Here is a 72,089-nt window from a genome sequence, read left to right as displayed (position 1 = left end):
CTTAAGTTGCCATGACAATGGATAGGAATGCATCAAAAAATTACTAAGGCATACATTATTCAAGTGAATAGTAATTGCCATTGATTCCCCTTCCCTTTTGCCATGGCAAATGAGTGAAAGTGCTCAATATATATATATATATATATATATATATAAACACAATAATATGTATATTAATATATGTTATCTAAAGACTTAAATTGTAAGAATTTTATTTTCATGCAGTGGCAGATTTAGGAATTTTTCAGAAAAAAGGTAATATTTAAATGACTAAAGGAAAAGAATAGGTTTCATTGAGGTAAAGACTGGGTTTAGAGTGAAGCACCTTTAGGTCGAAATCTTGGAAGGCCATCAAATTCATATTGGGATAAGTTGGACATTGACTATAAAGATATAAAATACAAGGGATGAGCAACAAGGCTCCCTTGAAGCATGCAATTAGTGACCAATTTCAAAGGTAGGGAAGGTAAGAAACGAATAGAAAAGAGATCAAGAGACACAATCAAAGTGGCATTAACAATTAGGCAAAACAAGAACATAATAAAGCAACTGATCTTTGTTCAAAAAAAAGGGAAAAAACCATCATCGATTGACTTGTTAAAAAAAAAGGAATTAGGCAAACCAAGAACATAATAACGCAACTGATCTTTGTTCAAAAAAAGGGAAAAAAAACCTTCATCATTTGACTTGTTCAAAAAAAAGGGAACAAACCTTTTGGCTTGGAACAATGCCACTGAATGATAAACATATACAAACTTTCCCCTGTATCTATTATTGTTATATATATACAGAGAGCTTCTATTGAGGGATCCTTCAAATAAGCTTATTTGAAGGACACCCTTTGTAGGGCCCATTCCGGATTGTATTTCACTAATCCAAACCATCTATTTTGTAGATACACATTCAAAAATCATCTATACAAAAAATCACTTGAATCCGATATCATTTGACCATTCAATTGAGTAATTGAAATTTTAGTACTTTCTTGAAGCACCGTGTTCATTAATTTTGTATGACACAATTGGATGTCAAAACGGTTTCCGATTTGTCTAATTTTTTGTAAGGATTATCTATAAATGAAGACCTAAAACATAGATCGTTTGGATCATTGGAAAAAAAACTGTATAGTTAATTCACTTGTTCAACTTTCTCTTAGTTTTCTCATCACCTATGGTTTGTTTGGGTTCGTGAAATTTTTTATTGTGTTCTCTTCACATATGGTTTGTTTAGGTTTGTGAAATTTTGGATTGTATTACTTTGGCATCTCTCCACATATATACTTTACTGACAGTAAATTCTTCATTATCATGTATGTAATGTGGTGTATATATATATACAATTATTCTCTTATTTGCGCGATATAATTATTGTGCGGATGCTATTGTAAATAAGAAGAAAAGTATGGAGGGATAGTAGAAAATAAATGACATATCCACGATATAATAACATCCGAACGTTCGCATAAGAGAATTTCTATATATATTTTATATTTATTATGTCTCTCTTTAAGTGTGTGTTTCCTTCTGTGTTGATGTGTTTATGATGATTGAGGAATTGTGTAAAGGCGTCCCTTAGAGCATTTCCAGCAAAGGGCCCAAGGGGAGGGCTAGGGGGCGTAAACCTAAAATGGTGTTTCCAGCAACAAAATTTTGCCAAGGCAAGAGTGGGGCCCAACGAACTGGTTGGCCCGAGCACCAAAACTCGTTTTGGGTGACGTGGCGTCAACGCTGGTTTTTAAAAAATTTTGCACGCCGCTACAATAACCCCTCCCCACGGCTCTCTTCCATGGCTGGCTCTGGGCCTGGATTCCTTTTTCCAAAGAATCCAACGGATGCCAATTTTTTCCCAATAAAAAAAAGAAAAAAATCAATTTTTTTAAAAATACCGAAAAATACTAATTTTTTTTTCTATAAATACCAACCAATACTCCTCACTTTTAACACCAACTCCTGATACATTTTATTCTCCTTCTACTATTATTCACTTTCTACTCAATATTTTTTTCACTTTGAAGTTGTATTTTTCCAGAAAAATTTATGGGTTCTTCTAGTGAAACCGGAGGGGCATGGAGCATGATGGAAGATGTTAGCTTGTGTGAGTCTTGGCTCCACATTAGTCATTTTCCCATAACGAGCAATGAGATGAAATTCTGTCATATGTGGAAAAAATATTCATCAGAATTTTTGTGAAATGGTAATTAGTTCGACCTGTACGGAAATAGCATTATCTATTAGGTGGAAAATTCTTAATTAATAGTTGGTGAAATGGAGAGATGCCTTAGCAAAAGCAATGGACAACCATAGAAGCAGGGAAAACCTTAGCAGTGAGGTAAATTATTTGTAATTTTTGTTTTATTAATTTCTATGTCATATTAATTTTTATTTAAATGTTTCTTGCAATTTATATATTTTGTTAATATTTCTTGTATTTCCAATATTAATATGAATGTTTCTTGCAATATTTATATTTTGTTTTGCATTTCTAATAAATTGTTAAAGTTTCTTGCATTTCCATTATTTTTTTTTTACTTGTTGCATTGCCAATATTTTTTAAAGTTTCTTGCATTTCCAATTTTTTTTAAGATTATGTAAGCACAAATGGTTTGGTGCTACTGGGTAAGGCAAAAAAAGTTTCAACCATACCCTATGTTGGGAGGTGGTGAAGAATTGTAAGAGATTCCAAATTATTCCAACAAGTCCGACGGTAGTCTTGAATGAAACGCCACTCCATGAGACACCGGCATCGGATTCACCTATGGATTCCCCGATGAGTCAAGACTCACCTATCGAAAAAGAGCCAAGGCCTATTGGGAGGAAGGCGGCGAAAGAGAAGAAAGGGAGTAATTCTACCAAGAATGCATCTAAATTTTTGGAGGAACTTTCAAAGATGCAAGCCATGAGAATTGAAATGGACATGAAACAACATTCTTACCCCGAGAATGTCTATGTCTATCCACATTCGGGGCACGGCCTTCTCGTGCCACGGCGGCTCTGGTTTTCTTCCTCCAGCAAAACAACGGTCATGCCAAGTTGCTCATCTAGTTCTCTTTGCACCTTTTTGCTTGCAGCTCGTCGACACATTCTTTCTCTCATTTCTTGCTCTTGTCTCTCCAAAACCTCTTGCATGTCTGCTATTGAAAATGGAGAATGAAATCTAAAATATGAGAAATGGAAATGTAGAGAAGATCTTGTGTGGGAGGTATGAGCTGAACCTATGGTTTTATAGAAAAATTTAGAGCGATAGATATGACACGTAGCGCAATCTTAGAGGGTGAAAATCTTATCTGAAATTTGAATTTCGAAATGTATATGAAATTTGACATTTTGAATTTATTTGAATTTTGAATTTTGAAATGCATCTGAAATTTGAAACTGAAAATATTATCCGATATGAATAGTATTGACACGTAGAAACCCAAAAATCTTATCCGAAAATATTATCCAAATTAATTGTTTAAGTAAACAAAGTTGTGAAAAAAAAAACAAAAAAATGAATAATATTTGCCATGGCAAGCCTAAACTGCTGAAAACACACTTTGCTGGGGGGCTAGAACAACCACTATTCACATGAATAGTAGCTATCCTAGGGCTCTCCTTGCCACGGCAAGGGGCTAACTGGTGGAAATACTCTTACGAGTTTAAATAGATGAGGGTAAAAAGTATGAAAAAGTGTTTGGGTACGTACCAAGTTGATGTATCTTCAAAGGATGGAAGACAAGCAATGGAATATTATTATCGATTGTGCAGTTAGAATTTGATTTATTCAATTTGAACACACACATGACATCCTTAGAAGTTAATGGAAATTGCACTTCCTACCATTGTTGCATATGGAATCACAATTTCTCCATAGAAAAAGATAAAGTAGGTCAACATCACTTTATTACTTATAAGTAATCTGATATAATTATATGGCTTTTTATCACAAAACGTATTTTGAGGTCACAAAATGTATTTTGAGGTGGACAAAATTATCAAATTGCATATTTTTTTTTTTTTGTTTGTTTGTCATTCATAGTTCTCAAGGTTAACATGTGTGCTTATGAGTAGTCTATGTTATGATTTTCGTAAAAAAAAAACTCTCTTAATTTGTTGATGTGACACATATATAGAGCCCACATATTCTATATTATAATGCCATATGGATTAAAAATTTAATAGGTTAAAAAAAATATAGGAAAAAATATATATAAAAAATGTACATATTTTCAACAATTAAAATTAATTTAAAATTGAAAAAGAAGAAGAAAAAGAGAATATCGTTCCTTGATTCGGCCCTCAACTTTAACCACACCGCCCATCTCTCAACTTTAACTATCGTCCTAGGGTGGTTGCTTCTTCCGTACGAGCAGTTGGGTGAATTAGACACACAGTCCAATTTAGCATCTAATCAAAATGACACATCACTTTCTTTGTCCTTGTGATCCCATGTGAACATCCCGCGAACAACGCAAGTCCCTTCAGCCATAGACTATAGTGAGGCATTCGACCATTTGCCAACCTTCCAAGTCTCTAGAAAATTAAATTATGTGCGTCTCTAGTCTCTAAATTTAAATCTAACATATGTGAGACTCACATGGTCACGTAAGAAAACTTACATATTTAGTAAAGGAAAGTCACATCATGGACCACTTGTAACCACGTATATTAACCTTATAGAAAAATGCTTACCTCATTTTCTAGAATGTTAATCACAGTTTGACACGTGTGTAAAGATTTTTATTTTATTTTTTTGTGTTTTTAATGAATTATTTTTGCGTCTGTGTCAAACTGTGATTTACAGGAGATATATAAATGCCTCATTTCCAAGAAAGAGGAAAACAACGTTATTGACCTTAAGAATCGTGAATAATATATATATATTTTTTAAAAGCAATCTTATAGTTATATCAATTTCAGAGACGTTTTGTAATAAAAATACGAAGGACTTAGAATGTTATTGGTTGTGGTGTGTAACGTGTTTGGTGAAGAAAATGACCTAAAGAAAGCTCTTTTAAGTGATAGGTGCTGAAGAATTCTCTAATCAATATTGCCGCTTGAAGCTTTGCTTGCGAGTGACGTCGTGATCTCACAATACCAACCATTCTCAGTAGTAAATGTAATTTATTGTTTCAATTGACTGAGGAAAGGAGTTTGGGTTAGAAAACAGAAAAGTTTTGGAAAGAATCATTAATGGATTTCAGTTTATCTTTTTGGGTTTAGACGTTTGTTAATCCGTAAACATGTGCTTCTGTGCTGCAACAAGGAGTGGAAAGAACTACTACGTTTGGAACCCCCTAATTAGAGAATCCATAAGCCCTCCAATACTCCCAATTTACTATAAGCCACAATCCGTTGGATTCGGGTTTTGTAATATTTTGTAAATATGGAAGTATATTTATGTAATCAAACATATTTATGGTATAATCAACATATGAGTTCACTAGGCTCAAGTTTTCAGCGATGTCGTCCATTTGCTCGTACAGCTCTTTTGATTATGTCTGACGAGTGATAGGTTTGCTACATAATGAAGCATATTTATGGTATAATCAACATAGGAGTTCGCCAGGCTGAGGATCCTCAGCGATATCCTCCATTTTCTTGTTCAGTTCCCTTCATTAGGTCTAATTGGCGGTTTTGAAATGAAAAAATGGGTAGAAGAATGTATTTGCCAAGTAATGTCACACAAGTAGGTGGATTCCAATCGTTGATGGATTTCAGTTTATCTTTTCGGGTTTAGACATTTGTCGATCCATAAATCCATACTTTCGTGCTACAGCGAGGAGTGGAAATAGTGGAAAGAACTATTACATTTGGAACCTCCTAATTGGAGAATCCATAAGCCTTCTAATACTCCCAAGTCAATATAAGCCAAAATCCACTGGATTCATGTTTTGTAATATTTTGAAATTGTATAAACTAGTTCTCGTTATGTCCAGAAAGAAGGTCCTTATTTTCAGCTTTGGAATGGATACAGAATGAGGAAAAGTGGCAGTTAAAAGTTAATGGCCAAGTTGAAGAATATACAATTTGGGGTTTACCTTAATGGCGAAGCTGAAGGATAGACATACGGATGACCTAACTTGATCGACATTGTCTCTTGATCATTGACCACCACTCCCGCATTCGAGGATTAGTATGATAACAGAATGGGACCCATATTTTTACTAGGATACTGTAATATCGCCTTCTATAATGTTGCCATTGATCACCAAAATGACAGATCTTCTGTCAAAAATCTGTCACTCGTCAGACCTAATGAAGAGAACTAAACGAGAAAATGGAAGACATCGTCGGAGGATCCTCATCCTATATTGTTCCATGCTAGGAATGTGCTTAGATTTTATACAAGTTTAAATCTCAATGTCGATGAAGACATTCCTATATTTCATTAGTGGACAAAGATGAGATGAGTATAATTCGTAAAAAGAATTATGAGGTGAGATTTGGAACAAAAATAGAGAAAGTGCAAAAGTTTCATTTACTGTACATGCAAGATGAAAAGTCTAAACAAAATGTAGTAAAAGATAGCTAATTCATCGAGAAATTTTCCAGAACTTGTTTGGCTTTTATTTTATTAGAAAAATGATCAAGTTCTTATTTTATGTTCTTGATTTTGATGCCTCGGGACGTATTGGCTTAGCCACCCGTATCTGGGATTTCAAGCCTTGCATGACGTTAAGATTTTCATCCACTCTGGAGTTAATTATTTTCCTTCTTTAATAAAGTATTTAGCTATATATTTCTAAAAAAACTAAAAAAATATTTAGCTAAATAAACTATATTGATAATTAATCATGGAGGAAAGTTTTGCAGCACTTTTCGGCAGAAACAAAGAGAAGAAACTTTTACTTCTATTCGGACGGCCGGAGTACGTCACTGACACTGAGGGATTTTGCATCATTCCCCGTTGCAAAATTCAATTTCTGTAATTCATTTGTAGTCTATAAAGCAATCATACTATTCTTTTAATAAACAAAATCTAAATAACTCTAACGTTTTATCTTCCTTAATTACAGTGGGCATGACGTTGGCACATGAGATAGTGCATGCATGGTTGAGGCTTCAAGGTTTGAATATGGATTTAGGAATTATTCACTACAAATAATTTGCATGAAAAAAATAAAAAGTTTTAAACTTATGCCTACCCTCAAGAGTGCTTTAAATTTTTGTTGGTCCAATAGGTTTTTGTATAATATTGTATGAAACTCTATTTCCGTGTTCTTAGTTTTCCTCAATAATGAGTTCTTTTTGTAGGTATAATTGGTGATAGGAAACCGGAAAGATTGGTAGAAGAAGGTATTTGTCAAGTAATGTACGGGAATGGTCTTGTCCTAGAGGTTTTAAGTACTCCTCATTCAATAAAATCAATGAGCAACTTTAGTTTACAAAATATTTGAATAAATATTATGCAAATCTTAAAAAAAATCGATTTAGATGAAGCTTATTATTGCGAAGGGTTTAAACAGAATATGCATTTTGTAAAAGAAAATGGCTTCAAAAAGACATTGGATTGCATCGTTATAAAAGGACATCTGGAAGATGAAGTGTGAAACCCCATATTTATAAAATTATATAGGTCGAAGATTTAATATTTTGCCATTTAATTTATATTTTATATATATGTTGTTATATTCATTATATATATGTGTGCAATTTTCACTATTCGTTTATATATATATATATATATATATATATATAAGAACCCATATTATTTGCATGGTAGTGTGCACGTTGAGTGATAGATTTGAATAAATCTATCTAATCATGAATTTTATTTTATTGAAACCTTAGGAGGTAAGTCTTAAAGGATATTTGGTAAGAAGCATGAGGTGGACTCATTAGCATGAGGTGTTGGATCAAGAGTTTGATAGCTAGAGTTGGTGCTACCATTCTTGCTAGGTGGTGGGACATTGCAAGATTAAAGATAACTTCAAAGTTGTTGTTATCCTATATTGTTGCCACCAAGAGTATTAACCAATGATAGAAGGATAGTTGCCGACTTTATTCTAGTATAAATAGGAAGCTTACAAGTTGTTTTACTACTACTTCCAAAGATAACAAACATGTAACGTGAGAGAGAGAGAGAGAGAGAGAGAGAGAGAGAGAGAGAGAGAGAGAGAGAGAGAGAGAGAGAGAGAGAGAGAGAGAGAGAGAGAGAGAGAGAGAGAGAGATGATGATGATGATGATGATGATGAAATTCTTAGAGGAGATATAGGGCTTAGCTTGTATTGTCTTAAATTGGAGCAATGCTTTGGAATTGAGGTAGGGATTTCTTGAGAAGCCTTTACGGAGATTGATTTAATTAGATTTCGTGAGCTCTATAATTGTATAATGTTCTTGATATGAGATATTTACGTATTGTGAACTATTTGAATAATATTGGTATAATTATATCATGTCATAGTAATTGGTTGGAGTTGTTGGGTTGAGAAAATAATGATGGAAAATAGGGTAATGGGAATGATCTTTTGTGTAGTTGAGTCTAACCATTGTAGGGACCAAGTCCAGGCGAGCCCGTGTGCACAGTAGATTAGGAAATCGGCGGTATAATTGTCGATTGGGTGATTTGGGCTTGGAGATCAATAGTGTAGACAAGATGACTAGCAAAAGGGGAATTACGAGATGATTGAGATGAGTGTTAGTTCATATAAATGGGCATTCGGGACAAAGTGGTATAAGCATGATATGGAACGTGCTGGTCTGCTTGTCCAGTTATATGAATTAACGGGAATAGATGAAGAACATTCATGCATTATTGAAATTGGTACTTAGGTGACTAATGGTAAATTTAATTACACAAACAAGACAAAACAACACAGCAATCTTCACACACTTTAAACCTTGACCAAATACACATATGACTAGTCAACTGCTAGTCATGAACAATCACAATCAAGAGAACACACAGATCATGCCACAATGTACCTGCAACCCTAGAAGATTACTAGTGACAACCTAGGCACTCAGAAGGACCCGTCAATCTAGGCATCCCCTGTGCTAGCAACAACTATGGTGAAAGTGTGTGAAATCATCAAAATTATGCAAACATCAAACAGCAGATAAAGATGATTAGTCAACCACCAAGAACACAAACCCAGAAAAATTACAGATATGCAAAACCGATTTTGTTCACCCAGAAACCCACCATTGGGAAAAACTGGGAGTCATCAACCGACCAGACACTCCACTAAGTAGAAAAAGATTATTACAAAGGAAACACAACCAAGCTCAAGATTCACCTAGGTCTATTTAGGAATATGAGCAATACCTCCTTTGTGCAATCTTCTTCTCCAACTTAGCAAAACTTGAAACTCAGTTCTTCATGGCAATGGCAGCTCCTTCTCCAGCTCGTTCATCCCATGACACAAGCTTGCAAGTTCCAACACAGACCGAAACCAATATTTGGATTCAAAGGAGAATGACCAATTTCTTCAAGAAACCATACTCTTGAAGAAATCAGTATTGAATCTGACCTAGATATAAATGAGAGATGATTTGAATAGCTAGATGCAGATTCGAGTTTTCAAAAGCAGTTTTTCAAAAAGAAATCAATTGGAAAAACTCATAGATGAAAATATATGGTTCTCTCTAGAGGAAGAAGAGAAAGAAAGCAAAACGATCTTTCCCCAAAAAGTTCCACGCAAAAGAGACAACCGCCAAATGACCAAAATCGTGGCCTTTACAGCCAAAAAATTTGTTAGGTCAGAAACCACATATGGCAGCAAAGAGAGAGAAAGAGGAATAGGACAAAACAGTTTGTTATCCAGCTGGAAGCAAAGATGACTAGTCATATGAGAAACGGATGACTAGTCATCATTTTATGAAGACTGTTTAATGTAATGATATGCAATGCTCAATACCTTTGTCAACTTGCTTGAGCCACCATAGAGCAGAGATTAGAGAAGAGCACCAATAAAAGTCTTCCATAATCTAGACTTGAGCTTGATAAATTACATTACACATCCTATTACAAAGTTGTCAAGGGAAGCCAAAAGAAAATAGTAAAAACCATACATTAACAATTATTATTAATAATGTGATATTTGGTTGCATGATTGCATGTCACTTAATTTAGTTATATCAATCTACTGTGGTAAGGTCTCATGTCCCTACTGAGCTGTGGTTGCTCATCCCTTATCCTGTTTAACTTTTCAGATGAATTAGTGGGCAAGACGAGGACTAAATCGATTGAGGCTGAATTAGATGAGAGTAGTAGGGTTTTATTTATTTCCTGTAAAGTTGTAAGCTATTTTTATAAGAGAAGTTTAATTTTAAACCCATCTTTCGATTTTCTTTTTATTTTATTTACTCACGCACCGGACGCGGGATTTCCACCGACCCCTGGGTCCGGGGCGTGACATGAAGATAATTGTGAAGATGCAAAAGGAAGTCTTTCACTGCACAAAAATATTGCGGCACCACCCACGAAGGCTACAGTGGACTATAGCCTAGTGAGGTTTTTGGGTTCAAAATAAAAATAAACCTATATATTTGCCTTCTTTTAAATGTAGTCCAGAAATGATAGCCTAGTGAGGTTTTTGATATGACACTTTTGTAATTAACAATGTCTATGACCATTTTTGTAATTAAATCAGACCCCAGCAAAAGAAAGCAGATAATATATCACAGCGTTACAGAAAATTACATTTTTCATATCACATGTATAAGACTTACAAGCTATATATGGTGGGCTTGGGTAGATGTGGTTGCTGAAAATGAACACAATCTTCTTCTTGGCGTCTGGTGCTTTAGGCTTCTGGTTGGTTTTGAAACCAGAAAAGAAAAACCTGGTTGGTTTGAGCCTTCTTTGAGAGTTAAATAATCGAACAAGAATTGGATATATCTGGCAAAAAAAGAAGAATCAGATTCTGTGGAAGCCATTAACAAAAATGCATGAAAGAAAGTGACTAAGCTGAAGGAGATGCCAGGAAAGTATTTGACAAGATGAACGCTAGTTTACTCGGTAAGTCACGGAACAAACAATTTGTTTTGTATATTTCTGTTAATGGGTGAATTTGTACTAAAGAAATTAAGGCATAATCACACACATAACAAAAGTGTTTGAGTGGTTCACTCATAATGGCGCTACATCCACTATAGTTTATAGCTTTGTATTTGTATTTGAATAGGAGATTACATTGTACATGAGAGAGATATGGGGAAAGAGACTTGAGAGTTCTAGTAGAAGAGAAATAGAGAGCTTGGGATAGCTTTGGACAGCTCTTGGAGAAGTGGCAGCTGCTGGATCCTTTGCTTAGAGGTGGTGAGCTCCCTTTCATGACTCTCCTTGATTTGGGGATTCTAAATGGCCTCATCCTGCTTTGGGGGCCTTGGGCATTGAGAAGGCATGGGAGGGAGGGGGCATGGCTAGCTACTACTCCTTTGGTAGAGGATGTGAGGTATGACTGATAACAATATTAGTTAGTTTATATTCAATTAAACTGTCACGTGTGCTTAAGTGTTGTTAGTTAGTATTAGCTGTAATTAGTTAAGACTGTTAAGTTTTGATTATTGGGATATAAAACACTGATGACACTACGATTGTAAACATTTTTGTGAAATCAGTATACAGAGCAGATCATTTTCTCTTGAATCTTCTTCTTCTTTCTTAGCTTTCTTAATTCTTAAGCTTCCTCTTCTAAACTGTTAACAATGACAAGCAAGGGTTATTCCTTAATTGGTGGGATATGTTTAAGGGAAAAGGTGAGGTCAACATGGTGTCAACAATTTCTTTCTGGAAGAAATATATATAGATATAGGAATTTGGTCCCAGTATATCTATATATGTAGATTGTCAATCACAGTTTTGTCAATCACTTCACTTGAACACGGAACTAGCAATATTTTCACACAACGTCATTTTGGAATGTGGTCCTTGTATAATGTTCATTCCTCAGTTAGTTAAGCAGAGATTTCAATGGCTTTGACATCGGCTGTTTTCATCAAGTGGGCACAAGAGCAAACAAAAACTCACACATCACAGAAAGCAACAAACGAGTAATCCCACAAGAAAAAGAAAATGAAGGGCAGGGACACTCAACAGAGAAAGCGACTAATGACAGTGAGGCCCTTCGAAATCAAATGGGTATGTACGCTGGCCACCATGACAGGGAATATTCGACGAGGAAGATGGAGGCCTTTCCGATTTTCATGAAGCTCCGTGTAATATGTCGTAACCTGAGAAAGAGAAGGTGCTAAGTATGTGCATTACAAATGGGTTTGGTGTACAATGATAGGTAGGTGCTTAATTGCTCTTCTTTGTTGGTGGTTGTGTTTGGTGTCTTAGGCCTTCGAGTCCAACTCTAAGAGCACTTCCACCCATGTAGGCTAGTACGAGCAGAAGGTCTCCTTCCCAAAAAACCAATTATAGTGGTGAAGGCTAGTCTGGGTAAGAAATGGACTCCATTAGCATGGGCTATTGCTTGGGTTTGTTGATGTTAGCATGATATCAGCGACCAATTTAAATACCCAAAAAAAATTATAAAAAAATACCGAACAATTTTTAAAAAAGGACAAAAAATTCAGAATTTTTTTATTATAAATTCCTAGTCATGTTCTTCACTTCCCATACCAAAACTCCATACAAATTCTTCTCCTCATATCTCATGTGAATAGTGTTTGCATTTACTTGTCATGACAATGAGTGGAAAAACAAAATATAAAAAGGAGAGGCAATGACTATTCACATGAATAGTGTATGCCCTTACTTGCCCTTGCCCTTTGCTATGACATCATAAGTGGAAGTGCTCTAAACTTAAGCCCATAAGCAATGAGACAACCCTTAACTCTATCTACCAAGCTAAGCTAGTACCCGATAATTAAAGCGCTTATGTCAACGAGGTCAAGCTAAATAGAAAAAGGATCTTGACTTGTAAACCAATAATCTTATATTATTATTAATTTTTGAAAAAAAAAAACACTCATAATTTTGTTTTAGAGGAAAACAGAATTTTATCAAATTAAGAGGCTTTTACCCTTTGCTGCCTCTCTAACATGAGTAACGATGTTGACACACGAGCAAGCCAATGCCATGATGGATTAACAAAATAATATTTCAGTGTACCATCCATCCATGCATTGCATGCCTTGGATATTGGGGTGGGACCTCTGAACATCATTTCTAGGGAAAGAAGATGGAAATTAAGTTATAAAAAAGAGTTTCCTAGGCACTCATTGGCACTCATTGTTGACTAATGACCAATTGATTATAATTTAAGATGTGACACTGATTTGGTAATAATATGGGATTTTCTTTTGAATAATATAAAGACAAAACCGATTCATGAATCTGCTGCCAGGAAGATTGGATTGGAACCCCTGGAAATGGTAAAAGTAATGTTTATTTATTGTAAAGCAATTTGTGATAAATGGAAGGTCATGGTCTTCAACAACATATCCATAAGCCATAATTCTATGAAAAAAGCTATGAAAAGTTTACATCAATCAAAATCACCAAGAAATTAGCAGAAGCAGATAAACAACGGCATGGCTGTGTGTACTAAAACTAGTAAAACACCAGCTCTTCTATCCATAAGCGTATATGCTATGGTAATGGTGGTGGGCATGGGTAAACGTGGCTGCTGATAATGACCTTGTTGGCGTTTGATGATCTTGTGGTTTCAGAGACTCCAGCAGAAGCTGAAGGACTATTAGTATCATCGGAAACAGAGCAAAAGCATTGGAAAATTTGATCAGACATCATCCTCTTCACTAACCTCTTCTTCACTGGGAAGACACTCGCAGCTTTTGGTTTGAACAACCATGGCTCAGCCTTGCTTTGATCTTGAGATGAGCTCAACTTCAGCTTCATGGGCTCCTTTGGGTGGTGCTCTGTTTTGGGGCAGAGGAGGTCATCTTCCCCATCTGGCTTCAAGCACTTCCTTGCATCTGAAGTTTCCTTCATTGCCATGTGTGTAATCTCTCTCTCTCTCTCTCTCTCTCTCTCTCTAAGTGTGTGCTTCTTTCTGTCCTCTGTGTTTATGAGGAATTGTGTGAAGCCGTGCCGTACGAGTTTAATATATGAGGAAATTAAGCTTCGATTGTAGGCCCTACCTAGTACCTTACATATTCCATTGCGTCACCTTGTCATCAGCAGGATTCGTGTGGGGACCTGCTGCTAAATAGAGGATATGGTCTTTGACGAAGATGGTTATCACTGAGGAAGGACTTCGCTTTAATTCGTTATCTCCTAATCTTGGAAATTAGAAAGAAAACAGAAAAATCTCCAATACCATGTGACAAAGAAGAGGAAAAGGCATTCCACATGGGAAAAAGAGCTGAAATGACCTGTGGCAGATATTATTTTTATGGTTGCACAGTGAATCTTAGATGGATTAGCTTAGCCTGGTTTTGTAATTTGCCACTTTCGATAGACATACGTGCAGATCTCTGGTTGGAAATTTGGTGCCATATACAGATTATAGATGTGATTGTGGGTATTTGCTAAACTGACATCTCTAACCATATATGTATATCTCTGTTTTGTTCATTTTGATGGTGGCTCAAGTTTTACTCTAAGATGATTTGATTTTTACTGCTGCAAAGGATTGGTTTCGGGCCATTGTGGGTATTAATAGTGGAACTAATAAGATGCAAGTGTTGTTGCCTTGGGTCCCTCCTGAAATTGGTGTCTCAAGTTAAATATAGATGGGTCTCGCAGGGGCAGTACTGGTGCCATTGGTGCTGGAGGGGTCCTAAGAGATCATTTAGTTCAATGGATTGGTGGCTTTGCTGTCAATTTAGGCTAGGGAGAAGTAACTGAGTTGTGGGGTCTATTTTTTGGGTTGAATTTGGCTGTTGAGAAAAAAGTAGATGATATTGTTATTGAGATGGATTCTGATACTGTTGTGCTTCTTATTCAGAGTAAGGTTTTGAATGCTTGTCATCCTAGGTTGGTCAGCAGTTGTAAATGGCTTATGAATCTGTTTCGAAGGATCAAGCTTCAACATATCTATAGAGAGAAGAATGATGTAGCTGATGAGTTGGCTACTTAGAGTCACAATCTGGACCTGGGCTGTTACTATTTTGAGGAGAGTCCTGCTTGACTTGGTTGTTTATTGCTTAATGATTCTTTGGGAGCTGTTAAGGCTCGCCTGATTAGTACTAGTTAGTTGTTGTGATGGTGTTTGGGGGTTTTTCCCCCTTTTCTTCATTTTAAAAAAAAATTGTTTTACTCTAAGATTATAACACACTGTCTAGCTGATTAGCTTACCAATTTTTTTAACATCATATCAAAAGAAACCATATGTTTTTTGGCCGGTCCATAAATGAAACATATGAAAAAGCAACCCAACCCACAAACCCACACATACACATCTGAAAAATACACACATAGTACACAGTAACAAAGATACGCATATTCACATATGTTATCCATCACAACAAAACTCTACTTTTCAAGCTCAGAGAGAGATGAAAGAAAACGCAGAATTTTATGAAAACCATGAAAAGATTACATCGACATCACCAGGAAATTAGCAGAGCAGAAACAGAAAATCATTCCATATCTATGGTGGTGGGCTTGGGTAAACGTGGTTGCTGATGACCTTGTTGGAGTTTGATGATGTGGTGGTTTCAGAGACTCCAGCAGCAGAAGCTGAAGGACTATTAGTATAATATGAAACAGAGCGAAAGCATTGGACAATTTGATCAAACATCATCCTCTTCACTAACTTCTTCTTCACAGGGAAGACACTGCCAGGTTTTGGTTTGAACAACCATGGCTCAGCCTTGGTTTGATCTTGAGATGGGCTCAAATTCAGCTTTATGGGCTCCTTTGGGTGGTGCTCTGTTTTTGGGCAGAGGAGGTCTTCTTCCCCATCTGGCTTCAAGTTCTTCAACGCCTTCCTTTCATTTGAAGTTTTCTTCATTGCCATCTCTCTCTCTCTCTCTCTCTCTCTCTCTCTCTCTCTCTCTGAGTGTGTGCTTCCTTCCCTGTTGATTGAGGAATTGTGGGAAGCTCCCTGAGAGTTTAAATAGGTGAGAAATGTTTCCATTGTGGCCCCTGCGTCAATTCACAACGTGTGGTGGTGGGGGTGGGGGTGGTTGGGGGCGAGTGATGTTGACTACGAAAGAGTTTTCTTACTTCGGTGTCCTTTTTGTTTTTTTTTCGGACAAACCCGTTGTTCCAATAACTAGAGGGGCGGGCATGCTGCTTCAATACATTTACATCAAGATTTTTTGTAATGTTGAATTTATGGCAAGAAGAAGAGGCATCAATACATTTCATTTTTCTCATTCCTTAGCTTCTTCCCACTAGCATATTTATTTCAATATTATTGCCCTTTCTTCAACAGTTGAACCCCACAAAAGCTTACCATTTAGTGTCGAGTGGCATGCATCTTTCTAATTATATTCTGGTTTGATTAGACAATAATTAGCACTTGGCTTAGTATGACTTAACCTTTAAGCCAATTCAAACATCTTTCCTCTTAGTTTGATTTAACATGTTTACAAAGTCACCGGATTTTACCAACTTGCAAAATAGATAGAGGGGAAGAAAAAGAAGGAAAGCGATACAAAAAGGTAGGGATTGGAAAAAAGCCCATGAGAGCAAAAGGTAAAAGTGTTCATATCTACATGAATAGTGACTTTAAGATGAAGAGGTAGAAAGAAAATACAGCCAATTTCATACAAATTTAGTACAGTGTTGTTGACTGAGTCTCTCCTGCTGAATTCCTCTTGTTGATTTAATTAGGTCTAGGATCCTAATAGAAATTTTGTTGTTTCCCCTTCTTGCATTATGTTTTCTTTGCATTCTTGATTTATCCTGTTTGCTTGAGCCATTCATAGCTTTGGGACAAACTTCAATTGTATATGTAAATTAAGAAGACGCTCGACTTGCCCTTGTCTTGCCCGTTTGAAATCCATGTATGAGAGGGTGGGTTTCAGAATTCGTGTTATTTTGGACTTGAAACCAAGATGTTATATCAGTTCGAATCACGCTTAAGTCCATCAAATAATGACTCAATTAAACTTTAGTCCAATTTAATTAAAGAAGTGCAGTCCAATCCAGCTCACCATGCAACACCTAAAGATGCATACTCGCACATTCATACAAGAGACAAGCCTATAAATCCATAATAAGTAGAAAATTAAGGCAATATATACCTATTACCCAAACATTTACTATAATGTTTAGTTTTTTTTTTTTAATAGAAAAAGAAGTAATATGTCCAATGAAATGTTGATACAAGTGTCTGTTGTCTCCTTAACACATACAACCAGCAGCAGCAGAACACCTAATTTCATCAAGACATGTCACTCTCTTCTGTATACATGCAGCTACTAGCTGGCGCCTAGAGGATAATGTCCCAGGCCAACTGCAGACTTTGATCAACATGCAGCACAAAAATCCAATCCAATCCAAACCATCATGAAGCAGATTTTGTCTCAATCTCAGGTGCGAACACTTTTGGCTTATAATTCACTGACTAACAAAATGTGGATCAAATTTCTAAGAGATTCATAGAATTCCACATCACATACACAAAAACCGAAAAAAAAATTTGGTTCATGAGACATCTTTGATCCACATTTTGTTAGTGAATTATAAGCCAAAAGTGTTCACACCTGAGATTGGGACAAAATCACTTTTAAAAATGAAATGGTATGTGTACATGACACGTCGCTTTGGTGGCCCACTCACTCCCCATATTCTCGCAACATTTTCTTGCACTACCACTTGCCGAGATTGATTGGTGTATATTTTCAAACCAATTTGTCCTTGCAAAGTATGAACATGAATGTCAATCAAAACAAATGGAAAGAAGAGATGATTAAGTTGTTGGAGGAAAGTTTAGGGCTGTTTGGTATTCAACTTGAATTCAACTTTTTAAATTTAAAAACATAATTTGAGTCCAAAACAAAGAAAACCTGTTTGGTAACCATATTTTTTAAAACTCAAGTTTAAGAACAACTAAAAAACACCCAAATTATTAAAAACAAAAAATATCTATTTTTTCAGTTTTTTCTAACAACCCACAAATTCTCAAATTTTTAAGATTTAAAAACAGTTTTCAAGTTGCATACCAAACAAATTTTTGAATCTTAAAAATAGATTTAAGAACTCCTTGTTTTTACAAAAAAATCAAAGTTTTTGAGTTTCCTATTTGAATAGGATACCAAACCCCCTTACTTTCCATGATTATTTAAATTAGTTATTAAGATTAGTGAAAATGGTCATTGATTTATTTAAGAATTTCATTTGTCACTTTCTTTATGTCTCCATTGATTTATGCGGCAGGTGATCTCATGGCTAAGAACCATAAGCCCAAATCCTTATGCATTAATTCTCTTGAGGGGTCGTTTGGCACGACGGACTGTCATGGACTGGACTAAATTCTGGGACTGTCTCGGATTAGTTCGGATTGGCCTAAGTTGGATTAAGTATCTGACCTACGTTTGGTGCTGCGTCGGATTAAGAAGCTGGATTGTAAAAATAGTGAAGACCTATGTTTGGTATTATGCCGGACTAAAAATAATTATTTTAATATTTAATTTTAATTAAGGATTTTGGACTTAAAAATAAATAAAAAGTAAATAAATAAAATTCTAATATTTTTTAAAGACTAAAAGTATCTTATCTTTTTTTTATTTTTTATTTTTCTTTTCTCCTTGTTCTCCTTTTTGTTTCCTGACCCATTTCCTTTTTCCCTATTTCTTCCTCTTTTCTTCTTCCCATACAACTTCTTCTTTCTTTCTTTCTTTCTTCCTATTCTTTCCTTTCTCTTTTCTTCTTCCTTCTCTCCATTCCACTCTCTCTTCATGCTGCCACAGATCCAATTGAATCAACCTCTCTCGCTCTGGTTCCATTAATTATTGGTTGTGGTGGTTTGATTGGTGGTGATGGTGGTTGACCTGGGTATGTGGTGGTTTGTTATGGTGGTAATGATGGTTTGATTGACTGATTGGGTGATGATGATGATGATGATGATTCGATTGGGTCTGTGGTGGCTTGTTATGGGTTTGATGGTGGTGGTCTGACAGAGGAAAGCAAAGCAAAACAAAAAAGAGAGATAGAGAGAAGAGCCAGAGCAACGTTGAAGAGAAAAGAGAAGCGTAGAGCAACTTTGGATAATGGCAGACTCGATCGTGCAAAACAACGACTTCGTTATTTAGCGGCACCTCCACAGAGCTCTCTATTTTGTGCAAACGAGCGAAGCGTTTTTGGTAGGTCCAGATTGTATAGTCTCATTTAACTTAAAAAATCGCTGCACCAAATGTGGGTTAGGGGTGTTATTTAAGCTAGTCCTATCCAAGGAGGCGTACCAAACAAACCCTGAGTGTATATATATAAATACTAACGATTCAATTGCCATATATTTAGTATTATGTTTCATTAGTATTTCAGTATACTTGCAGCAAATAGCTGGAGCCTAAAGTAATGAGAGAATGAAAGATGCTTGTGCTTCAAGGTGTGTATGAATACATTTTCCTTCGGATTTTATTTGTCCTCACAACTTGTGTGCAAAGAGGTTAAGCAAATAAGCTTTGTGGATACAATGAAGTCTAGCCTATAGCTATGTTGTCAATATCTTGCAGAACCAAGGACAGCCCTAAACACATTTTAGAATTATAACAAGGGTACTCAATATTTCTAGAGGCTAAATCTGCAAAAAATAACCTCTAGATATTTTATGTTGTGAAACTAGATGGAGAATAGCAGAGATTGAACTTTGATATCTTTCTTAGATTTTTCTTATATTTCTTGGATATAATTTCATATCTTTGTGCAATACTTATTCAGAAAAAATATACAAACTCCTCTATAATTTCATACACACTCTTAGATTCATATCTTTTATGAGGTATTGCACATATTTGAATCCATGTATCTCTTGGATTGCACCTCTTAATAAAAATCAAGAGGTACCACTTCATATAGGACACCTCTTTTCATCTAAGAGTGTCTTTTAACTTATATTCATGTTTATGAATTGCTCTTAACGTTCATATATTTAATTCAAACATATAGGTATCAAGAGATACAACTTAAGATTGAAAAGTTGCCTGGAAATCGCACCTCTGTATCAAACGACTGGCCATTTTTCTAAGACAATAGGTGGCATTATACCGAGACAACAAACTGAAGTTTCTACTAGGAACGATCGGTCACTTCTTATCGACAACTGTCGCCTGCCTTATATTGTTGAAAATTCTCCAACATCCCCACAACATCATAATTGTATGTGTGTGTGTATGTGTGAAATTCTCATTCTTTGCAGTTTAAACTATTGTTTATACTATTAAAAATAAAAAATATAAAAAATCATGCGTTTCATGAATTTTCTATTGGCGGGAAATACACTTCCAACTTTTAACCTCAGGACCATGACATTCATCTCCACTTTGTAATTTATAGCCATGCTGCAATTAGAATCTTTAAGATTAATTAGCCCAAAGGCCTCACTCGAAGTAACAACAATTAATTAAGCCTTGCTATAGAGCCCAAGTTTAACTTCATAGCAATTTTTGATGATGCATGGCATGTTACATCGTGACTTGTGACGCAACGCAACCATGGACGTAAAGTTATAGCGTCAAAGCGCACGTCGTCACATTCCACAGACCGTCACCGCCCGCAATAATAATTCGACAGAAAAAAAAACCAATTTAATAATTGTCTTTTCAAGGAAGTGAAGAAGAGTTATTTACATTAACACATGTTTGAAGTTTTCCGTTTTTGCACAAAATACTCTTAAGTTTTAGAAATTATACGAACACCTTATGAGGTTGTAAATTGTTTTCACAAAACCCTTTTTTGTTGATTTTACGTCCAAATATATTTTATATATAAAAAATCTTCAAATGACAAAATTAGCCTTTGGTACCTTTTATATTAGATTGCACTTACATTCATTGAGGTTAATTTTGTCATTTGTATTAATTCTATATTTTTTTAAATAAAATCAATGATTTTTGGACGAACCATCAACGAAAAAGGGGTTTTATGAAAACAATTTAATATCCTTTAGGGTGTTCGTTTGATTTTTGAAACCAGAAGGTAGTTTGTGGAAAAACTGAAAAACTTCAGGGGGTGTGTTAGTGTATATAATTCAATGAAGCTAAGCCTCCCACATAATTAAAGAGCTAGCTCATAATTTGGTTTAAAGAAAACATAATTTTATTAGATTACGTGGACTTTTCCCTTTTCTCCCCCTCTAACATGAGTGATGATGTTGATACAAAGGCAGGGCATGCATATTGCATATTGGGGGTGGAACCCTGAACATAATTTTCTATGATGGATAACTCATTGATGACTTTTTGACCAATTGATATTTATAGTTGGGATCGTGTGACACTGATTTGGTAATGACGGGATTTTAAAAGTAATGTTTTTCTGATGGTCCTCCATTACAATTTGATGGATGGAAAGTCATGGTTTTCCTCTCAACAACATATCATATGATCATATCTTAATTTGGCTAAACATCTCTATCCATTTATGGGGTTAACTTAATCTTTTCTGGTTTGTCTTGACGGAGTGAAGGTCTTGAAGCCTTACTATTTTAACGATGGATTCAGTGCCCACCAGCAGCACAGCTCTCTCTGTTTTATTCATTTTGAATTGACCCTGACTTTATGACACTTTGTCTCGCTTAGCTCACCAATTTTTTCACATCATATCAACTTCAATCATGATCAAGAAAGAACAAACCATATGTTTTTTGGCCGGTTCAAAATTACATACGAAAAGGCAACCATGAAATGAAAGCCCACACATGCACACAGCAGTAACACAGATTCGCATATTCAGATATGTCCATCATCCATGGCAAATCATATGTCCAATAGAACAAAACTCTGTTTTTAAAGCTCAGAGAGAGAGAGAGAGAGAGAGAGAGAGAGAGAGATCAAAGAAAACCCAGCATTCTATGAAAGCCATGAAAAAACTACAACACCACCATTGAAATTACCATAAAGAAACAGAAAAACAATTGCATGCCTAGACCGGGTAAACGTGGTTGCTGATGACCTTGTTGTTGGCGTTTGATGATGTGGTGGTTTCAGAGGCTCCAGCAGAAGCTGAAGGACTATTACTAGTATCGTCTGAAACAGAGCAAAAGCATTGGACAATTTGATGAAACATCATCGTCTTTACTAATTTCTTCCTCACCGGGCGGACACTTCCAGGTTTTGATTTGAACGACTGCCATGGCTCAGCCTTGCTTTGATCTTCAGATGGGATCAAATTCAGCTTCATGGGCTCCTTTGAGTGGTGCTCTGTTTTGGAGCAGAGGAGGTCCTCTTCCCCATCTGGGTTCAAGTGCTCTGCATCTGCAGTTTCCTTCATTGCCATCTCTCTCTTTCTCTGTCTGTGAATGTGTGCTTCCTTCCTTGTGTGTTGGTGTGCTTAAATAGAGATCTTTTTAGCCCCGTTTGTTACATAGAATTGGCTAGGACAGAATTAATAATAAGAATTGTCTAGGATAGGCTTGGCTTGGATTAAGTCCTATCCTATGTTTGGTGGGGTGCTAGACTAAGAGGAACTAAGGGAAAGTTGTGCACTTTTACTCCTTAGTGCAGTAAATTTATTTTTGTCAAATCAACCCAAGCAAGAGCGGAATACGACTTTAAGAGCTCATATTGATCTGGTATTGTGCATCCATTTTTGCCTAGTTAAAGTGACTCTCAAACGGTATACGTGTGTGGAGTAGTGGCATCTTTCTTCCTAGTCTGATGAACATCATGTTTTAAAAGCTACTTACCTGATTTCAACATCATGTCCCTTTACAACTTTATCTTGAATATTATTCTGTCATGCTTATTCCAATTTCCCAACAAGCCTTCGTCAATTGTATGCCACTCCTTTCTTTCTTTCTTTCTTTCTCTTTTGTTTGTGTGGGTTTGATGTGGACAATGTACAAAAGAAACTGACCAGGTTGAAAGAGATACCACAAAAGCACTTGACAAGATGATTCAAAGATAAGAATATTTAACACTAGTTCTTATGTCACTTTCTTGTTTTAATCTCTAGTGATTTATAATGGCATTATCTCCACAACCTTGAGAACTTTGAATTGAATTAGACCCTTCATAGTCATAGAGATACCCAACTTGGATGGATGAGCTTCAGAAATGAGAAGGAAACTCATTGTCTTCTTTTTCACTTTTCTTTCTTCCTCCAACTTCCACAATGATCAAATTGAATCAAATGAGAAAAAGTCATATGGCTTGAAAGATTGTACATGGACCTGTGCTAGAAAACAACTGACAAGCAAACAAGGCCAGTCAGTAAAGTCACAAGGAATTCACTTGATTTGGTGGAATGACTTAAGTTAGAAAATTAAATTGCTAATGGCTGCAATTAAAAGGCTAATTCAGAATTAGTGCTGGTAACCCTTTTTTTCTAGAAGCATGAATGTTTTTCAATTGATGCTGAAGATTATGTGTAAAACAAAGAATGTAAATAAATATGAGTCTGTTATGTAGAAGATAAGGTCTGCTTATTATTAAGTAATGTTTAGAGGCAAAGGAGATCACTCATATATTTACATATATAATAAAGACTTTTTCTGCATGCATGTCAATTCTCTTTATTTGATTGTTTATGGTCTGAAGTCAAAGACTTGTAAATCTGAGAGGTTCCCAAGAGCCAAAGACTTGTACTAGTCATTTTAAACCTAGAAGCTGACCTTTGTGGTAGATTTTGCCATATGTGACTTAGATAGAGCTAGAAGAAAGCCAATTAATCTGGGTCCCTCTTTGGTTAGGGCACCAGGCTAGGCTGCATGTAAGCCAATTTGACAAAACTGTTGGGATTTGGAAAAAATATGGAAGACCCTGATAATTAACCAAGGCACTAGTAAAGTTCTTTCTGACTTTCAAACCAATCTTCCCTCCAAAACGAAAATCTCATGACAATGGTATCTTTCTTTTTATACAAATTTATAAATAAACTCAATCCTAGATATGTCTTTATAAAAAAATCCAAACACTATTTAAACATAGAAACACACCCAAAATCAACCCCAAAGTCAACTTTTTGGGTGTGTTTATAAATGGGTTTTGAGTGTGTGTAATGATGGGTTTTGGGTGTATTTATATGTTTAAATAGTGCTTGGATTTTTTTATAATTTCAACCCCCATTTTGGGTGTTTTAATGAAACTCCCTTCTTATTATGAGGATATTATGATGTTGTTGAGAAAGTGCTTGTGAAAAAGCGGTTTTTCATACAAGTCATGTCACGGCACAAACAATTTGGTATCTTTCTTTCTATGAGGAAAAAGGTCCAAATCCCAATGCATTCATATCGTACAGGCCAGGCAGTAGATGAGATTTACAATGGTAACTATTCAATTGCCACTGCCACTGCCACACACACATGATGCCACCCAAAGCAATCAAGCTGTTTTCCACTTTTTTTTTTTTTTTTTTGCTGTTTTTGTTGGATGAGTGTCCTGCTCAATTCCTCTTCTTGATTTGATTTGATTAGGCGTATGATATGATCCCATATATTTACTATAATGTTCATTAGTATTGAAAAAGAAAAAAAGAGGTATAATGTTCAAGAGTCAAGTTCATTAGCATGCGTGAGTGTCAACTATCAAGCAGCAGCAGCAACTAACATGGCAGAAGGTCCAATTTCATCCAGACATGTCACTCTGTTCTGCATAGCTCTGTAGCTACTAGCTGGCGCCTGAAGGATGATGTCCCAGAGCAATTGCAGACTTTGATCACATGTATTACAACTATCCAGTCCAGTCCAATCAAAATGATCATGATTAAACTAAAAAATGGTACCATTAATTTAAAACTCTCTGCTTAATTTATTTGTTTTGATGGCTTTGTCCACCTAATTAAAGTTGAATTTCACAAATCCATCCCTTTTCAAAAACTGGTTTCCTGGGTTGCTTCAGTTTTATATATGAGATTTTTGTGTGTGTGTGTGTGTGTGTGTGTGAATCTGTCTGATGTGGGATTTTATGAATCTCGTAGAAAATTGATGCACATTTTGTTAACGAACCAGTGAATCAAAAGCCACAAGTGTTCACACATTGAATCATTTACTAAAAGCAAAGCAAGAACAATCAGACCGTAGCCACAAAATACTACCAAAAGCAGAGACCTTGAACTATTAAATTAAAAACAAAGTAAAAAAGCCAAATACACAGAATTAAGTGGACTTGGAAAAAAAGAGCAAAAGAGAAGGTGCTAAATTATATGCATTACAATGTGTTTCGGTGGGTAATGGGTATGTGATTAATTGTTCTTTGGTGTTGGTGGTGGTGGTGGTGTTTGGTGTTTTAGGCTTGTGGGGTTTGGGAGGTCACTCCAACCGCTGATAATGAGGAAGGATCAGAGTGAGAAACCACAGAGCCAAAGTAGACTACTAAACGATCAAAAATCATGCGTTTCACTGATTTTCTCTTGGCGGGAAATACACTTGCAGCTTTTGGCTTGAACCATGAGAGTTGGTGTGGCTCTTCCAGGACCATGATCTTCTTCATCTCCACTTTCTCTGTTGTGTTCAGCTTCAACCTCACCATTTTCTCTGCCTCTTTCTTGTTTTTCCCATCTGGGTTCTTCAGCTTGATCTTCATCAGCCCCTTCTCTGCCCCTTCAATATTTGCCCTCACTGCCATTTTGCTCTCTCTCTCTCTCTCTCTCTCTCTCTCTCTCTCTCTCTCTCTCTCTCTCTCTCTCTGTGTTTTTGCTCTCCCATGTGTAGCAAAATCACTTATCAAAAATTAAATGGGATGCTGTAACAAAAAAAAAAAAAAAAAAAGGGATGCCGTAACCGAAAAAAAGAAAAAGAAATGGGATGTGGGATGTGTAGTGACACGTGGTTTTGGTCGCCCACTTGCCTAGATTGATTGGTATTTTCAAACCAATTTGTCTCTGGAAAAGTTAGAACTACAAAGCACGTCAATAAGAATATATGGAAAGAAAAAGGTGGTTTAAGTCGGAGGAAAGTTTACACTTACTCTTCACATGATTTTTCAAATTCGCTATTAAGATTAGTGAAAAATGGTCACTGATTTATATCTTTATTGATTTATTGTGTATCAAAATGAAGCTTGAAGAATGTTGACAACTTTGAATTGAATCAGAAACGTTCTTTTGACCAAAGAGGAAGCTTCCTGGACATTTCACCATGAAGGTATACTAAGAATTATCATGGTTGATAACATCTGAAGAAGTCATTGACTAGGTCCTCTCTTCACTTTTTTATTTTCTTCCTCCATCTTCTGAGTGATTTGCTTTATGACCATCAAACCAGTCTCCTGTCAATTATGAACAACGATTTGATAAACATAGGAGAAAAGTTTTTCTTAGTGACTGGTTATGATTTGCTCTGCTCTGTTAAGAACTGCCTTTGATTAGGGTTATGGAAAATTGGACATGTCACTAAGTAGAATAGAAGTGTAGAACAGTAAAAGTTGGTGCTTTAGTTTTTCTTTTTTGTAATTTGTATGAAGTGAAGGGAAAGTAAAAGAGAAAGATGATTCAAAGGCAGATTAGTTAGACAGCAAATCTAACTGCGAGAAGGTCTATTAAAATACTCAGAACTTGACATTTTACAATCTCTCTCATTCTCATCATAGTTTTTTCCCTTTGGTTTGTGAGGAAGATCCATACATACTCTCGGGAACAATTTATTTTGATGATTCAAAAAGCCAATAGCCCAAAAGTAGCAAGATGCACTTGAATTATCTACCTAGCATCATTTGATAAAGATTGTTCCTTTCCACTGCTCTAACGTTGCAAAGCTCATCGACTGAGTCCCCCCTCTCAAAAACTGCAGCAGCCCCCATACCCGAGCCTGCAACAAAGGACACACTCTCAGTCACGTCTTATATTATCACAAGCTCTCGGTAACCAGGAAGAAGATGTGTGTGTGTGTGTGTGTGTGTGTGTGAGAGAGAGAGAGAGACCTATGCACATGGACCTATTCCCATGACCACCACCCCTCTGAAGAGCCGCGAATCTTTTTGCTCTGTGTACGGCCCCGGTTAAAGCCACCCCCAACCCCCCTCACGTGGGTCCCAGTCCCACAAAACCCCCTTCTCCCCCACACAGTAGTACAACTACACCACACCACGCCACGCCCTCATCGTTATTAGTATTACTCACTCTCTCTCTCTCTCCCTTTCTCCCCACAGACTCAGTAGGGGTTTTGTTGGTTTCTCTCTCTCTCTCTCTCCTCCTTTGCCGCGCCCAACTGACTCACACGTTCACATCTCTCTATGTGCATTGATAGTATTATGGATCACAGAGAGATGCTGAGCTGATTCTTTTTCTGGCCGTACACGTGGCTTTCGTTGTGTACTTGGTGACTTTGACCAAATGATTTGGTGACACTGATTTGGTGATTATGGGATTTTGAATAATATCAAAAGAAAACAATATCATGAAGCCTATACTATTTTCAGTTGTAAAATAGTGGCTATCTTTCTACGGCTGTAGAGGACCATGTGACAGAGAAGAGGAAAAGAGTGATAACAGAAGAGGTATTTGGCAAAAACAAAGGAAGAAGACTGAAATCCAGAGAGAATATATTGAGATTTTTCTGTTTGGTTATTTTCTGAATGAATATTACAAAGCACAGTTTAGCTTATATACAATTGTAAAGACTAAAGGCTTAAGTAACTAACAGCTTAACAAACTAACACGTGAATAGCACGTGGGTATTCTAACTTGAGTTGATGTGTTCATCTATCATTCTCCCTCAAATCCAGCTGGGTTCCCAAGCCGTAAATTACCACAATGCTTTGTGAAGATTGGACTGTGTAACCCTTTTGTAAATATGTCTGCAACCTGTTCATCTGTTGGAATATACTGCATGGAGAGATCTCTTCTTTGTACTCTTTCTCTAACAAAGTGAAAGTCTATATCAAGATGTTTGATTCGTGAGTGATACACAGGATTAGAACTCAATGCTAGAGCAGAAAGGTTGTCACAATGTATAGTAGGAGGCTGAGGTAGAAACACTTTCAAATCAAGCAAAACTTGTCTGATCCAGGCCAAATCTGCTGCTGTATGAGCCAATGCTCTGTATTCTGCTTCGGTTGAACTCCTGGAGACTGAGTTATGTTTCTTAGATTGCCAAGAGATAGGATTATGGCCTAAGAAAACCACAAAACCAGTGGTAGATCGTCTAGTACTTATATCTGCTGCCCAGTCTGCATCACTGTAAGCATTAAGTTCCCAAGCACCACTAGTAAAGGTAAGTCCATGAACCAAGGTACCTTGAAGATAGCGCAAAATCCTCTTAACTAACTGAAAATGTAACTCTGAAGGAGTAGTCATGAACTGACATACTGTGTTAACAGCATAATAGATTTCAGGTCTAGTAAATGTTAAATACTGTAATGCACCAACAATGCTTCTGTAGATTGTAGGATCAGTCAAAGCATCACCTTTCAATCTTTAACAATTGACCATGTGGTTTACAAGGGGTAGGACAAGGTCGGCATGAACTCAGACCAGCCTTAGCAAGCAAATCTTTGGCATATTTAGCCTGGTTAACAAAAATATCTCCAGCTGTATTATATGAAATCTGTAATCCTAAGAAATATTTCAACTTCCCCATATCTTTCATATCAAAAACTGAGCTTAATTCATCAACAACTTCTTGCACCAAAGCCACCTTTGAACCAGTCAATATTATATCATCCACGTATAAGAGAAAGATCACAATATCTGAACCTAGATGCTTCACAAATAAGCTAGGGTCAGAGTGAGATGATTCAAAACCAATGGCTGGAAGATAACCTGTGAATTTGGCATTCCAAGCCCTTGGAGCTTGCTTAAGACCATAAAGAGACTTCCGTAACTTGCAAACATAACTGAGATGTTTTGGATCCTCAAAACCTTGTGGCTGACGCATATAGACTTCTTCCTCAAGATCACCGTGTAAAAATGCGTTCTTAACATCAAGTTGACGAAGTGACAATCGGTTCATCGCTGCGATACTTAATATCAACCTTACTGTGGTGTGTCTGACCACAGGGCTAAAAGTTTCACTGAAATTCAGTCCATGAGCTTGGCTGAAGCCTTGGGCAACTAATCTGGCCTTATATCTAGCCAAAGTACCATCTGAGTTTTTCTTAATTCGATATACCCATCGACAACCAACAATATTTTTATGAACTGGCTTAGGAACTAACTCCCAAGTACCCTGAGCATGTAATGCCTCAATTTCGTCCTTCATAGCTTGAATCCAATGAATAGATTGAGAAGCAACCTTATAAGTGGCTGGTTCAGTAGCATCATGTATAACAGGAAGAGTGGTATAATAACACTGATAATCTTCAAACTGTTTAGACTTAACGATACCTGCCTTTGATCTAGTCTGCATAGCATGAGTGTTAACAGGAGGAGACATAGAACTAGAGAGAAGGGGAGGCAGGCAAGAGAACTTGTAGTTGCTGATCATTAATTGCAGATAAGACTGAATCACTGGAAGACAAGGCAGGATTCTCAATAGATTCTAAAGATGAAATAGAATCATTCTATGAACTATGATTTTGTGAAGAAACATGTTGAGGAGATATAGAACCAGATATATCACTAGGATTTAAAGCATGGATACATGGAGGAAGTGAAACACAAATTGGTAAAGGCTGAGTCTGAGAAGAGCATGAAATTGGAACTGAATCTGCTGAGATGGAATGAGACTTAAAAGGAAAAACAGTTTCATCATGAATGACATGTCTGGAAACAACAAACCTTGAGGTGGATCTATTGTAACAAATGACCCCTTTATAACCTGGAGAATATCCCATAAAAACACATTGAGCTGTTCTTGGCTGAAGCTTATGTTCATTATAAGGTCTGATAGATGGGTAAACTGCAGTACCAAAAATCCTAAGAGATTTAATATCAGGAACCTTGCCATACAAGCTTTGAAAAGGAGACTGATATCTTAAAACTGAACTAGGCATAAGATTGATGAGATAAGTAGCATGAGCAACTGAATGAAACCAGAACTTATCAGGAAGAGCAGAAGCAACTAGTAAAGTAAGAGCAGTTTCGATAATATGGCGATTCTTCCTTTCTGCCAAACCATTTTGCTGAGGGGTGTATGGACAAGAGACCTGATGAATAATCCATTTTGAATCCAAAAAAGAAGAAAATTGCCTACTAATGAACTCACCACCCCCATCACTTTGAAAATACTGAATAGTAGCCTTAAACTGATTAGTGACAAGAGCATAGAACTTGAGAAATTCTTCAAACACTCCAGATTTATTAAACAGTGGATAAAGCCATAAGTAACCAGTACACTCATCAATGAAACTAACATAGTATCGAAAACCATCTATGGATTTATGTCGGGAAGGACCCCATACATCACTGTGTATCCTCTGAAAGGGAACATTAGACTTAATATGATCCTTATGAAAAGAAAGCTTGTGCATTTTACCATGTAAACAAGCAGTACATAGTGCTTGAGAAGTATCAACAGAAACAGATAAAGCAGAATCTTGAAGCATTCTTTGCACAACGGTATTTTTTGGATGCCCTAACCTTTGATGCCAGATAGAGACATTGACATGTTGTCCAAGATATGCAATTGGAGTGGAAGAAATAGAAGAAACACCTCGAGATCTTTGAGAAGCAGAAAGAGGAATGAGATATAAACCTTGATTACTCTTGCCTTGAAGAAGAATTGCCTTGGTTATCTTGTCCTGTATATAAAAGCCAGAGACGTCAAATGTGATAAAACAATTATTGTCTTTACACAATTGATGGACGGATAATAGATTTGCTTTGAGCTTAGGAACATGCAAAACAGACGGAAGATGTAGTGAATTAGATTGGGCACAAGAGATAGTAGCAGTGCCAAGATTCTGAATAGTCAAACCTGCCCCATTGCCAACAGTAACATTCTCATCAACATTACAAGGAGTCACATAATCCAATTGAGAGGAATTGCCAACCATATGATGAGAAGCACCACTATCTGCAATCCAGACGTGCTCAGGAGAGAAAGAAGTCTGAGCAGTCATGGCATTCAGAGATGAAAGAGGTGCTTGGCCCTGAAATGAGTAGTTTGACCTGTGGAAACAATCAAGTGCGCCATGCCCACGTTTGCCACAGATTTGGCATTCAACAACGCTGGAAGTAGAAGAGGAGGAATTGGCATGACGATAATAGCATTAGCAGCTGTATGTCCACGCTTGCTGCAAATTTGACACTCAGGCACCACATGAGATCGATAGGAATTAGAACCTCCAAGAAAACCAGAAGTACCACCACCCCGAAACTGAGAAGAGACATGGCGACCACCATTAAACCTCCCACGACCGGAGGTTTGTGCAGAAAAACCTCGAGAACCAGAGGCACGAGAAAAGAACTCTGCGACCACCAAAAGACGAACATGTGGTAAAGGCTGAGAAGGTGTACGTAAAATACCATGTCCTGAAGACACAGAGGAACCTTGAGCACAAGATGAATTAGTCGCATATAATGCAGTATGATGAACAATACGAGCCTCAGCAGTTTGTTCGGCTGCGAGAAGTGTGCTCTGAAATCCTTGAGAGACAATGGAGTATCTCGTGCAATCAAGACAGTCTTGATTATGTCATATTCGGGAGGTAAGCCATTCAAAGCATTAATAATGAAATCATTATCAGAAATCTTGATACCAGCAGCATTCAGTTGATCTCGAAGATGTTTGGGACGAAGCAAGAAACGCTCGATGGAATTTCCACCTTTACGTGCGTTTGCAACCTCGGTTTTGAGATGGTTAATCCGAGCGTGAGAAACTGAAGCATAACGACCAGAGAGGTTGATCCAAGCATCGCGAGCTGTTTTGCATCCAATGACGTATTCAAGCGCCTCGTCAGACAGAGAAGCAATGAGTAAACTCAAAAGTGCTTTATCAGTACGAATCCACTCCTTATAAGCATTGGTAAGCTCATAAGTGTTGCCTTCCTCATCAACAATGGCGAATTGAGGAGGTGGAAACGAAGAACCATCAAAATGCCCAAAAAGCTCGTAGCCTTGAAGCACATATTTGATCTGATAACTCCACTTCAAGAAGTTATCATCAGCAAGACGAATCGTAAGGAGGCCAAGAAGACTCTCAATTTTGAGAAAAGAAGAAGCCATGAAGAAATTAGGTTTTTAGAAAAAGAAAATTTGGATTCGAAGAAATCTGAGAAATCTGAGAAAGGTGAGAAATTAGGAATTGCAGAGAGAGAAGAACAAGAGAGATGAAGGAAGCAGAGAGAGAGAAGCGGAATAGCAGATCTGGATCACCACCATGGGCGCTGATACCATGATAACAGAAGAGGTATTTGGCAAAAACAAAGGAGGAAGAAGACTGAAATCCAGAGAGAATATATTGAGATTTTTCTGTTTGGTTATTTTCTGAATGAATATTACAAAGCACAGTTTAGCTTATATACAATTGTAAAGACTGAAGGCTTAAGTAACTAACAGCTTAACAAACTAACACGTGAATAGCACGTGGGTATTCTAACTTGAGCTTATGTGTTCATCTATCAAAGAGATTTTACATAGCGGAGCGGGGAAGAAGAAAAAGTACTGAAATGACATGAAAATATAGCAGATATTCTTTGTGGGCTTGCAAATCTTAACTTTGCAGCCATAACGATGGATTGATAGCACTGACTCACCATATTTTTGGCCGGTTCAAAATTAAATATGAAAAAGCAACCATGAAAGCCCACACATACATATACACATAGCAGTAACACAGATTCACATATTCAGATATGTCCAATAGAACAAAACTCTGTTTGTTAATCTCAGAGAGAGAGAGAGAGAGAGAGAGAGATCAAAGAAAACCCAACATTTTATTAAAGCCATGAAAACACCAACACCACCATTGAAATTACCAGAAAGAAAGAGATCAAAGAAACCCAGTAGCATTTTATGAAAGCCATGAAAAACTACAAGAATAACTGGCGGATCTGCAGCGCAGGAGGTGCGCTGCACCTCCGTGGCGGAAATAGCCATTACTGACGATGGAGTTGCACCTCGCTTTAGACTGCGATGCACACAACGTGCTCGATGAAATGCGCAAACCACCGGAGAGTTCGGTCTTTGCGCGCGCGCGCGAGGTTCTTTTTTTAACGAGGCCAAAACGACGCCGCTTTGGACCAGTTTAATATGCGCTTTTTTTTGAAACCTGGCCAAAACGACGTTTTGGACCAGGGTTTTGAAATTAAAAAAAAAAGGAAACAAAGGGAAACTAACGTGGGCTTTTGAAAAAGGGCTTCTATTTCCTTACTTAATTGGGTTTTAATTGAAAGTTCTCTTTATACAATTGGGTTTTGAGAATTCCTTAATTAAATAGAGTTGGGAATTCCTTAATTAAGTAGAATTGGGAATTCTCTTTATAAAAGACCAATAACATCACCCAATTTCATCAAAGTGTGTGTGCATCACAAGAATCCTGCAATTTTTTTTCTTCTTGAGTACGCCAATCCAAAGTAAGTCGAATGCTTTTTTTTCTTGAGCAAACACCAATTTTGTTTATTCTTTTTTTTTTTTTTTTGGGGAGCTCTTAACTTTTGAAAATTGCACCTCTGCTGAAAAATTCCTGGATCCGCCGCTGCACCTATGTATTTTAAGTGGTGGAAATTTGAGATGGGTGAAATTCTGGGAAGAATTCCAGTCGGAGAAAAGTCAATGACGTTTGCAAGTGTGGCAGTGTGGCAGTGTGGCAGTGTGGCAGTGTCGCACTGGCAGGCTACACACACACCTTTTGTATCTCTCTCTCTCTCTCTCTGTGGCAGGCTACAGAGTTTTGTTCTATTGGACATATGCCATGGATGATGGACATATCTGAATATGTGAATCTGTGTTACTGCTGTGTGTATGTATGTGTGGGCTTTCATGGTTGCTTTTTCATATTTAATTTTGAACCGGCCAAAAAGATATGGTGAGCTGTGCTGCTGCTGGGTACTGAATCCATCGTTATGGCTGCAGAGTAATTAGGATCTGCAAGCCCACAAAGAATATCTGCTATATATTCATGTCATTTCAGTACTTTTTCTTCTTCCCCACTCCGCTATGCAAAATGTCTTCCTCTTCTCTGTCACATGGTCCTCTACAGCCGTAGAGAGATAGCCACCATTTTACAACTGAAAATAGTAAGAGGCTTCAAGCCTTCACGCCGTCTAGACAACCCAGAAAAGCTTAACCCCATAAATAGTTAGAGATGTTTAGCCAAATTAAGATATGATCATATGATATGTTGTTGAAAGAAAACCATGACTTTCCATCCATCAAATTATAATGGAGGACCATCAGAAAAACATTACAATTAAATTTACCATCTCCGGGCATTTCATGATATTGTTTTCTTTTGATATTATTCAAAATCCCACCATCACCAAATCATTTGGTCAAAAGTCAGCAATGAGTGACTGGGAGACTCTTTTTTCTTTATTTTTTAATTTTTTAATAGCTTAATTTCCATATTTTTTCTTTCGCTAGAAAATGATGTTCGGCGTTCCACCCCCAATACGCATGCATGGATATTCTTCTCAGTGGTTTAAGAGTTAAAAAAATTTAAGTAATGGTCAATGACGTTTGCAAGTGTGGAAGTGTGGCAGTGTCGCACTGGCAGGCAACACACGTACCTTTTCAATCTTCCTTTTTGTTTGCAAGTTTGCAAAATCTACCACAAAGGGCAGCTTCTAGGTTAAAAATGACTAGGTCAAAATCTCTCTTCCTTTTTTTTATTTTTCTTTCTCATAATCCAATGAAGAAGTTGATCCTTCACCCCTGTCATAGTGTTGAGAGAAAGCTCCTGGGAAGGTGCAAGGAAAGCTCCTGGAAGGTTGAAAAGCTTACCTCCTCAATGCTGTCATCCTCCGTCATAGTGTTGAGAGAAAGCATAGCTTCAGTCAGCATATCTTCTAAATCATCTATGTAGAGAGAGAGAGAGAGAGAGAGAGCTGATAATGCGTATCACTAGGGAAGTTTGAGGAAAAGAAGAGTGAAAACGAGACCTAGATTGGCATCCAAATAACGGGTGTCCTTCATCATTTCTAACAATAATAATGGCACTCTATATCTTTAAATATTGAACTTTTCTTTTCCTTTTTCTTTTTCTTTTTCTTTTTCTTTCTCATAATCCAATGAAGAAGTTGATCCTTCTATTCAATTGAAAGTTAGTTCTCAATAATCATAACATTTTTGGCACATGTAAATAATGATATATGGTTGATGTTTCTAAAGCTATTTTAAATCACTTTCATTCACTAGAGATAAAAAAGAAAGTGACATACGAAATCTCTAACCTAACTATAATTCAATGACTACTTTTAAATAATCTTATCTTAATAATAAATATTTACAACCCAAAAAAAGGTAGATTATAGTAAGTGAAGACTGTCCAACTTCTAATTTTTCTGTTTTGGCTCTCACCTTGTCGAGTGCCTCCTAATGCATTCATATCGTATAGGTCAGGCAGTAGAACCAGGGGGGGGTCCTATGCCTCTCAATTTTTTTAAGGCCTTTGTTTTCTTAACACAATTACCGATCTTTTATCAAATTTTATTGAGGCCCTTTTTATGTTTTTCTAATCTCTCTTTTCACACTATTATTACTACCCCGTTTACATCTCTTTTTGTCTTATTTTGACTCTAAATTTTGTAGTAATAAACTAAATTGGAATTTCTTAGTGTGTATTTGACAAAATACATGTAATTTGAATCAATATCTTTTGTTAGTATTAATGATGAGTAGATATTTAATGTAATATGTAAAATAATAGAGGATAATAATCAAATTTATTAGGGATTTTTATTAAGTAAAAAAATTCAAATGTCATTTCAATATTTAAGGTGCCCTCTGTACAAAGTTTCTAGCTTCGCCACTGAGTAGAATGATGAGATTTACAGTGGTAACTATTCAATCAGTGCCACACACACATGATGCTACCCAAATCAATCAAGTTGTTTTCCACTTTTTTTTTTAATTTCTTTTTTTCTGTTTTTGTTGGATGAGTGTCCAGTCCAATCCAAATGATCATCATTAACTTTTTACTAAAAAATGGTATCATTAATTTAAAACTCTCTGCTTAATTTATTTGTTTTGATGGCTTTGTCCACCTAATTAAAGTGGAATTTCACAAATCCATCCCTTTTAAAAAACTGGTTTCCTGGGTTGCTTTAGTTTCATATATGATATTATTTATTTTTTCTTTTTGGTGTCTATCTGATGTGGGATTCTATGAATCTCTTAGAAAATTGATGCACATTTTGTTAACGAACCAGTGATGAATCAAAAGCCACAAGTGTTCACACATTCAAAGATAAGACTAATATTTAACAGTAGTTCATATGTCACTTTCTTGTTTTAATCTCTGGTGATTTATAATGGCATTATTTCCACAACCTTGAGAACTTTGAATTGAATTAGACCCTTCATAGTCATAGAGATACCCAACGTGGATGAAATGCTTCAGAAATGAGAAGGAAACTCATTGTCTTCTTTTTCACTTTTCTTTCTTCCTCCAACTTCCACAGTGATCAAATTGAATCAAATGAGAAAAAGTCATATGGCTTGAAAGATTGTACATGGACCTGTGCCAGAAAACAACTGCCAGTCAAAAAAGTCACAAGGAATTCACTTGATTTGGTGGAATGATGGTGATGGTGGAACTTAATTTAGAAAATTAAATTGCTAATGGCTGCAATCAAAAGGCTAATTCAGAATTAGTGCTGGTAACCCTTTTTTTCCTAGAAGCATGAATGTTTTTCAATTGATGCTAAAGACTATATATATATATGTGTGTGTGTAAAACAAAGAAAGTAAATATGAGTCTGTTCTGTAGAAGATAAGATCATTAAGTAATGTTTAGAGGCATAGGAGATCACTCATATATTTACACATATAATAAAGACTTTTTCTGCATGCATGTCAATTCTCTTTATTTGATTGTTTATGGTAAAAATGTGTTTGTTTATGGTCTGAATCTGAAGTCAAAGACTTGTAAATCTGAGAGGTTCCCAAGAGCCAAAGAGTTGTACTAGTCATTTTTAACCTAGAAGATGCCCTCATGTGGTAGATTTTGCAAACTTGCAAACAAAAAGGAAAAGAGAGAGAGAGAGAGAGAGGACAAATTTCATCTTTAGTTTTCTTCTTATTCTTTGTCATAACGCTCATTCCGAGACAGGTTGGAAGAGGAATTCCTAATTCTTACACGGATGAGACTGATCACACCTTATCAATGAAAAATTCTGACACCAATCATTTTCGAGTGAGTATTACGCCAAGAATTAATTGACAAGCGGATGAGTTTTCTAGTTGGCTATGTTGAACAAGTGTGTATGTGTTGTCTGCCAGTGCCACACTGCCATACAACACTGAAAAGCCATGAGAGCAAAAGTCCATAGTGTCACTTCACACATGTACCATTCCAATCTACAAGCATGCAATTTGACCATATCTTTATTACAACTTTATCTATTATTCTGTCATGCCATTCCAATTTTCCAAAGCTTGGGCACAAAGTCTTCTTCAATTGTACTATTGACCAATTGATTATGGTTACAAGGAAGATTGGAACGCCTGGAAATATTTAAAATAATATTTACAGTTGCGGAGAGGCATTATATTAAAATTATCGTTCATCCAACAATATATTTATTTTATAAAAAATAATAAATAAAAAAAGATAAGACAAACTAATGAGAAGGGAGGAGCGGAAGAAGAAGAAGCAGCGGAGAAAGTAATTTGAACTCTTAAACCACTGAGAAGAATATCCATGCATGCAGGGCATGCATGTTGGGGGTGGAACCCCGAACACCATTTTCTAGGGAAAGAAAGAAGATGGAAATTAAGCTGTAAAAAAAATAAAATAAAAAATAAAAAAAAGAGTCTCCTAGTCACTCATTGGTGACTTTTGACCAAATGATTTGGTGACACTGATTTGGTGATGATGGGATTTTGAATAATATCAAAAGAAAACAATATCATGAAAAGCCAGGAGATGGTAAATTTAAAAGTCATGGTTTTCTTTCAACAACATATCGTATGATCACATCCTAATTTGGCTAAACATCTCTAACCATTTATGGGGTTAAGCTTTTCTGGGGTCTTGTCTTGACTACTATTTTCAGTTGTAAAAAATTCTCTTTATTTTATGGGGTTTTATAATAACATGTGAGCTGATGGCTTGAAAGATTGTACATGGACCTGTGATGGCTGACAAGCAAACAACGCCAGTCAAGAAATTCACTAGGAATTCACTTGATTTGGTGGAATGATGGTGATGGTGGAACTTAAGTTAGAAAATTAAATTGCTAATGCCTAATCTGAGAGGTTCCCAAGAGCCAAAGACATGTACTAGTCATTTTTAACCTAGAAGCTGCCCCTTGTGGTAGATTTTGCCATATGTGACCTAGAGCTAGGAGAAGGCCAATTAATCTGGGTCCCTCTTTGGTTAGGGCACCAGGCTAGGCTGCATGTAAGCCAATTTGACAAAGCTGTTGGGATTTGGAAAAAAATATGGAAGACCCTGATAATCAACCAAGGCACAAATAAAGTTCTTTCTGACTTTCAAACCAATCTTCCCTCCAAAAAGAAAATCTCATGACAATGGTATCTTTCTTTCTTTGAGGATATTTTGATTTTGTTGAGAAAGTGCTTGTGAAAAAGCGGTTTTTCATACAAGTCATGTCACGGCACAAACAATTTGGCATCTTTCTTTCTATGAGGAAAAAGGTCCAAATCCCAATGCATTCATATCCTATAGGCCAGGCAGTAGATGAGATTTACAATGGTAACTATTCAATTGCCACTGCCACTGCCACACACACATGACGCAACACATGATGCTACCCAAAGCAAATCAAGCTGTTTTCCACTTTTTGTTGTTGTTGCTGTTTTTGTTGGATGAGTGTCCTGTTCAATTCCTCTTCTTGATTTGATTTGATTAGGTGTATGATAAGATCCCATATATTTACTATAATGTTCATTAGTATTGAAAAAGAAAAAAAAGAGGTATAATGTTCAAGAGTCAAGTTCATTAGCATGCATGAGTGTCAACTGTCAAGCAGCAGCAGCAACTAACATGGCAGAAGGTCCAATTTCATCCAGATATGTCACTCTGTTCTGCATAGCTCTGTAGCTACTAGCTGGCGCCTGAAGGATGATGTCCCAGAGCAATTGCAGACTTCGATCACAAACAATCCAGTCCAGTCCAATCCAAATGATCATGATTAAACTAAAAAATGGTACCATTAATTTAAAACTCTCTGCTTAATTTATTTGTTTTGATGGCTTTGTCCACCTAATTAAAGTTGAATTTCACAAATTCATCCCTTTTCAAAAACTGGTTTCCTGGGTTGCTTCAGTTTTATATATGAGATTTTGTGTGTGTGTGTGTGTGTGTGTGTGTGTGTATCTGTCTGATGTGGGATTTTATGAATCTCGTAGAAAATTGATGCACATTTTGTTAACGAACCAGTGAATCAAAAGCCACAAGTGTTTACACATTGAATCATTTACTAAAAGCAAAGCAAGAACAATCAGACCTAGCCACAAAATACTATCAAAATTAGAGACCTTGAACTATTAAATTAAAAACAGAGTCGAAAAGCCAAAAACACAGAATTAAGTGGACTTGGAAAGAGAGAGCATAAGAGAAGGTGCTAAATTATATGCATTACAACGGGTTTGGTGGGTAATGGGTATGTGATTGATTGTTCTTCTTTGGTGTTGGTGTTGGTGGTGGTGTTTGGTGTTTTAGGCTTGCGGGGTTTGGGAGGCCACTCCCACAGTTGATGATGAGGACGGAGCAGAGTGAGAAACCAGAGAGCTGAAGTAGACTACTAAACGAACTCTTCCTCCATAAGCAGATAGTCCTTGATTCTGTCCAGCTTCAGCAGCCGAAGCTTGCACTTGGTCAGCGGCGTCACGGTCGGGAGCCGAGCCGCAGCCTCGGGACCCTTCTGCTTGCGCTGCTTTCGACCGACTTGGGCAGGCGGAGCCGCTGGCTCGAACTTCTTCTCCTTCTTATCATTGCCGTCGGGCTTTCGGTCGCCTGGTAGGCCTTGCCGGTTCAACCCGCCCGGAGTTCCCTGACCCATTTCTTGGTTTTGAGAGAGAGAGAATGTGTGTGAAAGTTTTGAAGGGTGCGAAGTTGTCTTTGAAACAAGTTATTGAATCTTGGGAGTTTCTAAAACACCTTAGAGGCAGAAATTTAAAAAATCAACACCCAAAACACTTTATACCTCATCATTCTTAAAACTCATTTATAAACACACCCAAAAAATATACAATTGTTGATTTTGGGGTTGACTATGTTTAAATAGTCTTTATTTATAAATTTGTATTGAATCTTTGTATGCGATGCGGCTATATATTATGGAGAATAGGCTGTGTTTCTATTCGGGATTTTAATTGGGCCTTCACAATTTAAATAAGATTCTGTGAGGCCCAATATAGGCCTCTTAATCAGGTATCTATCCAAATTCAATTTGAGTTTTAAGTGAGCCCAAGGTGTGAATGCCTAAGATCGCCTAGTTGTTTAGTGAGTTCTTTTGGGTCTACATTAACCACGTGTCCAATAACAGTTCTGCAATTGATCGGGGGACTATTAGAGCATCTCCAAGGGAGATGTCAAATACCAAATATCAAATTTAAATTTGATGATTGATGTGGCAATTTGACATCTTACACAGCTTTACACTTCACCATTATGTCAAATTAAATTATTATTTTATTACATTTTAGTGTTGATTTATTTTTAATTAAAAAGAAATGAATTAGGCTACTAAACGATCAAAACTCATGTGTTTCATTGATTTTCTCTTGGCGGGAAATACACTTGCAGCTTTTGGCTTCAACCATGAGAGTTGGTGTGGGCCGTGGCTCTTCCAGGACCATTGATGTAGGAGCATAGGGGTGGATCAAGATAGATATTTATCATTTAATTAGTTATTTCATGATATATTGTTATTTCTTTGAATGAAAAGCTATCCAAGGAAAGATGGGAGTGAACAAGCTGACGAAGGGGTCTATAGGCAGATTGTTGGAAGTCTGTTGTACTTGACTGCAACAAGGCCAGACATTATGTTTGCAACAAGTCTTTTGGCTAGATTTATGCATGGACCTACTAGAAAACATATGGGAACTGCCAAAAGGGTACTGAGGTACCATTCAAGGCACATTTGATTATGGCATAGTGTATGAGAAAGGAAAAGAAGCATGGCTCATTGGCTACTGTGACAATGATTGGTCTGGGAGTGAGGATGACATGAGAAGCACCTCTGGATATGCATTTAATCTTGGATCTGTGTTCTCGTCAAGCAAAGTAGTGTAGCTTTGTCTACAGCCGAGGCAGAGTACATTAGTGCAGCAGAAGCCACTGCACAAGCAATCTGGTTGCTCTTTGTTCTCTCAGATTTTGGTGAAGAACAGGTGAGTGCTACTACAATTCTATGTGATAATACCTCTGCTATTGCCATAACTAAGAATCCGGTGCATCATCATAAGACAAGACATATAAACAAAAGGTTTCACTCCATCCGAGATGCTTTGCAAAATAGAGAGATTGATTTACTGTATTGCAAAACTAAAGAACAGATTGCAGACATCTTTACCAAGACTCTAGCAAGAGATCAGTTTGAATACTTGAGAAGAAAGCTTGGAGTAATCTCAGCTAAACACTTAGAAGGGACTGTTGAATTGTAAGTGTTTTATGCTTATATGATTTTGTATTTAGTTTAAATTTACAGATTTAAATGTGAGCCCTTGGATTATATCCAAGTGGACAGCTAAGATCTAATCTTAGAATAGAATAATGGATGGCTAGATTTGGATGATGTAATTTGGAATATCTTATTCCAGCTGTTATTAGTGCACAGTGTGTGTGTGAGAAGAATAACGGAATTCTTCCTTTTGCTCCTTCCAAAAGCTCTCTCTCACTCTGAAAATTCCTCTGAAACTTCTATTCATTCAGTAGCATTTAGTAGCATGCAAGTTACAATTCAGATCATAGTCTGAATTCTAACAAATTGAGCTTTTGGGAAGTTTAAGGGGGAAGATGGGCTCATGAGCCTTCTTGTGAACAGTATATAGACCTCCCTCCATTCTCTTGCAGTTTTGAATCAGAAAACGTCTGTGGTATGCCATGATGACAATCAATGGAATCATTAGATCCTAACAACGTAGCCTTCGGATGTTCTGGGTGTGAGATAGGCCTGTCAGGAGGAGTTAATGTTTCCTTATAGACTGGGCTCTCATGAGAATTTTTCAGAAAAAGGGCAATATTTAAATGACTAAAGGAAAAGAATAGGTTTCATTGAGGCGAAGACTGGGTTTAGAGTGAAGCACCTTTAGGTGGAAATCTTGGAAGGCCATCAAATTCATATAGGGATAAGTTGGACATTGACTAAAGATATAAAATACAAGGGATGAGCAACAAGGCTCCCTTGAAGCATGCAATTAGTGACCAATTTCGAAGGTAGGGAAGGTAAGAAACAAATAGAAAAGAGATCAAGAGACAATCAAAGTGGCATTAACAATTAGGCAAAACAAGAACATAATAAAGCAACTGATCTTTGTTCAAAAAAAAGGGAAAAAACCATCATCGATTGACTTGTTCAAAAAAAGGAATTAGGCAAAACAAGAACATAATACGCAACTGATCTTTGTTCGAAAAAAGGGAAAAAAAAAACCTTCATCGTTTGACTTGTTCAAAAAAAAGGGAACAAACCTTTTTGCTTGGAACAATGCCACTGAATGATAAACATATACAAACTTTCCCCTGTATCTATTATTGTTATATATATATATATATATATATATATATATATATATATATATTAACAGTCTTTTTCACCTACTTCTCTATTTTTTCGGTGGACGCATCAGACTTCCTTCTTGCCCTTACAACCATATTTGTGACTTTTTAAAATTATTTTATTCTACATATCATATATCATCAAGTTTCAATTGAGTTAACTCACTTAATTAAAGCTTGTTCAACTTTCTCCTAGTTTTCTATTCACCTATGGTTTGTTTGGGTTCGTGAAATTTTTTATCGTGTTCTCTCCACATATGGTTTGTTTAGGTTTGTGAAATTTTGGATTGTGTTACTTTGGCATCTCTCCACATATATACTTTACTGACAGTAAATTCTTCATTATCATGTATGTAATGTGTGTGTATATATATACAATTATTCTCTTATTTGCATGATATTAGTATTGTGAGGATGCTATTGTAAATAAGAAGGAAAGCATGGAGGGATAGTAGAAAATATATGACATATGCATGATATAATAACATCCGAACGTTCGCATAAGAGAATTTCTGTATATATTTTATATTTATGTCTCTCTTTGAGTGTGTGTTTCCTTCTGTGTTGATGTGTTTATGATGATTGAGGAATTGTGTAAAGGTGTCCCTTACGAGTTTAAATAGATGAGGGTAAAAAGTATGAAAAAGTGTTTGGGAACGTACCAAGTTGATGTATCTTCAGAGGATGGAAGACAAGCAATGGAATATTATTATCGATTGTGCAGTTAGAATTTGATTTATTCAATCTGAACACACACATGACATCCTTAGAAGTTAATGGAAATTTCACAACCTACCATTGTTGCTTATGGAATCACAATTTCTCCATAGAAAAAGATAAAGTAGGTCAACATCACTTTATTACTTATAAGTAATCTGATATAATTATATGGCTTTTTATCACAAAACGTATTTTGAGGTGGACAAAATTATCAGATTGCGTTTTTTTTTTTTTTTTTTTTTTGTCATTCATAGTTGTCAAGGTTAACATGTGTGTTTATAATAAGTAGTCTATATCGTGATTTTCGTAAAAAAAAAAAAAAAAAAACTCTCTTAATTTGTTGATGTGACACATATATAGAGCCCACATATTCTATAATATAATGCCATATGGATTAAAAATTTAATAGGTTAAAAAAATATAGGAAAATATATATATATAAAATGTACATATTTTCAACAATTAAAATTAATTTAAAATTGAAAAAGAAGAAGAAAAAGATAATATCATATTCCTTGATTCGGCCCTCAACTTCAACCACACCGCCCATCTCTCAACTTTAAGTATCGTACTAGGGTGGCTGCTTCTTCCATATGAGCAGTTGGGTGAATTAGACACAGTCCAATTTAGCACCTAATCAAAATGACACATCACTTTCTTTGCCCTTCTGATCCCATGTGAACATCCCGCGAACAAGGCAAGTTCCTTCAGCCATAGACTATAGTGAGGCATTCGACCATTTGCCAACCTTCCAAGTCTTTACAAAATTAAATTATGTGCGTCTCTAGTCTCTAACATATTTGAAACTCACATAAGGGTGACATGAGCAAACTAATATATTTAGTGAAGGAAAGTCATATCATGGACTACTTGTTGTGACCACGTATATTAACCCTAGAAAAATGCTTACCTTATTTTCTAGAATGTCAATCACAGTTTGACACGTGTGTAAAGATTTTTTTTTTTTTTTGGTTGTTGGTATTTTTGATAAATTATTTTTGCGTATGTGTTAAATTATGATTTGCAGGAAATATGAATGCCTCATTCCCAAAAAAGAGGGAAGCAATGTTATAACCTTAAGGACTGTGAATAATATTAATAAAAAAAAAAATACGTAACCTGATGATTACATCAATTTCAGAGACATTTTGTAATAAAAATATGAATGACTTATAATCTTATTGGTTATGGTGTGTAACGTGTTTAGTGAATAAAATGACCTAAAGAAAGCTCTTTTAAGTGATAGTGCTGAAGAATTCTCTAATCAATATTGCGGCTTGAAGCTTTGCTTGCGAGGGACGTCTTCAGAAGTAAATGTAATTTGTTGTTTTTATTACCAAATCAGTGTCACATCGTAAACTATAATCAATTGGTCAGTAGTCACCAATGAGTGCCTAGGAAACTCTTTTTTTAAAACTTAATTTCCATCATTCTTTCCCAAGAAATGATGTTCAGAGGGTCCCGCCCCCAAAACGGTCCACCGCCACCTATTGTCTCCCTTACTGTTTCTCAACCATCACCACCCCTAAATCAGCCCAGTTCCTCTCTCTTTCTCCACCTCCAGCTCATATCCCTCCACCATTCACTTCCTCTCTCTCTCCTCCATCTCCACCTCCTCTCTCTCTCTCTTTCTCCTCCCGATCTGGGTTTTCATATCACAGCCTCAAAACCTGCCCTAGATTCGAGCCCTACCACCACCAATCTCGGCCCAGTGCCTTCTCTCCCTCTGTCTCCCTCCAAATCTTCTCTAGACACCCATCACCAATCTTCAGATTATAACCTCTAAACCCACCTCAAATTCGAGCCCTGCACTCACGATCTCTCGCAGTTGTCAATCTGAAATGTGGGTTCGGTGGGTTGAGTGTGGTTGCAGGTCCATGTGGATGCAGATGGCAATCACTGGAATCTGTGCTGGGGGAGGTGACTTTGGATGGTGGAGGCAACAAAGAAACAGAGAGAGGGAGAAGGGCTGAGAAGCTTTTTGAGGGAGAGAGAGACGACAGAGAGGAGGGTTGTGCTTGTGAGGAAGGAAAGGGAGCGGAAACGGAACGGGTTGGAAAAATGAAAATGGCCACCAACCCCCAAAAGGGGCGGCGGCTGAGCTTTCAGAGAGAGAGAGTTTTTCTTTTAGCTAGCTAGGGTGTAATTGGGGGTGGAACCGAACATCATTTTTCTAGGGAAAGAAAGAAGATGGAAATTAAGCTGTAAAAAATTTAAAAAAATAAAGAAAAAATAGTCTCCTAGTCACTCATTGGTGACTTTTGACCTCATGATTTGGTGACACTGATTTGGTGATGATGGGATTTTGAATAATATCAGAAGAAAACAATATCATGAAAAGTAATGTTTTTCTTCTGATGGTCCTCCATTATAATTTGATGGGTGGAAAGTCATGGTTTTCTTTCAACAACATATCATATGATCATATCTTAATTTGGCTAAACATCTCTAACTATTTATGGGGTTAAGCTTTTCTGGGTTGTCTAGACGGCGTGAAGGCTTGAAGCCTCTTACTATTTAGTTGTAAAATGGTGGCTATCTCTCTACGGCTGTAGAGGACCATGTGACAGAGAAGAGGAAGACATTTTGCATAACGGAGTGGGGAAGAAGAAAAAGTACTGAAATGACATGAATATATAGCAGATATTCTTTGTGGGCTTGCAGATCCTAATTACTCTGCAGCCATAACGATGGATTCAGTGCCCAGCAGCAGCACAGCTCACCATATCTTTTTGGCCGGTTCAAAATTAAATATGAAAAAGCAACCATGAAAGCAAACACATACATACACACAGCAATAACACAGATTCACATATTCAGATATGTCCATCATCCATGGCATATGTCCAATAGAACAAAACTCTGTTTGTTAATCTCACAGAGAGAGAGAGAGAGAGAGAGAGAGAGAGATCAAAGAAAACCCAACATTTTATGAAAGCCATAAAAACACTACAGCAACAACACCATTGAAATTACCAGAAAGAAAGAGATCAAAGAAAACCCAGTAGCATTTTATGAAAGCCAGGAAAAAACTACAGCAACAACACCATTGAAATTACCAGAAAGAAACAGACTAAATCGGCTCCTGTATCCATATCTATGGCGGTGGGCTAAGGGCTTGGGTAAACGTGGTTGATGATGACCTTGTTTGCGTTTGATGTGGTTTCAGAGGCTCCAGCAGAAGCTGAAGGACTATTAGTATCATCTGAAACAGAGCAAAAGCATTGGACAATTTTATCAAACATCATCCTCAGCACGGACCTCTTCTTTGCCGGGAGGACACTTCCAGGTTTTGGTTTGAACGACTGCCATGGCTCAGCCTTGCTTTGATCTTCAGATGGGATTGAGTTCAGCTTCATGGGCTCCTTTGGGTGGTGCTCTGTTTTGGAGCAGAGGAGGTCTTCTTCCCCATCTGGGTTCAAGTGCTTCAACGCCTTATCTGCATCTACAGTTTCCTTCGTTGCCATCTCTCTTTCTCTCTTTGTGAATGCGTGCTTCCTTCCTTCTGTGTTCGCTTAAATAGAGATCTTTTTAGTGGGATAAGAATTGTCTGGGATAAGTCCTATCCTATGTTTGGTGGGGTGCTAGACTGGGAGGGACTAAGGGGAAGATCTGCACTCTACTCCTTAGGCCATTAGCCAAAAATTCCTTTCCCACCAATGTAAATTTGAGATGGGAAGAATTCCAGTCTGGTTTGCCTGGACCGGAATATTTTGTGGACACCGACTCGCGCTGCAGAGTCCACTTTTGTTTTTTTTGGGGTTGGAATAGGGAAAAATGGAGCGGGAAACGTTGCTCCTCTCCCTTTGCGTCTGCATGACAAGTGTTCGTGGTTGTTTCTTTCATTTTTTATATATTAAACTTGCCTGGAAGGTGCAAGGAAAGCCCCTGTTTAGGCCTTTGTTTTCTTAACACAATTACCGATCTTTTATCAAATTTTATTGAGGCCCTTTTTATGTTTTTCTTATCTCTCTTTTCACACTACTATTACTGTTTGATCTTAAAGTCTAACAGAATCTTGACAACTTCGAATTGAATCAGAAATAAAGTCTAACAGAATTTTGACAACTTCGAATTGAATCAGAAACATTCTTTTGACCAAAGAGGAAGCTTCCTATATATTTCACCATGAAGGTATACTAGGAATTATAACATCTGAAGAAGTTATTGACTAGACCATCTCTTCAGTTTTTGTAATAACCCGATCCTTAATTAATTTTTAATTTTTAATTTATTATGAGGGTACCACTCTTTTGGCCTTTGCTTGTTGAGTGATTTGCCTTCACAAATTTAAAAATTGTACTGCTAGACTTGTATCATTGACATCTTAATTAGTAACAGGTTGCCCAATTGCACAGTTAAATTTGCAACATATAATTCTTGTTTTCTACAATTTCTCCTTCTAATTTTCACTTTTTATCGATATGAGAAATTTGAGTTCTCCATTAGTAGTTCTATGGTGTGGTATGAGGATCCTCTCCTCTAGGGCTGTATTATTTCTTAGTCTAATATAATATTAATTTCTCTCAAATACAGAAGTTACATTTTTGTTGGTTTCATTGTTTTGTATAAATATGAGCTTTGTCTTCTTTTGCCCAATTACCGCATATCTTAAGAGTATAATAAAGAAAAGGGAGTTAGAATTCGAACTATTATGACGTTGGGAGGATTTGTGTTTAATTATTCCTTTCGTTACAAATTAAGGAGGCCAAATATGAAGAACCAAAATTCAAACCCTAACATACAGATGTGAGTTAGAGCAATTAGTCAAGATAATATCCTCGTTCCTTTGCATCCCAATTAGATCTCCCCTTTCTGTATATTAGTTAGAATATCACTTTGTGAAAAAGAAAAAGTAAATCCAAACTCTAACATTGGGTGCAGAGATTCATTTGATCTTACAAAAGTTGCAAATAAACAAATTAGCAAAAACAAAATGTAAGATATAGCATCAAACGAAACAAGTTGTGAGAAAATGCTATAATAATTTCATTTAATGATGAGTAGATATTTAAAATAATAGAGGATAATAATCAAAATTATTAGGGATTTTGTATTAAGTAAAAAAATTCAAATGTCATGTTGATATTTGAGGTGCCCTCTGTACAAAGTTTCTTGCTCCGCCATTGAGTTGAATGATGAGATTTACAATGATAACTATTCAATTGCACGTGCCACACACACATGATGCTACCCAAATCAATCAAGCGGTTTCCCACTTTTTTTTTCCTTTCTTTTTGTATGTTTTTGTTGGATGAGTGTCCAGTCCAATCCAAAAGATCATGATTAAACTAAAAAATGGTACCATTAATTTAAAACTCTCTGCTTAATTTATTTGTTCTGATGGCTTTGTCCACCTAATTAAAGTTGAATTCCCCATTTCACAAATCCATCCTTTTTCAAATTCGTTATTAAGATTAGTGAAAATTGGTCATAACGAAGCTTGAAGAATCTTGACAACTTCGAAGTGAATCAGAAACATTCTTTTGACCAAAGAGGAAGCTTCCTAGAAATTTCACCATGGAGGTATACTAAGAATTATAACATCTGAAGAAGTCATTGACTAGGTCCTCTCTTCACTTTTTTATTTTCTTATCTTCTGAGTGATTTGCTTTATGACCATCAAACCAGTCTCCTGTCAATTATGAACAATGATTTTGATAAACATAGGAGAAAAGTTTTTCTTAGTGACTGGTTATGATTTGCTCTGCTCTGTTAAGACCTGCCTTTGATTAGGGTTACGGAAAATTGGACTTGTCACTAAGTAGAATAGAAGTGTGGAACAGTAAAAGTTGGTGCTTTCAGTTTTTCTTTTTTGTAGTTTGTATGAAGGGAAAGTAAAAGAGAAAGATGATTCAAAGGCAGATTAGTTAGACAGCAAATCTAACTGCGAAAAGGTTTATTAAAATACTCAGGACTTGACATTTTACAATCTCTCTCAGTCTCATCATAGTTTTTTCCCTTTGGTTTGTGAGGAAGATCCATACATACTCTCGGAAACAATTTATTTTGATGATTCAACAAGCCAATAGCCCAAAAGTAGCAAGATGCACTTGAATTATCTACCTAGCATCATTTGATAAAAGATTGTTCCTTTCAACTGTTCTAACGTTGCACAGCTCATCGACTGAGTCCCCTCTCTCAAAAACTGCAGCAGCCCCCATACCCGAGCCTGCAACAGAGGACACACTCTCAGTCACATCTTATAATATCACAAGCTCTTGGTAACCAGGAAGAAGATGTGTGTGTGTGTGTGTGTGTGTGTGTGAGAGAGAGAGAGAGAGAGAGAGAGAGAGAGAAACCTATGCACATGGATATCACACCAAAGCGGTGATCCTTGCCACGACGCTTCATCTCATTCAATAGAGTTGCAACACAGCGAGCACCTAACATACATAGATATCACACTTCTATTCACCAAACTTAGAGAAAAATAATAATGTGATTGCATTTCCTTTTGTTCACTAGTTATATTAGCAATTAAACCAGATGATAGCATTAAACGAAATGTACATGCCTGTTTGTGTCATCACATGTCCACTTGAATTCATAGCTTAGCAGCAAAATATGAGGGAATGTGCAATTTAAGACAAAATTTAACATACCTGTAGCGCCTAAAGGATGCCCTAGAGCAATAGCGCCTCCATTAACATTGACTTTTTCAGGATCAAGCTCCAATTTCTTGCAACAATATACATATTGAGATGCAAATGCCTATAGGAAACCAATAAAACAGCTTAGTTAATATAATTCAAGCCAAACCATATTTATCATGAATGTTATGGACATCATTAGCACTATACTACCTCATTTATCTCAAATAGATCAATATCATCAAGCTCCAGACCAGCAGATTTCACCGCAACTGGAATTGCAGCAGCTGGACCTATTCCCATGACAGCGGGGTCAACGCCAACAGCAGCAAAACTCCTGCATGGAAAGGAGAAAATTGTAATCCAAGGTACAAATCAAGCTTCTGTTAGTTCACGAACAAACTTATCACAAGGAAATAACACCAATTAACACTGACAAGAAAATTAATAAATGACCAAACCTCAAGCAGCTCATCTCTCCACTTATGGTTCATTAATTTGCTATGATTTTTTTGTTTCGATATTATAGTCATTTCAAGAGGCATAATAATCTTCAAAGTTTAAGTGATGAGTTAAATGTTATTTCACAGAAGTATAATTTCATACCTGAAAACACCAAGAATAGGAAGCCCCTTCTGCATAGCTAAACTTCTCTTCATCAGGAGAACTGCTCCAGCACCATCACTCACCTGGCTAGCATTTCCTAAGAGACAAAAACAATGAACTGATTCACAATGCTTGATACAAGTCAAAAACATCTCACTCAAAAGAAAAAGTTGTGTACAATTAAATGAAGATACTGTCATGGTTTACAAGCAGCGGGCGTCATGACAATCGAGTGATTAAATACCTGCAGTTGTAGACCCATCTGCTTTAAATGCAGGCTTCAGCTTTGCCAAATCATTCATGTTTGCATTTGGCCGGATCCCATCATCCACAGAAATTGTAACAGGCCTCTCCTCTCCAGTTTTTGGATCCACAATCTATGCATACAAGTAGTTAATGACAGAAAAATGAAAGACAGTCACCCAGGATACCAAATTTCTGTGTTTACCTTAGTAGATACAGGGATAATTTCATCTTGGAATTTGCCTGATGCTGTTGCTGCAGCAGCACGGCTATGTGATTCAACCTATACAAATAAATTCATGACAGCTTCAGCATTATGAGTTTATCAAATACCTATGCATGTAAACAGATAGAAAACTCACAGCAGCTTTGTCTTGCTCCTGCCGTGTCACACCATATTGCTGTGCAACATTTTCAGAGGTAATACCCATGGGAAGAAGGCAGTCACGGGCTTGTGCAAAGATATCTACCTGTTAACAGCATACATTCATCTCAAAAGAACATTCTTCATGTAAAACAAATATAAAGTAAACAACTTGAGATGGAATATACTTTAGGATTAATTTTGTTCATCCTGCCAAGTTTATCAACTGACATGGACTCCAATCCAGCTGCAACACCTGCATTCAAAACAAAGGTCAATTCCATTGATGGAGACCACCTAAAATAATACTTAATCCAGAATATTCTCTCACCGATTTCATAGAATCCGGCTTTTATAGAAGCAGCTACATCAGCAACTGCCTGAAGGCCTGATGAACATTGCCTGTTGACAGTTCTGATGGGAACCGTATCTGGGCAAAACAGATGAATCATACAACTTTAGACTAAAAAAATATAAATAAATTACTTAAAACACCAAATATAGTCTAAAACTTACCAGGGAAACCAGCATAAAATGCAGCCATCCTGCACTCAGTTGCTCTAAGTGAGCCAGGTGCCATAACCGTACCAACAACTATATCCCCTACTTCACTTGGGTTCAAATTTGTCCTCTCAATTAGTGCCTGCACAAAGAGTAAAACGAATGAAAATTCAGAATAAGATAACTACCACATAATTATGATGGAATTCAAAGAAACATATCCATTCCTCTGGAATTCAGTTGAGAAGTGTATGCTAACCTTTAAAACAGGAGCCAGTAAATCATCAGGTGAAGTATCCTTAAAGCCTCCTCGCTTTGCTTTGCAAATGGCAGTACGGTAGGCTCTATTTAACATGATTTTACAGCAGGGTTTAACATAGAGAAGGCATAAACTCCACCCAAATATACCCCAAAAAAAAAAAAAAAAGGAATTAAAGAACTTTCTCAGATCAGTTAATTACTCACGCCACAATCACTACATCGTCTCCAAAAGCAGCTGTTCTGTGGTACGCAGCACTATCCCCAGCAGCACATATTGAAGCCTAACAAACAAATTATGAAGAAAAAAGAATCAGCTACATAACATAAAGCAAAATTAGGTACAATCAAAGTTTCATTCTTTTTTTTATGAAACTGAAAAGGAAGAGAATTGAAGAGAAAATAAGCTGGAAACAAGAACACCAAGTAAAGAGTCACTACAATTAAATCCGATTATCGAAAATGGATATAAACTTACAGACAGGGCAGCAGATTGATGGGTTTCAGGAGGAGCAGAGGAAAAAGAAGAATTGGGCAACAGATGCTGAAGCAGAACACGCTGTCTGTTATGCGCTTTCTCCATCTCTCTCTCTCTCCAAAATGAATTGCAGAAAGCTCTTTCAATCAATCACACACTGTGGAGCAGTAACACATTAATCAATGGTTTATGCGTTTTTATAGTTGAAATGAGGTTGGCCTCTTGAATTTCCAAGTAAACATTGACCACAAGACGAACCCACTTAGTCAACTGCAAAGGGCAATAATAAGACCCCATTTGCTCGGTGGCTGCCTGGGAAAATACAAGGAAACACCCCACGTTTTTCACAGCAACCAAACGTTTGGCTTGCTCAGTTGCTGCTTCTCTCTCTAGTCTCTACCAACTTTTTTTTATATTTTTTTGTGGTGCCATGCCATAATCTTTTCATTTCCATTTGATTGGAAAACCATTACGAATTCCCATTTGAGGCCACTTTTAAAACCATTATGAATCCTTTTATTTTCTAGTAGAAAACAAAGCAAAATCATTGACTGAAGGCTGCGCTGCAAGTTCATTTATTTTTCCTTTATTTTCGCCTTTTGGACCCATCATTATCAAAGGTTGGTGAATGCAGGTCTTCGGTGACAAGATAATTTCCGGTGAGTGTTTCTTTTTTTTTCACACTGAGCATCAATAATAAGAAAAGAAAAGGGGCCGGATAAACCAAAGCTCTATGGATTTCTGTGTATATACATATGGACAAACGTTTCTCCAGCCAAAAAGATGGACACCAAACTTAGGAGAAAACTGTAGATGGTCTCTTGCTTGCATGCTAGTATGACCCGGTGTTTCTTTTACAAAAGAATAAAAAAAATATGATCTCTTTATCAACAGAAGAACGAATCAATAGACCATCAAATTGTGGGGATAAACTGATCAGCCTCAAAGTTTTGTTCCTCAACCACGAGGGTTTCCATTGGAGATACTAGAGAAACCCAGTACCTGAAGAACGTCAAACGTTGGGCTTCATATGTCTTGTCTGATTCTGAGGTGCCTTTGCCTGAAGTGCATTAGACATAGCTCGCAATCTGTTAGTTATCTCAGTGAATGATGGCCGGATTTCAGGATCAGGTGACCAGCACTGTTCCATCAGACTCCTCCACTCAGAATCACAACGTTCTGGAATAGGAGGTCGAAGAGTGTTCTTCACGATTCCCCCTGTGTTCAAAAGTTTCCAAATCAGGTGAAAAAATTAAAATAAAGATAAATAGAATCCATACTAATCGTAATTTAAAGCAAGCAGAACATGCAAAAATACAAGAATCTAAGTCTGCAGGCGTCAATGTTATGTTTGCTATTGAATTTAAAAATTACTAGCTCGAGGTGTGGTTGGAAGATATGTTCTACCTTGAGCTAAGAGACCCATGAATTAATATCCTGATGCATACAGCAACATGGTCCAAATGGAAGCAATGATTTACAGCACCAAGCATAACATTTTTGAAAAGGTAAACAGAAAGCTAAAACTTCCGCCAAGAGATTTTGAATCAACAAAATTTCTTTTATAAAAGAACTCATTTGATTGCCCTTCAGTTATCACATGGGACTTCCATTCAAAATCAATACTGATGATAAGAAGGTCCATGACATAATCTTACCAATGATGGCACCACAATGCATATTCGCGTATGGTTCCTCCCCAGTCAAGATCTCCCACATTGAAATTCCAAACGAGAACACATCCACCTGTCAAAAAATAATGCCAATTACGTTAAAAAACAATCCATTTTTGCCTTCTACATTACAGCACCAAGCATAACAGTTCTACTAACCTTCTCAGAAACCCGGCTGCTGCTACCATTTAATAATTCTGGTGCCATCCAAGGAAGAGTTCCTCGCACACCACCAGATACCAAAGTATTGCGTTTGATTCTCGATAAACCAAAATCTCCAACCTAAAAGCATGAAACCCCAATCACCAGTATTAAAGGAAAATCCAAGCAATAAGTCTCCTGGGAAAACCTCAAAGAAAGAAAGAAATGTGATATTTGGCCGAACTTCCACATAAAAGGTCCCGCAAAGGATACATGTATGTATAATTATGACTTTCCAGCCTCTTTGTGAGGGAAAAGAAAGCCCCCACTGGATCTCCCCAATTTCATGATCAGGGAAACTGTTGGCATTGAAATACTTACTATATGGTTTTGATAAAATTTGCACTTCTTTTAAGGCATTTCACGGTCTGGAATTGTATAAAGACTACAAAGAAAGATGCTTTCCTATGAAGTGCATTTATGTCAGCCCTTGAATATGAAACTAGGTTTCAATCTAATTTACCTTGCATATAGGTCGTTGAGGATCCCTCAAGTTGACTAGCAGATTGTCACACTTCAAATCAAAATGGACAATATTCTTTGAATGCAAGTATTCCATGCCGAAAGCTGCATCCATTGCAATTATAAGCTTTCTACGACGGTCAAGTGATCTGCATAATGAATCCTCATGTTCTAAGATATGCAGAAAAAACTGTAAGAAGCAAATAAAGCAAAGAAATGATATCAAAATTACCTATCCTTCTTAAGTAGTGCATGCCTAAGTGACCCATTGACCATGAATTCGGCTACAGTTGCCAACGTACCACCAGCTCCGTCAGGTACTACCCCATAGAATGCAACCACATTTGGATGATGAAGATTTGAAAGGATCTGCGCCTCTCTCCAGAAGTCTTTTGTCTGGTACAGCCAAATTCAACTATCAACTTCACATGTGTATCAAATCAAATTATACGATTCATATTCCATTCCAGATTTAAATGATACCCTGTTTTAGGACAGGCAGTATAATATAACAAATGCCAGAAGCCAAAGAATCTTTGAATTAATCAAAATTTTAATGTCACAGCTTATTGTCCAAGGAAGAGTTCTAAGATGTTGGCTTTCTTCAACACCAATTATGCAGGAAATGAGAAAGAATAAAGCAAACAGATTGGAAAGAATGTTCAGCAGACCCACCAGTCGGTCTTGCTCTGATGATCTCCCTGCAAAACAGCTCTTTTTAATTCGCTTGATCGCAACATCTGTTCCCCGCCATTTTCCATGATACACAGTTCCATATGTACCAGATCCTAATTCCCGTAATTCTTCCAGATCAGCATTTTTTATAATCTGGACATCATATTCAGAAGATTCAGTTGCATGAAGAAACCAAACTTCTATGAGTACCCACAAATGATAAAATGACAGGAAGCTGGTGTTTCACAAAAGAGAGGGCATTTCAGTCATACTTTTATCAAAGGAACAACACAAATCCCATCTAAAACAATCAAAGACAGTAAGAGAATTCACACGCATAAGTGATTTGTTGTTTCACGAGTAAGCAAACTGCACCACACATCCCTTTGTTTATCAGTGAATATAGCTCTCTCTCTATAGACTACAAACACACGCATAAATATTATCAAGTCAGAAACTCGACAAGAACTTTTGTCACTGCAAAGTATTTAGCTCTGTATTCCTAAAGAAAAATTGGCCACAAGTCAAAACTGTATACTCCAAATTTAGTGGTTATAGGCGAGAGATGCAAGAACCATCTCTTCTTATTAGGCAAAAACACAGTATTAGGAATTTAGGAGGCATGAGAAAGGTTGATAATGAAATTTATTATATTTACCAGGGAGATAATCTCATCATATGTAACCATCAGATGCTAGATCTTTTTTAGAAAATAAGAAAGTAAAGAACTCTCTCTTCTTTAAAGAAATAAATAATCAGTTTTACACTTTCCAATCAACACAATTATTAATGTCCTTAATGTTCACTGACAAGGCCAAGAAATCTTGTCAAAACATGTTATATAGCATGCTGCATCGTACGCTGGAGTGACAGAGGCTCCAGTCAGCAAACATACAATTTTGCCAAACATGAAACAAAATATGCATTTGCAGTATGTTAAATGAAAACATGTCCTAATCAAGAAAAATTAAGACATTGGAAGAATACCTGCAAGCCATAGATGCTGGCTTCCATTTCAGCTATCATTGCATCACTAAATGATTCACTCTTGTCTCCCTCACTGATCCTATCATCCTACAAATATAACAAGCTGGAATTCAAGCCCAGAAGTAGATACATAATTTACAAAATCAGTTCCAGAAAATTTAATCAATTCTACCTCATATTCAGAATCTGGAATGATGCTCTCCACCTCTGTTGCAGTAGGGGATATGAGATCACCAATGGGTTCATCCACAGAATATGGGGAAACTACTGATGAAAACTGGATGCCAGGAGTAATAGTGTCGGTTACGTCTTCCACAATTATCACTGACTCCAACTGCTTTTTATCATTACTCATTGTTAGGGATTTTGGTTGTCTCAGAGCAACATTTTCAACAACATTCGAGCTCAACTTCTCAGCATTCTCATCAGGGCAATTTACAAAGTCATCATCAATGAGAGAGACCCCTCTTTTAAATGCAGCATCTTGGATTGGGTTCTGCAACACCCTATGGTCACTGTCTTGCAACACCCTATGGTCACTGTCTTGCAACTCAGGGTCATCAAGAACTGTCGACGGGTACATCTTTGCAGAGTGTATTAGCAGGGGTTCTTGGAAACCTACATCCTTTTGACTTGCAACAAGTTGCGGACGTGCAGGTTCATGGTAGTTTGGGCCATCGGACAACCCTGAGATGAGATCTGCCAAAGAATTTTCATTACGAGAATGCTGTCTAGTACTTGGAAATAATCCTGCAACTTCAGAATTCCTGGCCCCTGAAACATCCTGTCCTTGTTCACCATTTGCAGTCCCTGTCAAAGCACAATCCTGATCATTGGCAGTTCTTTGGCTCATGACAAGAATATTGATAGGGGTTTTGTCATGTTGGAAGTTCTTAGGTTCCTCCATCTTGTTATCTACCAAAGGTTTCAAACTAATGGCTGCAGGAATGACAACCCCAGAAGCAAAACTAGATGTTGGGTTGGGATTTATATTAGGCAATCCATTTCGATACTCAACACCAGTGGCAGGTGATCTTGTCCCATAAAGGGTCTCATCTTGATGAAGGAAAGGATCCTTTTCATTAAACTTCTTTGTCAGTTCCGAAGGCAAAGAATCTTTCTTTTTAGATGTCCAGTATTTTTCAGGAATATCACCATTACCTTTGGGAGCATGTTCATTCCTGCCCAAAGATTCTAAACATGGAGAAGAATTTGGCAAATCCAGTCTTCTCTGCAATCCAATTGACTCCATACTATGTAACTGATTTTGCAGCTGAGGATTGAAAGATTCGATATTGTCATGCAGTTGGGTTGGCTTTTCTTGTGAGGCACCTGAGTTCAGCAGCAATGACAATTGAGCTTTTGGGAGGTTTAAGGGGGAAGATGGGCTCATGCCTTCTTGTGAACAGTATATAGACCTCCCTCCATTCTCTTGCAGTTTTGAATCAGAAAACGCATGTGGTATGCCATGATGACAATCAATGGAATCATTAGATCCTGACAACATAGCCTTTGGATGTTCTGGGTGTGAGATAGGCCTGTCAGGAGGAGTTAATGTTTCCTTATAGACTGGCCTCTCATGAGAAAATCCATCAAAATCACCTTCGTTTTGACCAAAAGCTAAAGCAGATGCGGCATCTTTGCTGGGATTGCGGTTGTGACTATGTCCTCCATAGTGTTGGCCAGGTTCCATAAAAGTTATTGTCCCCAGTGGATGATTTTTATTACCTGCAGCTTTGATGCTAGAGTTCTCTGGTGGTGGTTGAGAACTAACAAAAGAACTGCTGCTCTCATTACTACCCTGGCATGAGTTAACACCACGTGATTGTAAATGATCACTCTTGGAATCTCCTCGTTGATGTGTAATTGGAGAAAAAGAAGGAGATTGAACGGCAGACCTAGCCATATTCTGGGATTCACTCAAAATTTGATTAGGATGCAAGACTTTAGAATCACTCTTAATCTCCATAGGAAATAGCGAAGTCTTGGTTCCCTGTTGACTTGCTTCAGTCAAATTCTGCCCTCCACTGTTTTTCCTAGGACTAGGATCTATCATGCCATTTACAGCAGCAACATATTGATAATCAGGGTTGCTTTGTTGTATGCTATCTGCCTCAAAGGAAGATGTATTTTCAGATTCACCTAAAGGAATCAAAAAGATCCGTGGTCTCTGAGAACCCTCATGCCTTTCAAGCCCATGGTACTCCTCTATCATATTTTGAAGATCCTCATCAGATGACACAGATATAAGAGCATCAAGATCCTCACTTGGGAGCTGGTACTTGATCGTATGAGGTTGGTTGCAAAAACCAGAAGTTTTTTCCACAAGCTCTTCCCACGAGATATTCTTCCTGAAGGAAATAATCCGTGTCTCCCCCCCAACATACCTGAGTTTCCCATCGCTAGGCCTGGGCAAAATTTTTCCACCAAAGCTGCAAAGAAATTTCATCTTCCCAGATTGAGAACCATCCAACACTCCTGACCCATTAAGGTTGTTGGAATGAGGGGACTCAGACATATAAACAGGCAGGGTAGTTGGTCCAAAACCAGCCCGGTCAAAATTCAGTTCTCCAAAAGCCTTCCTTGATCCTTGTCTGCTATCAACTTCCTCCCTGTTGCATCTGCTTAACTTGTCAACACAAACGCCGTTTTCAATCTCTTTACACGACCCTTTCGCCGAGGCAAAATCAGATGTATCAGATGCACACTCAGAATCCGTCCTCCTCAACCCCAGAATACCAGTAAGATCCTGATAGCCCAGCTGATAATTCTGATTATAATTCAATCCAACCTTATTTTCACAACTCTCAACCGTATCAGTCACAGCAGGAACTCTTCTTGCTGCAAAACGATCCTGAAGAAACTCCATGGAAAATTCCTCCCCTGTCTGTACAGAGACGTGATTGTGTACATTCTTAACCTTGTTTGGAACAACTAAGGTTGCTTCTTTCTGGATCCATTGACCTGATGGGCCAGGCACCTCATTGGTCATGGTATCAAAAATGCTCGGACCTGCTTAGCTGCATAAGAACGGTGACTCAGCTACCTGAGCTCCTATAACCCCCTATCCTCAAATTGGCAAATTAAGAACAGGCATACAAGTCACTCTTCATTCCAGCAAGCCTCAACTCCAATACTTCTTTTCCACCGTCATCAAGAAGCTATCTTTTCTATTAAAATAACTTTCTTGGGAAATCACGATCAAGTTCATAAACCCTGTACATCTTTCTCCGGTTACTGATGCAGTATTTTTCTATGATCCGATCACCAAACCGGAAACTACCAAAGTCCACCGATTTCTACAGAAAAATAATCCCTCTACCTATATATGTTGTTCAATTGCAGCCTATACAATCACAAATATGAAATGAATATCATTTACAGATTGGACTAGTAGAAGCTGGGACCAGCAAACAAGAACAATCGAAGTCCAATTTCTTTAGCAAATCGTTTCCTGCACAGTCACAGATCCATAAAACAATTTCTCTAAGAACCCATCATTCAAATCAAAACCAACAACATATCGTCCAAATTACCATCAACATTTTCAAAGCAGAGCTAAACATATCACACACAGCATAAAACCACAAAATCAAAAGCGAATTTCAAGTGGGCATGCTTAAAACTGAGATGGGTACCGATCAAAATGGAAAGGAAACAAAATTGCAGAAGAAAAATTCAAAATTTCAAGTACCTGATGATGGGTGGGAAGGGGGGTGCGTGTGGCTTGCAACTGGGTTTTGGAGCTGGGAAGCTGTCATTGGTGTGAAGAGGGAAGAAGAAGAATAAGGGAAAATTGGGAAAAAGAGAAGGAGAGGGGATTTGGAGATGAAAAGGGAGCGTGGCTTACGGCTACAGGTTCAATCTCGGGCGTCGGAGAGCGACATTGCCGAGAATTAAGCGGCATCGACCCACCCACGGTATTGCCTTTTTACTGTATCAATAACAAATAACAATATTATTTTATTTTATTTCATTTCATTAGTTTATTTGTTTTAAATATTCATCTATATCCGACGTGGACCCCCAATTTAAAATCCAAATTTGAAGTTTTTTTCCAGAATAATATTAAAGATAATACCAATGATAACAAAAAATAAAACAAAACCAGTCATTAGTTATAAGTTATAACAAATATAGCTTTTTTCTATACAAAATTCCATGATTCACTTAATGTCGCATATAAAATTCTATATATGTAATCATGTGCGCATAAAAATACCTAAATTTAAAATTTGTCTCGTATTTACTCTAAGTTAGTTTACGGATACAAAACGAAAACATATATTAAAATAAGGTGGTTTTCGTATGTTTTTAAGGAAAAAAAAATGTTACATGTGGGCCCTAGCCTCTAGCTTACTAAAATAACCCTTCACTAATCAAAAGGGACATTTACCTTCTTCTTCTTTTTTTGGTTACAACATTTACCTTATTTTTGGTGTTTAATTTGCCTTGCATTTGCATGTAGTGTGGCGCTTGCCTGCATTGGCAACAATGTATGGCAAAAATAGTAACCAATTAGGGGAGGGGTGTGTATTAAATATGGTTTTAGATTGTCAACGGAGCCTTTTGGTTGGCAAGACAGCTAATGGCTCCACCATAGCACCATGACAACATGTCAACACTCAACACCGACTTCTTCTTTTCTCAAAGTTTGCTAAGTCTGAGATTTGTGTTGAGTTGACTGTTAGCCGTTAGTTGTTGTCAAACATACATAGACTCCTTCCTCTGCCATCAAGATCTTTGTAGCCCACTACTTGCAGACTTAGAGGTACCCCATAAAGTTTGAAATATACGCCATGGATTTTGGTACAAACAGTCCAGTGAGTGACTCATAGTCCTTGGTACAGTGTGAGCTATACATGTATCAACAATTGAAATTATTCGATTGTCGGTAAAAGATATTCGCTTATTCGATAATGAATAACTGAGAATCACTCACACACATGTGCAAACAAACATTGCTCATATATTGATAGTGACTTTGATTTTGCAGAAGACCGACCATGTTTGAGTTGGCACTATAATATATATATATGTGTGTGTGTCCTTATTGACTCTGGACATACAATTGTCACCCAAATATTTGCCATTACTCTGAGTTAATTGCATATGGCAAGAAGAGTTGGTAATTGAAAAGGTGAGTAGGCAAATGGAGTGACAGTTTTGTGGCATTGAAATCCCACCACGTCAAGCGGAAGTGTTGGTAACAATAATCACTAACACAATAAATAAATAAAACTCCGTTACTTGGGTCAAAAAGTGTCATGCTCATGTGTCAACTACCACATTGAGAGTTATTGTCCTGTTCTTAGTGCAGTGAGAAAATGAAATATAGCCGTAGGGGCTACTTCAATATCGATAATTCGTTACTTCAACGATATAATAAATGTACAATGTGACAAATATTAGAATAAATTAATAAATACGAAGTACATGGGATGAGAGCGACAAATTTCTTTGAATGTAACCCTCGTGTTGTCACGTATAAATAAAATACAAGTGTTATAATAATACGTGTTAGTATTATGGTCGCATCGAAAATTTATTAATAATAGTGAATTGTCCTGAAGAAAAGGGCGAATGTCTAATTAGCATATTTCCTAATATTACGGATAATTGACTGGGCTACCATATGCCTCGGTTGGGCCACCAGCCCAATGAATTAGTTATATCTAAGTTCACTTGGCCCAATAAATTAGCCATATATAGCTACTCTTGGACCTTGCGTACATGTAGAGTTGGGTTTGAAAGCAAGACCTAGTCTCCAAATCATCAACATGGCTGGTACATTTTCACTTGGAATTATAATACGTACTCAAAAGAGAATTATTTCTTTAGAACCGAACCTACTAGCATGCCAAATTTAACATCAATTGTTTTTTACTAAATAAGCGATGGTATTTTATTAAACGAATTAAAAAGCACATACGGAGCCATCTCGATTAGCGATAGTATTGAACATCAATTTTTAAACCAAAATTACAAGACAACAGTAAATTAACGCAAAATTCGTTTCCAAAATCGGGACGTGAAAATTCTTTTGAGCAAGTCTCGTCAACATTTTTCGTACCACGCCACGGTAGTAAAACGAAAGCGTGAAAATTGTGTTTCTTGCTTGTCCTCGGAAAAAACTAACATCTAAACAGCGTGGCTGGGAAAAAAGTACAGGTCACGCGAACAGTTTGCATACGTGTCGCGTACTCAACGAAGCGCACAACACAATCATCCCCTTACAGAGAATTAAGCACTTCCACCCACTTTTTTCGAACGTGCTTTTCTCTGTCTTTCCTTTCGCTTCCTCAGCCTCGGCCTTGTGTTCCGGAGGACAGGAGAGCATAAGATTCTCGCTCTCGGGAATCTTGGAAGACTTTCTCGGAATCCAAACACGCTCTACGCCACTCTCTACTCAAGTTTCAGCCTTCTTCTGTGAGGTTCGCCGGATCTGGATCACAACGAGCCACGCCACCCGGACTGCTCGCCGGATTCGGTGGCAGTCATGGCGGAGACGGCGGACAATGGACGGAGCTCTTCGGGGATTTCCGGAGAGGGTCCGGTGAGAATCGAGGAAGAAACTGGAGGCGGAAGTAGCGGGAATAGTGTAGAATTGGAGAGTACAGCGGCCAGAGGCCACGGTGGCAGTAGCTCTACAGGTTTGTAGGTTTCGCTCCAAATTTAGATTCTGTTTGGTTTCTGAGAAAATACCGGAAAATTTATTAGAACTTGCGCACTTACATAGTGCGGAGCAAAGTTGAAGTTTATGTTTTTATTGCGTTCTAAACAAGCAATACTATAATTCCGGAGATTTGGTGTCCAATTTACAAATGCATCATCTGATATTTTTTTTACTCTCTTCTCAACTTAGGAATTTCTAGCGAGAGTTTGTCTAAAGGGAACACATTACCGGTGGAGATATCATCGAAGACTGAAAAAGTAGAATCAAATTCAGGTCCGCCTAAGCTGGAAAGATCAAAAACTGACAACACCAGACATCAAAATATATTGCCCAAAGACGCGGCAAGGATTTTTAACGACAAAATTTCGGTACACCAGAAGGTATGAGTTATTATCAGAGATAATATTTTTATTTTGGTTCCTTGTATCATTTGAAAATTGCAGGCTTAAGCTTGTTCCAGTGTTAGTCACAATTGATGTGTAGAATGAGGCAAATGGGATTACAATGCGTTGTTTGTTTGCAGCTTAAGCTATTAAACAGAATAGCTACCGTGAAAGATGATGGGACCGTAGAATTTGAAGTTCCAGGAAATGTTGAACCTCAGTCTCTTGGTGGTGGGTACAAAGCTGCTCCTACTGAAGCTGCCGATGATGAACCTCTTGATGAAGCAAATCTTGAATACATACCGCCAATGCAAATAGTAATGCTTATTGTTGGAACGCGTGGAGATGTGCAGCCATTTATTGCAATTGGCAAACGTTTGCAGGTCACTGGACTTTTTATAAATGTCTTTTCATTTCTGAGACTAATTGTCTAAAGTGGTGACCATTATTATAACATGATTAGCTTTTATAAACTCTTATGATCTTAGTAAAAATAATTTGTCACTAAGAGTTTGATTTTTGTTTTGGAAAGTTATTGCTATTCAGGATGGTCATGTGCACAAATTCAAACTTGTTTATGAAATAATTTTTGTGCAGGACTATGGCCATCGTGTAAGACTAGCTACTCATTCAAATTTCAAAGAGTTTGTCTTGACTGCTGGTCTGGAGTTTTACCCTTTAGGCGGCGATCCAAAAGTCCTGGCTGGTTGTATGTACCAAAGTGCCCTGTGTGTTGATTCGTTGGGTGATTTTGAGCAATCTATGTTTAGTCTTTTAGTATATATTGACGTATATTGATTGTCTTGTATGAATAAACTTGAAATATTTGTCAAAGCTGAATATGAATTCCATTTATAATTTCTGTGTAACTGGTTTACTTCTATGTTTCTTGAGCAGATATGGTTAAAAATAAAGGCTTCCTGCCATCAGGGCCTTCTGAGATTCCTATTCAGCGTAATCAAATAAAGGAAATTATATACTCCTTACTTCCAGCTTGCAAAGAGCCTGATATGGATTCTGGCATCCCTTTTAAAGCTGATGCAATCATTGCAAATCCCCCAGCATATGGTTAGCTCTCGACACTTACATAATTTAAGTAAGCATTTAAATTCTTTTGGTGATATAAATTGGATTTTTTGGTGACAATATTTGTCTCTGCATTTGGGCAATGGTGGGTGGGATCTTTGGTTGTAAATGTTATTTCCAGTTTTGTAACTCTATTAAAACAATGTTCCTTTCCCCCCTTTAAAGAGTTTGTGGATTCTGAAGTGATTACACCGTCATCCCCTAATATACATGTGCATGTTATTGTTATATTGAAAGTTATAGTTATATTCAGTTATATTTCAAAAAGAGTACTTCGATTGCTTTGTTTACCACTAACCTCACAAATGTTCTTCAGGGCATACTCATGTGGCGGAGGCACTAAAAATACCTCTTCATATATTTTTTACCATGCCATGGACGTAAGTCTCATTTGGGTAATGGAATCTTACTGGGTTGTATAGCTTGTCAATGTTTTGTCATTGTTGTCATTCTTTAAAGTTTAAATATGCATTGTGTATGTTTTACCTTTTCCTACCAGGCCAACTAGTGAATTTCCACATCCTCTGTCCCGCGTCAAGCAATCAACTGGATATAGGGTGAGTTGTGTGAATTTCAACCTTTCTTTATTCTTTTTAAATGTTTTTGAAAATTATATCTGGTTTCCACTTTCATATTTATAATGAGTTCTAACTTTTGGCATACACAAATTTTCAGCTTTCATACCAAATTGTTGACTCCTTAATTTGGCTTGGTATACGAGACATGATTAATGATGTTCGGAAGAAAAAATTGAAACTAAGACCTGTCACATATTTAAGTGGTTCACAAGGCTCTGATTCTGATGTGCCACATGGATATATATGGAGTCCCCATCTTGTTCCTAAACCAAAAGGTACTTTAGTTCTATTTTATTTGCATGTTGTTCTTCTTCCATTTATAGTCATTTGGAGTTCCTCAGGTTAATAAGGTAGGGTTGTTTTGGAAACTTGTTAGGTTCAAAAAAACTGTGGCTGTAGGCTGAGTGACAATAATACACAAAGTGTTGTCTAGGATAGTGTATCCGACCCCTCCATCTACAGGGCATATCTATTTTCCTTCTTAACATGTTTTTTTAAATCACCCCTTCAAAGCAAGTAATTGATTTAAATGTGTTTGTTTTCATGATATATACTTATATCTGTTCTCCTCAGTTTTCATTCAGTATTTTGGTTGAAAACTGTGGCTTAAGAAGGCATGAATCTTGGGAAGTATGCCAATGTCTGTCGGTCTTTTCTACTTAATAATACTTGGTTTGCAGATTGGGGACCTAAGGTTGATGTGGTTGGATTTTGCTTCCTTGATCTTGCATCAAATTATGAACCTCCAGAACTACTTGTGAAGTGGCTTGAAGCTGGTGACAAGCCTATATATATTGGTTTTGGTAGCCTGGTGAGTTTTTTTTATAAATCATTTTAATCATTACTCGTTAATATACAATATATATATATATATATATATATTGAAGCATACTTGAGAAGCCTTGAGACTTGCTTCCAATCTTGAGGATGGACCTCGATAATTATCCATCTATGATAGAATAATTGACTTTCTAAGGACACCATTAATTCACTTTAAAACTGAGATCTTCTATGAGGAGAAATGCAATGCCATTTTCAATCAATTTGATTCTATGATTATATTGTATATAACATGAAATGATCTTCGAAAAACCTTTAGATACACAATTGGGATTGCTATTTGTGGTTAGTTTACTGCGAGCTAAAAGATTAGATCTGGTTAGTAGACAATGGCAAATTATTTACCATCTCGGGGATAAAGAAAACTAGTGTTTTTCAGGTGACATTCTTTTACGTTCTTTTTCAGTCACATATACACTTATGCAGATCACATGCATGGACACGTGTACACACAAGCGCGCGCACACACACAATCACACATTCGTATATATGAATGCACATACCTACATTCATGCATACAAATGTAGCTTTCTGTGACCAGAATTTACTGCCTTGCGTCAGCCTGTTCAAGAGCCAGAAAAAATGACCCAAATAATTGTGGAAGCATTGGAAAAGACAGGGCAAAGGGGCATCATCAACAAAGGCTGGGGTGGCCTTGGAAACTGTAAGTTTTTTGTTCCCACAGGCTTAGTATGATTTCATGGTTATTACGAGCGTGGTGCTATCCTACCATTTCCCTTTTCCATTTTATTGCCTATCTAGCTGACTTCTGGAATGCACTAATTTATTTCACTTGATTTGGTTTCTTCCCAGTGGCTGAACCAAAGGACTTCATATACTTATTGGACAACTGCCCTCATGACTGGCTGTTTTTACAATGCAAGGCTGTGGTGAGCTGAATACCTTAGTTTTGTAGTTTTCATTCTGTAGTTTTAAACTGAAGAAAGGGAAAATAGAAAAAAGGAACATCACCAATGAGTTCCATCTTTTATTCTTAGTATGATTTTGAGATCTATAGGAGAACATTGTGCACTGGGCGAGAGGATGTGAAATTATTAGGATGGTGGCTTTGTAACGTTTAAAATTTTATTCTACAATGTCTTAATATTTCCAGGCTTCAACTCTTTGTTTCTCGACATGCTTTAAAGTAGTTTTAGATCTTAGACAGTTCTTATGGTTTGATTTGGCTTCAGGTGCATCACGGAGGTGCTGGAACAACAGCTGCTGGTCTAAAAGCTGCAGTAATTGTTTTATAACCTAATTTATTGTTGATTGCTTTCAGCTCATTTGATTTAGTGTTCCCTAAATGTACATTGTTTTTCTATCTTAGTGTCCAACAACGATTGTTCCTTTCTTCGGAGACCAACCTTTCTGGGGAGAGCGAGTACATGCTAGAGGAGTGGGCCCTGCACCCATTGCTGTTGATGAGTTCTCACTTCCCAAGTTGGTTGATGCAATAAAGTTCATGCTTGATCCGAAGGTAACTTTTTCTCTCTTTCCTGAGAAAAGTTGGATTTGCGAACTGACTGCATACATTTGAACATCTAGATTCTAAAATGAGTGACAAGATTTGATGTGCAAGTTTGTAAATCTAGAATTTATTGCCAGATGCATCCCAAAAGTTTTCAATCCAGCTGCGTTAAGATATACGAAAAGGTTTTGTTTTTAAAAAAACACACCATTATCAATGTTTCTATTTTAGAAGTTCCAGCATATAAGAACATCCAGAACATCAGTACTTATGAAAGTACAACAAGCCTTAACTTTTTTAGTTTGGCTCTAATAAGAAATCTTCATGAAATACTAAGAAGGTTTATTATCATGGTGGATACTGGGATGAGAAAAGCACCTAATGAACTTACCTAAATATTATCCCAGGTGAAGGAGCGTGCTGTTGAACTTGCCAAGGATATGGAGAATGAGGATGGCGTAACAGGTGCAGTGAAGGCCTTCTTTAAGCATCTTCCTCGCCGAAAGCCTGACCCCGAGCCAGAACCAGGGCCATCGAGCCTTTTCTCTGTAAGCAGATGTTTCGGTTGTTCCTGAAGGTCTTTCTATGGCATTTTTGACTAGCCATTCAATCTGTTTATCACAGCATAGCATGAATAGATGTCCTGACTCTGCTTACAAAGAAAAAGAAAATTCAGGCCCCTACTCATAGTCTTGTTCATAATTCTCGACCCTACTTGAAAATTTGTAATTATTTATATTGTTCACTTTCAACATTTATTCGGAGAAAGCCATGATTGTTCTAATTTCTCCCCAAGGATTAATTGTACATTTTTGAATGATGTTGCTTCCACACTAATTTGCAAATGAAAAACTCCTTTTTTAGCCTAAAGAAATATTCACTTGGGGCCAAAGCACTAAGAGGTTGTCTGTATGCTGTCACAAGGCTATTTTGGAAAAAGTCCAAGGAGAGAAATATTGTGAAAAGAAGCTCAAATTGACAAAAATGCTCTTATTTATTTTTGAATTTATTAAGGAATCCGTTACATTTGCATGTCTTTGGTTTGAAAGTTAAAGAGTTTTTCTGTCTTTTTCTGGAAAAGTTTTGGTTTTTTTTGAAAGTGAAAGTTTTTTTGTGGCTAAACCTAAATTTACTTCTTTTTATTTATTTATAATTATATTATGAAATAGTTGTTTGGCATTCAAAGTCTGTTCTGTGGTTCCGAGTTTGGACAAGAAAACAAAACAATGGTTTGATTCTCACAAACCAGAAGATAACGTGGCATGGAACTCTGACACAGTGCTGGCTATTTTCAGCTACTGGGTTGATGACACGTGTAACAGAGATGTGCTGATTGGCACGTATTGGATTCTCTTATTGGGCAAGTGACAGTGTGACGCGGGATCGCAGTGGAGGATTGCATGCAAATTAAAATGGGATTTAATGAAAATGACCATTTACAACATGGGATTGGCGGTGGAGAATAGAGAAGAGGAAACTAGTGGCCGTTAGCCCCATCACCATTTATAGAAAAAAGCAGAGGATTAATTTAGCAGAAGAAGCCATTTCCCCATCTGCATGCAGAGAGAGAGAGTCTCAGAACAAGTGGGGGACTGAGTTTAGCTTTTAAGTCACCCAATCGTTCCATATTGGCCTTTGGAGATCACAAACCTGATCATGTAAGCTTAGCTACTCTGACACTCTGTGACTTCTTCCATTGCTTCTCTCTCCCCCCCTCTCTCTCTCTCTAATTAATTAGCCACTTGACTTTCATTAATCTTGGGTTTTCTTAAAATTGTCAACTTGGCTAATTACCAAAAACAGAGTTGGTGGAGATAAGATACCGCTCCACTCAAGAGTTGCAGGTTGTGTCACACTGGTTTTGATTGGGGCAGGGCAGCAGTGTCTTTTTCATAAGTGTAGGGGACCTGATTAGCCAAAACCTTAATTGGGGAAAGTAAATTCAATTCAATTCAATCCAAGTTGCCTTTGCATGCTGAGGGTCAATTGAGTGATTGGTTAATTACAAGAGATGATTAAATTTGGAGTTGGGATATGGAATCTTCTCTCTCTCTCTCTCTCTCTCTCTCTCTCTCTCTCTCTCTCTCTCTGTTATCTCTTCTGTTCCCAAGCCCATACACCCCTCTGTTTCAAGCACTCTATTTAATAATTATAATGACTCTTCACATTTTCCAACTCTTTGAGAGAAGTTAGCTTCTGAACTCCCTTATTTTCACTCTCTGTCACTTTCTTCTTAACCCAACTCAACTATTTCTTCCGCACTTTTTCAAGGTTAGTTCCTCGACACTATATGGTTATCTCAATTGGCTTTTTATTCTTTTCCATTTCTCTCACAACATCAGTTTTTAATTTTTGTTTGCAGCCATGGAAGACGAGGATCAGAACGGCACAACCCATGTTGATCAAGAAAGCAATGAAGAAGACAGAGACACAACAACCACCTCAAGAGTTTTTCCATGTCTCTTCTGTTCAAGAAAGTTTTACAGTTCTCAGGCCTTGGGAGGCCACCAAAACGCTCACAAAAAGGAAAGAACAGCGGCAAGAAAGGCCAAACGAGCTTCTGAATATGCATCCTCAATGAACTTCCCAATACTTTCACACACTACGCAACCGCCAATGGTTTTTGCTCCAAACCATCATCACCATCTAGGCCTCCTGCATCCTTCAATGTATATAACTGCTCATGCAGCCAACCTCAGATACTTTCCCAGCCCTCAGCAATTCTCATCCGATGGTTTCGGATCCAACGGTGGAGCCAAGTTTGAGAATTTAGCGTACTATGGTGGAAATTGCTCATCAAGCAATAACATTAGTGGTTATAAGTGTGAGGAGGATGAGCAGAGTTTCTTGAATTGGCAAAGGAGCATAAGGTACAATGGCTTCAATGGAGGAGGAGGAGGTTCCTCTCAACATTCTTCAGTGAAAAATGGAGATCACAGTCCTGGAATTGGTGATAAGGGTAAAGAGCAAAAACTTGATCTTTCTCTCCATTTGTAGAAAATAGAGATGGTGTGGAATTGGATTATGGATATAGCAGCAGCTGCATAGAGATCAAGTTGCAATTTTTGGTCCCAATAATAAACATCTCTTTTAGCTTTAGTTAGTCATTTTTTAGGTCTTGTACTTGCCAATTATAATGGGATTTTACCATCTGGCCAATTATTTTGATGTATTGCATGGCAAAGACTAAGCATAGTAGGTCATTGTTCAAGAATATCTTCATTTTAATTACAAATGTTGAACTCTACCCAAGTTTGAATCCCTTCTCTTCAGTTGATCAAATAGAAAAGAAACCCTGCCCCAACTCATTTTTGGGTTAGAAACCCAGAACAATATCTAATTCTAACCCAAATGTGAATTTAATCCCAAACCCCAACTCATATTTGGGTATTTAGGTTTGAATTGAATCTAACTTGAAACCGATATATGGATTTGAATATAACTTTTAGTTGCATTGGAGCAACCAAAAAAACAAAATTTCTTAGAGCACAATATAGGTAAACGAAGTAGGCAAAAGTGTGCTATATAGACTGATGTGGCATGTTGCCTGTTCAGTTGCCTCTTGGAAAAAACACTACTCATTTACCTACCAATTTACCTCTTTTCTTAGAGCATGAAAATGCTGATGTAGTAAGGCAAATAAGGTTTGTCTACTCTTTTGCATCTGCCCTTGGAGATACTCTTGGGAGCCATGATTTTGGGCCCAAAATATAAGAATTCGGATATTGCATTGGTTATGGGCTCATAGAGCAAAGCTTATATCAGAGAAAAAAGCCCAACTCATACGACTGAGGCCATGAAACTTAGAGCGGAGGAGAAAGCTAAATGGCCTATATAATAAATGTTTGGCCAGCATAAAACAACAGATCCATCCACACATACATATGAGTGTAAAAACGACATGCCGTATAGGTGCCTTGCACGGAAAGCATTGTTTTAGGCATCATAAAGAATCCTAACGGAGAAAATGAATGGCCAACCCAAGAGAGTCTGCCCACAAACCGACTTTAAGAATAGTGAAAGACTCGAATTTGTTGGGTTTGCTTTTGCCAGCAGGAAAATAAACACAGGTCAGCACAACAATGAAGTAACATGGGTTGTGTAATATGGTGGGTACAAATAAAGCCATCACATATATGGATAACACATCCCCATGTGGGCCAATAATGACATTCAACAACAAGTCTCAAACTCAAAAGGACACATAGTACACGCGTACGAATATGATCCTCTGGCTGCATCACAAGAAAGGCTCACTTAGGCAATTGTTGTGGTCATTGTAGATGGATTTTTCTGATACCATATCTGTCATCCAGTCAATCTGTATGTTTGACAATATTTTGTTTTTGGGCATCCAGTCTCCCTTCTATTATGCATTCTCGAGTAATTCCGAAGTATGTGTACACACTAAAGAGAAAATAAGATAAACTTTGGTCACACAAACTGGTTTTGTATAACTCGTAAACTGAATAATGTGTGGATTTACAGTTCATTCCACAATCGTCCTACCAACCAAACTTTACTAACTTTCGAAGAATTGACATTTTTTGGATAGACAAGGTT

The 72,089-nt window shown here is 37.2% G+C and overlaps 4 protein-coding genes and 1 pseudogene across 5 annotated transcripts; 2 read left to right on the top strand and 3 right to left on the bottom strand.

Annotated features, from left to right (window-relative positions):
• Positions 1 to 30,950: 30,950 nt before the first annotated feature.
• LOC148916051 (uncharacterized) lies at positions 30,951 to 32,050 on the bottom strand (annotated as a pseudogene).
• A 17,255-nt stretch (positions 32,051 to 49,305) lies between these two features.
• Positions 49,306 to 52,889, bottom strand: KAT5 (peroxisomal 3-keto-acyl-CoA thiolase 2). Its single transcript, XM_008237294.3, has 14 exons — positions 52,495 to 52,889; positions 52,224 to 52,300; positions 52,018 to 52,102; positions 51,774 to 51,900; positions 51,589 to 51,687; positions 51,446 to 51,513; positions 51,256 to 51,363; positions 51,099 to 51,176; positions 50,895 to 51,027; positions 50,651 to 50,747; positions 50,258 to 50,381; positions 50,057 to 50,165; positions 49,754 to 49,837; positions 49,306 to 49,623 (listed from the first exon to the last, which is right to left on the bottom strand). Exons 1-14 carry the CDS (start codon positions 52,597 to 52,599, stop codon positions 49,514 to 49,516), a joined length of 1,404 nt encoding a protein of 467 aa, XP_008235516.2. The 5' UTR covers positions 52,600 to 52,889; the 3' UTR covers positions 49,306 to 49,513.
• A 401-nt stretch (positions 52,890 to 53,290) lies between these two features.
• Positions 53,291 to 60,409, bottom strand: LOC103334343 (kinase superfamily with octicosapeptide/Phox/Bem1p domain-containing protein). Its single transcript, XM_089054103.1, is given in 11 exon segments — positions 53,291 to 53,475; positions 53,477 to 53,516; positions 53,548 to 53,712; positions 54,153 to 54,240; positions 54,327 to 54,449; positions 54,832 to 54,979; positions 55,063 to 55,226; positions 55,506 to 55,658; positions 56,493 to 56,579; positions 56,665 to 59,946; positions 60,187 to 60,409. Coding segments are annotated over 10 exon segments (3,855 nt in total). The 5' UTR covers positions 59,485 to 59,946; positions 60,187 to 60,409; the 3' UTR covers positions 53,291 to 53,408.
• A 2,257-nt stretch (positions 60,410 to 62,666) lies between these two features.
• SGT (UDP-Glycosyltransferase superfamily protein) lies at positions 62,667 to 68,400 on the top strand. The gene is made up of 14 exons (XM_008237296.2): positions 62,667 to 63,145; positions 63,358 to 63,548; positions 63,692 to 63,934; positions 64,149 to 64,260; positions 64,449 to 64,619; positions 64,954 to 65,017; positions 65,137 to 65,194; positions 65,313 to 65,490; positions 65,896 to 66,026; positions 66,617 to 66,719; positions 66,869 to 66,945; positions 67,249 to 67,296; positions 67,386 to 67,535; positions 67,934 to 68,400. The coding sequence occupies exons 1-14, from the start codon at positions 62,992 to 62,994 to the stop codon at positions 68,099 to 68,101; spliced, it is 1,848 nt and encodes a 615-aa protein (XP_008235518.2). The 5' UTR covers positions 62,667 to 62,991; the 3' UTR covers positions 68,102 to 68,400.
• Positions 68,401 to 69,052: 652 nt separating this feature from the next.
• On the top strand, positions 69,053 to 70,662 carry LATE (C2H2-like zinc finger protein). Of its 2 annotated transcripts, none has more exons than XM_089054102.1 (2): positions 69,053 to 69,184; positions 69,889 to 70,662. In XM_089054102.1, exon 2 carries the CDS (start codon positions 69,891 to 69,893, stop codon positions 70,521 to 70,523), a length of 633 nt encoding a protein of 210 aa, XP_088910228.1. In that variant the 5' UTR covers positions 69,053 to 69,184; positions 69,889 to 69,890; the 3' UTR covers positions 70,524 to 70,662. The 2 variants fall into 2 exon arrangements, with proteins under 2 accessions (XP_088910228.1, XP_008235519.2); XM_008237297.3 differs by lacking the exon at positions 69,053 to 69,184 and adding an exon at positions 69,657 to 69,797.
• Positions 70,663 to 72,089: the final 1,427 nt, after the last annotated feature.

The sequence above is a fragment of the Prunus mume genome, linkage group LG6, assembly GCF_029339155.1.
Source record: "Prunus mume cultivar Tortuosa linkage group LG6, ASM2933915v1, whole genome shotgun sequence".
In the NCBI taxonomy this organism is placed as follows: Eukaryota; Viridiplantae; Streptophyta; class Magnoliopsida; order Rosales; family Rosaceae; genus Prunus; species Prunus mume.
The sequence above is the reverse complement of the archived record's forward strand: the minus strand, read 5'-3'. Positions and strand labels throughout refer to the sequence as shown.

What these genes read in the sequence shown, in the direction of transcription:
- KAT5 (XM_008237294.3), bottom strand. Translation starts at nt 52,599, where the DNA reads ATGGAGAAAGCGCATAACAGACAGCGTGTTCTGCTTCAGCATCTGTTG. An exon ending in TACTGGCTCCTGTTTTAAAG is followed by an intron (nt 51,901 to 52,017) that starts GTTAGCATACAC and finishes CTCTTTGTGCAG; the next exon opens with GCACTAATTGAGAGGACAAA. An exon ending in CCTATTCTTGGTGTTTTCAG is followed by an intron (nt 50,382 to 50,650) that starts GTATGAAATTAT and finishes CTTTCCATGCAG; the next exon opens with GAGTTTTGCTGCTGTTGGCG.
- SGT (XM_008237296.2), top strand. Translation starts at nt 62,992, where the DNA reads ATGGCGGAGACGGCGGACAATGGACGGAGCTCTTCGGGGATTTCCGGA. An exon ending in AGCAATCAACTGGATATAGG is followed by an intron (nt 65,195 to 65,312) that starts GTGAGTTGTGTG and finishes ACAAATTTTCAG; the next exon opens with CTTTCATACCAAATTGTTGA. An exon ending in AGTTCATGCTTGATCCGAAG is followed by an intron (nt 67,536 to 67,933) that starts GTAACTTTTTCT and finishes ATATTATCCCAG; the next exon opens with GTGAAGGAGCGTGCTGTTGA.
- LATE (XM_089054102.1), top strand. Translation starts at nt 69,891, where the DNA reads ATGGAAGACGAGGATCAGAACGGCACAACCCATGTTGATCAAGAAAGC.